Source organism: Eubalaena glacialis, chromosome 20 (assembly GCF_028564815.1).
Source record: "Eubalaena glacialis isolate mEubGla1 chromosome 20, mEubGla1.1.hap2.+ XY, whole genome shotgun sequence".
NCBI lineage: Eukaryota > Metazoa > Chordata > Mammalia > Artiodactyla > Balaenidae > Eubalaena > Eubalaena glacialis.
In genome coordinates, this window is record NC_083735.1 from 24,654,767 (window position 1) to 24,726,855 (window position 72,089).

Genomic DNA, 72,089 nt, shown 5'->3' on the forward strand with positions numbered 1-72,089 from the left:
CTGACCCAAAGCTTCTATATTCTCTGGGGCCTGGCACATAGAAGAAACACAGCAAATATCTTTAAAATGTTGAATCTGTCCTATTGTTGCCTTAACTCAGACATCCCCTTTCCCTTGTCTCTATTATAACCCCACTCACCCTTCAAAGACATGTTCAAACTAGGCATTATGTATGAAGTTTTCACTGGTCTGACAAATAAAAAAGAATAGCCATGGGTAACTGAGTTTATTATGCACTAGTTATTATACTAACTCCTTTCTGTGCATTAACTCATTTAATCCTCACGAGAACCCAGTGAAGTAAATACTTTAACTATCCCTATTTTATATACGAAGAAATGAAGGCAGCAAGAGATTAGCCCAAAGTCACCCAGCAAATAAACAGTATTATACAGGTTCAAACCCAGGCACCCTGGCTCCAGACCCTGTTAACGACCTACTATACCGCCTCAACCTCAGTCTTCTCCCCCTTCCCCAGTCAGTAATTAAGCCTCCAGTATATGCCAGAAAGTGCTCTAGGCACTTAGATTCCATTCTGCTTCTCAGGCTGTGCAACTTTTACAACAACTGTTTGAATTAGAGGAGTCTAGCCTCCGTCTCCAGGCTGAGTACAATTTCTTGAAGGTTCCTTTGTCTAGCGTAGCATTGGCCTAGCAAATTTCATGTTTCTACATTCACCTTGTTCTTACTTTCCATTCTGATCCTGTTTGACATCTGAAGATCAGGAACCCATCACAACAAAGATATGAAAATATATCCACTCTCACAAGGGGTCCTAGTAATGCAAAGCAAAATCACAATGAGATGCCATTTTCATTAGTCAAATTGGACAAAAAAAATCAACAACGTTTTACGCTGATGAGTTTGTATCTGAGTTTTCAAGGGAAAGGAAGAGATATTATTCGGAAAAAAATGTATGTCAAGAAAGGAGATAAAGGGTGTCTTCAATTCCCCAAGGAGTTAAGCTTTTGAAAATCAAAGTTCTTTCTGCTCTCTGCCCTGACATATTCCTCCCTGAAGACAATGTGTAAAGAGACAATTAAAACAAGGAGGGAAAGAGGGGGGGAAATTTTAGAAGAGGGAAAACAAAAACAAAAACAAAAAACCCCAGCTACTATTTAAAAAATATCTAGGCATAACAATAATCTTTAAAGCAGATTGAGCTTTCAAAATGCTAATTATTGCAAATTCTAAAACCAGATATTCCTTTTTTTCAAGTTATTAATCCAAAACCCTGGGATATTGGTATTGGGTTCATCTGAATAAAAAATTCAAACAGAAAGTCTTTTTTATGAAGGTATGTATAATATAGGTTACTTTACTTTATTCAAGAGTGGTACAATATATTCCAGAAGTTTGTTTTGTTTTGTTTTGTTTTTTAATTAATTAATTTATTTATTTTTAAATTTTTGGCTGCGTTGGGTCTTCGTTGCTGCGCGCAGGCTTTCTCTAGCTGAGGCGAGCAGGGGCTGCTCTTCGTTGTGGTGCACGGGCTTCTCACTGTGGTGGCTTCTCTTGTTGTGGAGCACGGGCTCTAGGCGCGCGGGCTTCAGTAGTTGCGGCACGTGGGCTCAGTAGTTGTGGCGCACGGGCTTAGTTGCTCTGCGGCATGTGGGATCTTTCCAGACCAGGGCTCGAACCCGTGTCCCCTGCCTTGGCAGGCGGATTTTTAACCCCTGCACCACCAGGGAAGTCCCAGAAGTTTTATATAAGTAGAATTCTGGGACTTAAACATAGTTTTTAAAGCACTAAGAAAAGAGAAGGAGAAAGGAACTAACTTTTGTTGAGTATTACCTAAATGCCTGGTAAGTGCTGAATACTTTGCATATGTTATCACATATGAAGCTTGTTATGCAAAATAATCCTGCAATTTAGTTATTTTAATGTGAAAAACATTTCCTAACATTTTATAAATGTGGTGTTTTATAAATTAAATTTTTACAAGAAAAAGCTTATTTTTTGCTTGTAAATATACACATTGTACAAAAATCAGAAATACAGAAATGTATTCTATGGTTTAGGATGTTTTGAATGCAAGCAACAGAAGATCCATCTAAATATACCTTAAATAATGAGTTTCTAATCTCACATAACAAATGCAGAGATAGGTGTTTCTGGGTCTCATTAATTCAACAACACAACAGTGTCATTATGAGCCCATCTTCTGGTCGGCTAACCTCAGCATGATTTTGCCCTCACGGCCACAAATGGCTGCAGCAGTTCCAGATATTAGATATTTTTTTCCCTGCATCATTAAGAAAGTTTTTTTAATGTGGTAAAAATATACATAAAATAAAATTTACCATTTTAACCATTTTTAGGTCTACAATTCAGTGGGATTAAGTACATTCACAATGTTATGCAACCATCACCACTATCCATTTTCAGAACTTTTAAAAATCATCCCAAGCAGCACCCACTACACATTAACTCCCCACACTTTCCTCCCCCCAGTCCCTGGCAACCTCTGTTCTACTTTCTGTCGCTATGAATTTGCCTATTCTGGGCACCTTGTATAAGTAGAATCATACAATATTTGTCCTTCTGTGTCTGGCTTATTTCACTCAGAATAATGTGTTCAAGGTTCATCCATGTCACAGTATGTGTCAGAACTTCATTCCTTTTTTTTTTTTTAATTAATTAATTTATTTATTTATTTTTGGCTGTGTTGGGTCTTCGTTTCTGTGCGAGGGCTTTCTCTAGTTGTGGCAAGCGGGGGCCACTCTTCATCGCGGTGCGCGGGCCTCTCACTATCGCGGCCTCTCTTGTTGCGGAGCACAGGCTCCAGACGCGCAGGCTCAGTAGTTGTGGCTCACGGGCCTAGTTGCTCCGCGGCATGTGGGATCTTCCCAGACCAGGGCTCAAACCCGTGTCCCCTGCATTAGCAGGCAGATTCTCAACCACTGCGCCACCAGGGAAGCCCTCATTCCTTTTTTTTAATTGAAGTATAGTTGATGTACAATATTATATAAGTTACAGGTGTACAGTATAGTGATTCACAGTTTTTAAAGGCTATACTCCAGTTATACTTATTTTAAAATATTGGCTATATTCCCTGCATTGTACAATATATCCTCATAGCTTATTTTCTGCATAGTATTTTTTACCTCTTAATCCCCTACCCCTACATTGCCCCTTTCCCCTTCCCTCTTCTTATTAGTAACCACTAGTTTGTTCTCTGTATCTGTGAGTCTGTTCTTTTTTGTTATATTCACTAGTTTGTTACAGTTTTTAGATTCTACATACAAGTGATATCATACAGTATTTATCTTTCTCTGTCTGACTTATTTCACTTAGCATAATACCCTCCAAGTCCATCTATGCTATTGCAAATGGCAAAATTTCATTCTTTATGGATGAGTAGTATTCCATTGTATGTATGTGTATATGTACGTATGTGTGTATATATATGTATATATATATACCAAATCTTTTTTCATCTGTTGATGGACACTTAGGTTGCTTCCATATATCTTGGCAATTGTAAATAATGCTGCTATGAACATTGGGGTGCATGTATCTTTGAGTTAGTGTTTTTGTTCTTTTTGGATATATATCCAGCAATGGAATTGCCGGGTCATGTGGTAGTTCTATTTTTAGTTTTTTGAGAAAACTCCGTATTTTTTTCCACAGTGGCTGCACCAATTTGCATTCGCACCAACAGTGTAAGAGGGTTCCTTTTTCTCCACATCCTCACCAACATTTGTTATCTGTGTTCTTTTTGATGGTGTGAGGTGATATCTCATTACGGTTTCGATTTGCATTTCCCTGATGGTTAATGATGTTGAACATCTTCTCATGTGCTTGTTGACCACTTGTGTACCTTCTTTGGAGAAATGTCTCTTCAAGTCCTTTGCCCATTTGTTGTTATTGAGTTTTAGAAGTTTCTTATATATTCTGGACATTAGCCCTTATCAGATATATGACTTGCCACGATTTTATCCCATTCTGTAGGGTGCCTTTTCATTCTTATTTCCTTTGACACGGAGAAGTTTTAAAGTTTGATGTAGTCTCATTTGTCTACTTTTGATGTTGTTGCCTGCCCCCTGTATCACTTTTAATGGATAAAGAAAACCTCTACCAGAGCTCTGATCCCCTACCTCGACACACAAACAGACTTCCTCCTGGGTAGCTCTCGGCCGGGATGAAGTTATTGATTCATGCCTTTGCCTAAACCAATCACTATTAAAGGGAAAGAAACCACTGACAACCTCAGGCAAACAAGATTCATTTTTCTGTGGGTGGGAAGGGAGTAGCATTTTTAGAGCGTGTGGATACGCAGAGTGAAATTTAGAACAAAATTGAGGCTTTGCCAACAGAAATAAGAAGGGGAGTAATTACTGAGCAGATAATCACCACGGTCTGCCCCCATGTATGTAGAAGAATATATCATCAGATATATATTTTTTAAACCTAATGGGCATCTCTTTATACCCATTTTTATTTGCCTGATTACTAGTGAAGTTGAACATTTTCTCATATACCGGCCATTCAGCTTTCATTTATGTGAATGGTCTGATCATTTCTTTTGCCTACTTTAAATGAACAGCTTCTCATTAATTTATAGGATATATATACAGAAAGAGAGAGAGCTCTATATAGATACATCTCTATTTCTATGTATAGTATATACCATATACTGGATACCAATATACTGGAGATATCTCTAGATAGATAGATGATAGATAGACCTGTCAAAAAGTGTTAACTTTATCAACAGGGAGAAGTTTAATGTTTTGGGATAATTTGATTCACTTGTCCCCAGTGTACTTTGATTCCACAAATAAACGTTTATCATCTGTGATGTTTGAGTGTGAGGAGGAATAAACAAATACTAGAGTGAAAAAAAACATGCTTTCTTTCTTTGAAGAGTTTAACAAAGATCTTGAGGGCAAGTCAGGCTGTGAAAAGTCCTCTAGAAGGTATAATCAAAATGCTTTGTGGAATTCCCTGGTGGTCCAGTGGTTAGGACCAGCGCTTTCACTACTGGGGCCCAGGTTCAATTCCTGGTTGGGGAACTAAGATCCCACAAGCCGAGGCAAGGCCAAAAAAAAAAAAAGAAAAGTGCTTTGGAAAGAGGTCAGAGAATGTGCTTTGGCCGTGGGAGAGGACTCAGCGCTATGGAAGGGAAGTGCAGGCTACCACAAGCAGAGACCCAGAAGAGGCCATGAGAGGAGATGGTGCTAGAAATGGCGAAGACACTATCTTTACCAGACAGAAGGTGTTGGCTAGGATGGAAGAGCTGTCCTGCCAGTCTGGCTGGAATGTGGAGTCTGAGATGGGACATAAGGCTGGAAAGGTAGATTGGGGCCAGTGTTCAAGTTTGGGGTTGTCTATCTGAGGAACCATGGATCTATCTCGGAGGTTGGCATGGTAATAAGGATAAACACATCATTATCCTTAATCTTGAGGCAAACAGATCTTTTTGCCCACACAAAATGAAAAATGAAAAAGACATCTTAAAAAAGCATTAAAAGGGGATTCCCTGGCGGTCCAGTGGTTGGGACTCCGTGCTTCCACTGTGCCGAGGGCCCAGGTTTGATCCCTGGTCAGGGAACTAGCATCCCACAAGCTGGCATGGTGTGGCCAAAAAAAAAAAAAAAAAGAGGCATTAAAAAATGTTCAGTGTTTGTTGTGGTTTGTTGTGAAAGAGTCTATTCCTTCCATTATCACCTCTTGTGTCAGCATCAATTCCCCTCCCTCCTTACTTACTGGCTCCATCCCCTCAGGAAAAATACGCACAGATTTTTTTTTCATCTTCAAATAGTTTCACCCTGCCTTCCCTAGCAATCTTCTTATCTTCAGAGATGGGCCTTAATAGGCAGAAAATGAATTCTTTTGAATGAGTGAGTGAGTAGTTTGAAGTTGCTGCTTTCTCAACCATGGAATCTCCTTTCAGCCACTTTTATTTTGCTCTTTCTCCCTACAAATCTACTAAAATTGGAATCTCAAAAGTCCCCAATAACCTCCTGGGAAAGAAAAGAACAGCCCTGATGTCTGAGAATGGATCTGAGGCTCACAGCTGAACCATATCGTTCTCCTGTTGGACATAAAATCTCATAGATTTAGACAAGGTCACTGTGCAGCACAAAATACCAAACATCCCCTCTCTTACTGAATGAGTTAATGCTGCTTCTTTACCAATTATTAGTAATGGGGGTTAGGGGAGCTGCCGCCCCACTGCTATACCCGGTCATAGAATTGCCCCCTGCTTTCTGCTATCAATCTACAGCCAACCTCTGCTTCCTGAGACCCTCCGCAAAGATACCCAGTGAAAGCCCATATCCTATAATAGGTTCTGTCAGAAAGAACTCTTACTAACACGCCCCATAACCCTCTATGTCACTCCTCACCACCACCAAGTAATAACCCACCTTGTTCAAAGATAGAGATTCTTGTGGTCCTTGGCTGAAGAACACTGACACTGCTGTGAACTTTCTTCTGCCTTTAGGCTCAGTGGCCTAAGACCCTTTTCTCTCTCTTCCTGGAGCTCCTTCCCCATGACTTTACTTCTATTCTGTCCCTTTCCTCCGAGGCCTTTGCCCTTTATCCATCCCTTAAATGTAGGCATTATTGATGCTCTGGCCTCTTCTCTCTCTTCACACTCCTTGTCTTAAGGGTCATGGATATACTTGTGGCTTTAACTACGACCTCCAGGCGTGTAATTCACAAATCTGTGTCCCTAGTCCTGACTTTTCTCCTAAATTCCAGCTTTTTTATTTCCAGATCCCTACTGAGACCACAAACTCAACATGTCTAAAACTTAGCATCTGCTCCCTTTCAACCAGTTTCTGTCTGTCTTGGTATTTTATTAATGGTCTTTCTATTAATGGTATCATCTTTCTCCCAGTTCTCATGCTGGAAAGGTCAGGGCTAGTTTTGACTCTTCCCTTTCCCTCAAGCCCTAAACTCAAATCAGTTCACAAATTCTGCAGATTCTTCTATTGCAAATTTTCTTGCACGAGTTCCTTTCCATTCCCACTGCCACCACCCTAGTCCAAGCCCTTTATGAACTCACACAAAGACAGTCTCAGCCTCACTGCTCATTCCCACCCAAGTCTCTACTTTTTTGCTATTTCCACCTTTATCTTCCAATCCCACTTTGATGGCATTTCCTCCTTTCACAGTCTTCAATGATTCCTTATTGCTAATCTTTTCATTCATTTATCAAGGTCCTCTCCAAACATCACAACCTAATTTTCTAGTGTCATCTTCCACTACTCCCAGTCATTCAATTCAACAGTACTGGGCACTGCAGTAAACAGGAGGAACACACAGTACAAAGATGTGCAGGGCGTGCTCCCTGGCTTTGAAAGGAGCAAAGGACAGGTACATGGACAAACACTTAATGGCAATGCACAAGTGCTGTAATAGATGGATAAGCTTTCTTGTAATTTAAGAGAATAAAACTGTATCAGTCACAGTTCTTAGATAACCACTGGAAATTGACATGGGCTAACTTAAGTCGAAGGAATGGTATACTATGTAGGGTACCTCACAGAATTTTGGGAGGGCTGGTGACCCAGGTTCAGAAGTTAGGCAGCCAGAGCCACAGTGGCCAAAACCATGACTCTGAAATGGGCCAGTGAGGTCAGCATTGCTGTCATGGTGTGCTAATCACTGTAGCTAGAAACCAACATGGCAGGCACTGGAACTGCTGCCAGGCTGCTCCTTGATATTATTGCCACAACTGCCATCACTTGCCACTAGAATGGATTCTCCTATACCTGTTTCTTTGCATCACTGGTTTCTGAACAGTCAGGAATGGGTGCATCTGATTGGCCAAGCCTATGTCATATGCCTCCTCCCTAGCTGCAAGGGAGCCTGAGAAGTCACGCACCTAGCATTTTTGGGTTCTATGTGGGGAGTTGGGCTTTGTCGCCAAGGCTCACAAGGTTGGCATTCCCCAAACTTATGGAGTCTGGAGGTTGAACAGGCAAAAAGGACAAATGTCTACTTACACAACTTACAGAGAAAGAACTTTAAAGGGGAATTGTTTGCATAAAAATTTTATGTAAAATCTAGATCTAACCCCAGCTCTACCATCCACCACTTTTTATTTTTTGAAACTGCTCCTAACACATTAAATAGCACTTAAAATATACTATATAAAACCCAGAAATGACTATACAATTATTCTTACCTTTAAAATGTTGACTGTGGTCTTTATTGATGAATCAACATGCTAAATTATTGTATCAATGGTAATAGCAATAAAAGAGTATTTCTTAGAGTAGGGCACAATGGAAATCTTCTATATCCACCTGCTCCAGCTCTTCATTTATATCCAGGAGGTCAGATTCATGGAAAGATTCATGCAAAGTTTGTTGAAGACCTGAAAATCCTGCCTACCCAGTTTTCAACAAGGTTAAGGATTAAAATGTTGGTTCTTTTTTTTACTATGGATCCTAGTGTCAAAAATCACAAAATAACACACCTTTGTCCTCTTGCAGCCAAAGTTACTGTATGATATACCAGGAATATTATGAAACTGAAACAGAGAATATAGAAATGATTGACACTAAGCAGAAAGTGACATACACAAGGTGAACACAGAGTGTAGACCTCCTATGTGACAAGGTGTTATGGGAACACATAATACATGCATAAGACCACGAAAGAAAAGTCTTCACAAAGGTGGTTTTAGTCAAGCCCTGTAAAGTGCGTAGATTGTCGTTAGTGTGTGTGATTAAAGATGGCCACAAATTGACCACTCTTCCCACTGAGAGCTGAAGTCCAATTCACTCCCTCTTAAATCCTTTGTGACTTGCTTAACTGATAAAACTTAGCATTAGTGACATTCTAGAACTTCCAAGGTTAGGTCATAAAGCTTGCAGCGGCTGCCTAGGAAGCATGGAACAATCTCTGGGAGCCCTGAGCTTCCATGTAAGTCCATTAACTCAGAGACAACCAAGCTGGAGAGGCCACACGTGGGCAACTCTGGTTGACAGTCCCAGCCGAGGCCAGCCTTCCAGTCAGTCATCCTTGCCCAAGTGCCCGACACCTGGGTGACTGTTTTAGACTCTCTAGACCAGCCCATCTGCCAGTTAACTACCACCAGGTGATTTTTATCAACATCAACAGTAGAGTCATCCTTGCAAGTTCAGTCCTGCTCCAATTCCTGACCCACAAAATCATGAGATATGATGATTGCTATTTTAAGCCACTAAGTTTCCAGGTAGTTTGTTATGTGGCAGTATATAACCAGATCATGAGGTTCACAAGTGGGGAAGAACATTCCATACAAGGCTATCACGTACTCTTGTGCTCCAGCCAAGTTGAGCTCTATCATTCCCCATGGATACGTGGCCCACGTCTGCCCCACTGCGCCTGCCCCACGCTCTGACCTCCTGCACAACCCCAAATTCCTACCTAACCTCTTTCCTACCTAACCTCCAGATCCTACCTAACCTCTTTCCTTCTCATAGCCTTCTTCAGTTCTCCCAGCAAAATGGTACTTTCTGCCTTCTCTGAACCTGTATACTTTCACTTCTCCAATGCCTCACTAGGGTGGCACTGTCCCATTTTCCTGCAACAGTACAAATCTGTCTACTGTCCCAGTTAATTAATTAACGGTGCCCCCCTCACTCCCCAAAGTGTCCCATCCTAGTCAATAAATCATACGATCACCCTGTGCTTAACACACTGCTTTGAACTGCAGTTAGTTGCGTAGAATTTTCTCTCCTCTTCTAGATTATATGGTTATTCAAAGAAAGCAAGTACCATGTCTTTCCTTCGATAAACATCTACTGAGCACCTACAATGTGCTGCCTTGTGTACCCGTACCTTCCCCAGTGCCTTGTGGAATGGAGGCATCAAAGGGTCAGATCAGCTCGCGGGCTGGACTGAGCTGAGAACTGATGAGAACGAAGACCGACCCTTGGAAAAGGGTCCAGGTTGGTTTACTTCCAGGTTGGTTTACTCCAGAACCAGAAAAAAAGCAGTGCAGAGGGTTTCTGAGATAAAAAACACATGGTGTGGACTTCCCTGGTGGCACAGTGGTTAAGAGTCCGCCTGCCAATGCAGGGGACACGGGTTCGAACCCTGGTCCAGGAAGATCCCACATGCCGCGGAGCAACTAAGCCCGTGCGCCACAACTACTGAGCCCGCGTGCCACAACTACTGAAGCCCACGTGCCTGGAGCCTGTGCTCCACAATAAGAGAAGCCACCGCAGTGAGAAGCCCGTGCACCGCAACGAAGAGCAGCCCCCGCTTACCGCAACTAGAGAAAGCCTGTGCGCAGCAACAAAGACCCAATGCAGCCAAAAATAAGTAAATAAATTAAATAAAATTACTTAAAAAAAAAAACACACACACATGGTGTGAGGGTACATGTGAGTACTGGGGCCTCTCCTTTTTCCTTCTGGAATCACACCCAAAGCTTGGGCCCTATGCAGAGTGAGAAACCCACCTGGTCAGCGGAGCTCAGGACCATGGTCCACTACCTTTTAGGCTGGTGGAGGAGAGGGGGCAGTGTCATGTCAGTCTTCGTCCAGGTGTTTAGACCCTGTTTGCTTGCTGCAACATTTACATTACCTGGTTACCAGTGGTAATTTTCTTTCTTTGAGATTGGACTTACTTAATTTGTCAGTGCAGCAGCCTAGCCATGGCTAACCAGGAAGACATTCAGTAAAAGCTTAATGACAGAGGTCAGTAGCATTAAGTCACTACTGAAAGCCATGGAAAAATTTAACCAGCTTACGTAGCCGGTAAAGGCTAATGGAAATAAAATGCTAAAAACCTACATGATTTCTAGACTGTGGTTCCAACTCAACCATTAAATTTGCTAAGTGTTTCTTTTATACCTCTGGTCTTTATTTATAAAAGCGAAATCTCTTTTCTCCCCCATAAGGTCTTAAGCCGACTTAGGGTAGCTCACTATTGGCATCTGACCCTTCAATGTGAAATATTCTTAGAAAATGAACTGTTACCCATAAACTCATAACAAATTTTATAAGAAGAAAAGACTGTGATTTTATTTTCAGATTTTTGGAAATAGTTTTCAAAAAATAAAATGACAAGAATACATACAAAAACTGAAATCATTCACCGAACTATGAACTCTTAGCAGAGGAAAGGACTTTTGAAGTACATCTGAAAACACGGATCACTTCTAAAATGTCCCTCTCACTTGTGCAACCAGCCTCCTCAAATCTTTCCGAAATTTGATGAACTTCATCTCATAAAAGTAACACAAACCATTTTTAATCATTTAGAACAAAAGAAAGAATAAAATACAGGAGGCAGGCCTCTCAAGTTACATGCTTTTAGAGAAAACTCACATCCTTGAAGCAGCTTTGTAATATGCAGAGCGCAGTACTGGCTTCAAAAAAAAATAAAAATGACTCTGTACTTGCATTATTTAAATGTGAAGAGCAGCTGTCATCTTCCTCTATAAAAATTAGCAAGTGATATTCATTCAAGTACATTAATTTCACTGTACTTCATATGGTTTTATACTTAGGATGAGGCTAAAACAAAAACAAAACAAAAAACCAGCTAGCACAGAGCTATTAATAAAACAAATAGTAATTATTGAGAGATGTAATCAAATGAAAATCAATTCTGGATAGATAACAAAACAGGTTTCTAATTACATAAATAAGTTTACTGAAAATTTCCACTACTGGAAGATCCTGATTACAATAAAGAAATACATACAATGGGAATGGTAAGTAAACGTGATGATTTGGTTCCTTTCTGAAGGTCTACTGGTCCAGCTGCCAGCCATACGAGTCTCTGGGTTCTCAACGAAGTGTGACCAGTTCTTCTGAAGAGGTAGGATGAATGGCAACAGTGTTATCAAAGTCAGATTTTGTTGCTCCCATTTTTACTGCGACCGCAAAACCCTGCAGCATTTCATCACATCCGATTCCCTGCATGTGGATCCCAACCACCTGCGACAGAAAAGACAAAAATCCTTCAAATAAAAATTTTTATCTCTGTAACTGTATAAGCTAGTTCCTTGTAATAAATCTCCTTCTAGGTACACACACACACACACACACACACACTCACACACACATTTTTTTATTAGGTACACTAATAAATTTTTTTTAAGTCATGAGAGATACCTGATATTTAAAAACCTCTAAAAAACTTACATCTCTAATCCCCATATAGCATAACACAGCCTACATGGCCCACGTAGCCCTGACGTCCCTCCCCTGCCTACCTCACTCAGCCCTCCCCACTCTGGCCTCACCAGCTTTCCTCCTGTCCTGAGTATTCACCATGCTCTCCCCTTTGCACAGGCTGTTCCCTCTGTCTGGACACTCTTTCCTCCCCTCTTTTAAGTGTTAAAGCCCATTCATTCTTCAGATAGCTACACCTGCCTTCCTGACCAAGTTAAATTGTCTATCATGTGAGCTCTCAGTCCCAATATTTCTCCATCATTGTTCTATCACAACTGCAAAGTTGTATTCATCTGGGGACTGGACAATTACAGTCCATCTTTCCCAGTAGATGTTAATCTCTAGATGGAGGGGACCCTGCCCACTTTTTTTTTTTTTGGCCGCATGGCATGTGGGATCTTAGTTTCCTGACCAAGAATTGAATCCGGGCCCCCTGCAGTGGCAGCACAGAGCCTCAACCACTGGACCACTGGGCAAGTCCCCCTGCCCACTTTTGCTCCCCACTCTACCCGTCTGGCCGAGCACAAAGATAGCCCTTAGAGGCACTCAGCCCATACATGCTGGCTGACTGGACGAATGACCAACAAGAGGCATTTGTTTCAAATCACATTTTCCAGTCAGGTTTCTAAATATATTTTAAAATGACTAGTTAATGTTCACCTCCAGCAAATACTTTTAGGGTAAGTAGACTGTTGAAAAGCAAAGTTAGAGAATATAAAACTTAGCCACAAAAATATATTGCTTAAAAACAAATCAAGGGTATACTTAATATTAATGAACAGTACACGTAAAAATGGTTGATGCAAACTTAATGTTATATGTTTCTTTACAATTGAAAGAAAAAGTATATCTCAAAATAAGACAAGGAAATCCCAAATCATGTACTGCATATACATTCAGCCAAATTTTTAGATATTGTGATCTAAATTGAATTTACAAAGAGCTTCTGGTGATAGCAGGAGCCTTATGTTATTTCTCTCCATACAGTATCCCAGTTCTTACTCTTTAGTTGACTGTCAGGTAATGTTTACCAAATGAATGAATGATAAATGGCATAAAGAAATAACTGATATGAAGAGATAAGTAAGGACCTTGCTGATTCAATAACTGGGAATCTCAGGCTACTGAGGAACATTCAGGGCAAGAAACAGCAACCTTTATCTTCCTGCCAAACCACTTACTTTCTTCTCTTTGCACTGATTCTCTGCTTCTGTCAACTGTCAGTGATGTTGATTTTTATAAGCCAGAAGCCAGGGACCATCTTGTGGCTTTTGGTGTAAGGGCCACTGATTCAGATACAGACTATGTTCTTTTTAATAAGAAAAGTTGGAAACCATACCTGAATCTTCAGTTAAATTACTGTTCCTCACAAAGCCATGTTCCCAAGGCATATTGCTAAGTTCCACTTTAATATTTAATTCAATTTATAGAAAAGCCCAACAGGCTGACCTAATATCAAAACAACACCTATTTAAAAAATTACTAAAAAAACAACAACAAAAAAAAAACCTGTTCAAATTCAAACTCAAATCACAATGAGATACCACTTCGCATCCGGTAGGATGGTTACAATAAAAAAAGACAGTAACAAGTGTTGACAAAGGTGAGGAAGAACTGGAACCCTCGCACGTTGCTGAAGGGAACATAAAATGACACAGCCACTTTGGAAAACAGTTTGGTAGTTCCTCAAAAAGTTAAACCAAAAATAGGTAACTGATTATCTCAGAACATTTTACTAAATAAACTTATTCCTCACTGATTGGTTATGTTAAGTCTAAATTTTTTACATTAAATTCTTACACTTACCAATATTTCTGAGTTGCCTATCTATTCTGGCCTACTGGTCAATGACAATCTCGACCTCTCCCCTTTATGTTTTACGTGCTTTTTTTGGCCGCGCCTTGTGGCTTGCAGGATCTTAGTTCCTTGAACAGGGATTGAACCTGGGCCACAGCAGTGAAAGTGCCAAGCCCTAACCATTGGACTGTCAGGGAATTCCCCCCCCCCAACTTATGTTTTTAAAGCAGTGGAACCTTCTTTCTATGTGAAATATTATGAAGAACCACAATATATATAGAGAGAGACAGATAAAGGTGGGACTGTGCCAGTTGAATCAGAGAAAGCTTTACCTGGTCTTCCCTTCCCACCTCACCAAAATACCCCATCCCTGCCAACCTTGAAGACAGTCTTGAGCTTACTGGATTTTTCCCATACCTTTTCCTCTTTGTTGGCACAAACCATTTTCATCACACATTTTGTTTTCCTTTTGGTAACTGCATGATACATTGGGGTAAAGGTGGTGGAATAAATCTTCACGTTTTCTTTTCCGTATTTATAAATGGCCTCATCTATAATGCACATGGGGGAAAAAAAGCATCTATCAGAAACTTAAAACAATTCCACTGAGCTATCAGAGAGACGGCCGGAAATACATAACCTGAATCAAATTACAAGGAAATATTAAACAAAACCACAATGAGCTGGGGCTTCCCTGGTGGCGCAGTGGTTAATAATCTGCCTGCCAATGCAGGGGACACGGGTTCGAGCCCTGGTCCAGGAAGATCCCACATGCCGCAGAGCAACTAAGCCCGTGCGCCACAACTACTGAGCCTGTGCACTTAGAGATCGTGCTCCGTAATGAGAAGCCTGTGCACCGCAACGAAGAGCAGCCCCTGCTCGCCGCAACTAGAGAAAGTCTGTGAGCAGCAACAAAGACCCAGCGCGGCCAAAAATAAATTAATAAAATAAATATATAAAAAAAAAACCCACAATGAGGGACAATCTACAACATAAATGTCAATGTCATGAAAGACAAAAGACAGGCTGAGGAATTCTTTCTCTCGACTAAAGGAGACCAAAGAGGTATCAAAACTAAATATACTACATTATCCTGGAATGAACCCTGGACTTGAAGGGAAAAATGTTAAAAATGAAATTATTTGAGATAACAGGCAAACTTTGAATAAGGTCTAAAGTTTAGATAATATTGTATCCACTTAAATATTCTCATTTGAAGCTATGCTTCTGTAAGGGAACAGCCTTGTTCTTAGGAAACAGATACTGAAGTGTGTGTGCATGTGTATAGAGAGAAAATGATACAGCAAAAGCGTTACCAGTAGACAGGAGTCTTCTGTAGTATTTTTGCAACTCTTCTTTAAATTTGAAATTAGTTCAAGTAAAAAAGCTTAAAAAATCAAACAGATGGGGTGGAGTGGGGAAAGGAATTATACTCTCAAAGTACTAGTAGCTGGGGAGGAAACTGGACCTGTGATGAGAAGTTAGTAACTAAAAAGAAATATAACCCGGAGGCTAAGATAGATTTAGTCAGCTGACAGACACCTAGTTTAACGTTAGCAGAGGAGGGGAAGAAACCATAAATGACCTTTATTTTTAAACACCTACCTTCTGTGAGTCCCACTGTCCCAATAGGGGGGTGGCTGAAGACCACCGTAGGGATGTTGTCATAGTCTAACTTGGAATCTTCTTTGCATTCAAAAAGTCTATGGGCAAGTTTTCGGCCAGCAGCAATCGCAACTACAAAGATATTTTTAAAGCAGTATTTAGCTTGTTGTTCATTTTAACACAGCAGGATTGTTCTACTAACCGTTTATCCATCTGGCTTAACATACAAGTTCTGACAAAGTCTTCTGTCAATGCTCATTACAATATCTAGTTCAATATAATAAAAGACCTATCAATACCTTAGTTAACAATTCAAAACTATCGGCTTATGTGAATTCTGTACATTCTATTATGACCAAAAAAAAAAAAAAAAAAAAAAAGACACATTTACAAGTTCCTAACCATCTGGCAAGTTACTTCTTAATGAGGATATTAGCTTTTTGATATATTTATGGAGTAAACTACATTAGTTTCGAACATCTTCAGTTCTACTTTATAACCATAGTCATTTCACAGGAACATTTTGTTTCTTTTTAAAATTATTTTTATTTCTTATTAATTTTTTTAAAGTTTATCCTCCTTAGCCTGTTTTTATTCCTAATGGTCAAAAAAAAAACCGCCTGAGTTCAGTAAAAGCATCAGTTATTAATTTTATTGACTTCAAATTGATAATTTTTTTTCCAAAATAAGGTATCCGTAGGATACATAAGAAATTTTTTTCACCTCGACAAAATTTTCAGCTGTTAGATTATGTTATGAAGGTTTTGAAACTTTGCTTGTTAGTTTGCTTTTGTGGAGAGAGCTTCCTAAAAGAGCTAAAAGGCTTTGGGTGTGTGTTTCCCTTCTGAGTAAGACCCGGGCCATTTTAGAAAGGATGGTGAGGCCCCAGAGGGGTACAGGTGAAAGCAGATGGATGGATACCACCAACAGAAGCGGGACAAAGAGCTTGAAATGACGCCAGTTAACTCATGAAGTAGGCTGAAGTATGGGATTCTGAGGATGGGGATCAACCTTGGTTGTATCAAGACTCAACAGTCATATAAGAATACCACTTCCTTCCACTGTCACCAACACAACTTGGATTCTAATTTACAGCATTCTTCAGAGGATGACTGTATCATCTGTATAAAAATTTCAGTCTTCACCATGCATTTTTAAAATCTTTTAAAGAAAAATAAATACTATTCAAAGCATTTTTAAAGGAAAAAATGAATATTATTCATAACATGTCAGGTACCCAACCAACATCTATCTCAACACATTTTATCATTTTGATGACATAAAGACACTCAGCCTTCTAACTCTGCTTGAGCTGATTTGACTATGAAGAGCTGAACAGTTTTATGTAACACACAGAGCCTCCCTTAGCCCCCAAAAAGAAGAAACATCACCTGGAGTAAGAAGAGCTTTTCCACACACATCCCCAACTGCGTAGACACCTTTTACATTAGTATTCTGGAATTCATCTACTAGGATATGACCTTTGTCATCAGTTTGAATCCCCTAAAATTGTAAAGGGACATCATGTAAGTATTTGGGACATCATCTAAGTATTTGGCCCATCTACAAAAACATAGCAGCTCACATCTCTGGATCCGCCTCACTTCAGGCACCTCTTCAGCCTGAATCTCCAAGAAACCACAAGACTCAACCAGAAGATGAAAAACATCTTAGCAAGCTGGCAAGTTTCATATCTTTTGCTTAATTTAAAAGGTAAATATTTAACTCAGTTTTGAGGAGTTTTAACAGGATTTGACTTTGCATTGTACGATTCAGCTGGCCAGGCAAGCCTGAAAAGGAATCACTCAACTATCAGACGTGGTACTTGGCATCCTCGTGGAGTCCACCTAAGACAGTGATTTTGAATTCCTTGGAAGCGCTCCTCCTGAAGCATGCTAACTCATACTTTGGACAGGCACAGCCTGAAGCAGTCATCAAAAGTAGACTTCTTTGAGGTTTACAGTTTTATCTTTAAAAATCCAAGCAAAATTTGTATTCTACTCTAAAAGATATCAATGTTTCCTTTAACCAAAATTTCTCCCTATACATTGAGTCGAATTTTTGCTCCAAGAATATGTGTCATGCTTATCTTGTGGCTTTGCAGATCCCTGGTGTATATACTCCCATGTGAGAAGTAGAAGGCCAGCAGGCATAGGGAGTAGGTAGTGTAGTGGTTAAGAGTACAACCTTTGGAGCTGGGAGATCTGGGTTCAAGTCCCAGCTCTGCCACTTACTAGTTATGAGACCACCCATTTATCAATAATTACTTGAACTTCTAAATGAGGCATTAAGCTAGTCACTGTAGATACAGTGGTAAATAATACAGACATCTCCACTCCTTGTGGAGTTTACAAGCCTGGTGGACAATTTATCTCTGTGCTCCTGGGTTCCTCATCCTTAACCCTCAAACAGTTGTTGGCAAGATTAAAGTAGGCTAGTATAGCACAGGGAACTCTTCTCAATACTCTGTAATGACCTATAAGGGAAAAGAATCTAAAAAAGTGTGGATATATGTATATGTATAACTCATTCACTTTGCTGTATAGCAGAAACTAATACAACATTGTAAATCAACTATACTCCAATAAAAATTTTTAAAAAAGATTAAAGTAGGCCAGTAACATGTTGCCAAGACTTAAAATAGTAATCATTCAATTTGCAGTATAAATATATATCTTAACACTGAATGAGATGGAAAATTTTTGCCTCATTTAAAAAAAATTCAGCAAATATAGTTCAGAACTGGACCTACCATTGCCTATATCTGCATAAAGGCACAATATCTCTTGAAAGGTGAAAAGCTGGATGAATAGTTTTGTTAATATAGAAATAGATAACTAATTTTACTAAATTCCACTGAATAGTAAGATTAAAATCAAGTAAAACATGTCCCTGGATATTTATTTTTAATTATGAAAAATACCTTTTATTGAAATGAAAAAGGGATGCAACTTAAAACAGATACTAATATCAGAACATAAATCAAACTGTGAGACACTACTCAAGAGGCTCCATCAAATATATAAACCTCAAATATATAAAATATTCTATTATTACTAGTAGAGTAGTATAGCGTGTCAGAAAAATCATCACCCTCACCATCAACAGCAGCTGGTTAATATTTATTGAGTTCATGCTGTAAGCCAGCATCTAAGCAAGTTACTTTGTATGCACTCTCATTTACTCTTTGCTATAACCCAATGCAACAAGTACTATTTTTATTCCTATATTTATATGAAGCAGTAGAACCTTAAGAGGAACTAAGCTACTTGCCTAAGGCCATGAAACCGGTAAGTAACAGAACTAAGGTTGAAAACTGGGTCAAACAATGGGACCCACGCCCCAGGCTACTATACTAGACTGTCCTTCAAAATTTAAAAGAACAAATAAGAATGCTAACTATAGCACTGATAGATGAGCTTCACATCTGTACCCATCCCCGAGTGCCACAATGTCCATGACGAGTCACACACCCATCCATTAGGATGAGAGCTGCAGACAATTAGAAATAATTATAGGGCTTTAAAGAGACAGGTATCATAGTAAAAAAGAAATCTGTAGGGAGAAGGCTAGTCAGGAAATGGCAAGACGATGACCTGATCTTGGGTGATGACACTAGAAAGAGGAAAAAACCCCTTTTTTTCCATTCCAAAGGCAGAAGCAATGGGATTTAATGACAAACTGGACACATAGAATAAACAGAAAAGAATCCAATAAAACCCACTCAAGTTTTGGGGGGTCTGGGGTTGGATCAGGGGAAATCACAGGACTACTGACTGATTCAAGAAGGTTTTAGGCAAGGAAAGTGGTCAAAAGGTACAAACTTCCAGTTACAACATAAATAAGTACAATACCAGGGATATAACGTCCAACATGGTGACTACAGATAACACTGCTGTTAAGAGAGTAAACCCTAAGAGTTCTCAACACACAGAGAAAATTTTTTCCTTTTTTCTTTTCTACTTTTATTGTATCTATATGAGAAGATGGATGTTAGCTGACCCTCTTGTGGTGATCATTTCACAATGTATATAAATCAAACCGTGGTGCTGTATGTCCTAAACTTATGCAGTGATGTATGTCAATTATTTCTCAATAAAACTGGGGGAAAAAAAATAGAACATCGTAGGCAGACTAGGTCAGCTTACCAGTTTGTTTAAATTCAGGTCCCTGGAGTTTGGGTCCCGTCCAATGGCCCAGAGTAGACAGTCAACATCTGGAATGGTGGTCAAGGTGGGCTTCCTACCAGGAATTGAAGTAACTATGCAGAGTTCCAGGCCTGAAGAAGTCTTTTTAACTTCCTTGACCTATTGGGAGATACAGTTTGTTAATTGGGGGTGTGGGGATGGGAAGGAAAGCAAATAAAGAGGAAACTAGAATTCTTAACATTTAAAAACTCTCCACTGAATCCTACATATGAGTCTTACATGTTGACACATTTACTTTTGCCCAAAGGCCACCAACCCTGGAACTCTCTGGAACCCAGATGATATCCTAGGTGGCCCCAAATCAGCCAGCAGCCAGAAATGTCAACTCACATCAAGATCCTAATGCTTCAGCTTCAAAACAAAGTATTTTAAAGCGTACTTCTTCAAAACTGTGATAAAATTTTAAACCACAAATCTAAGCACAGTGATTTGCAGCTGGAATCGGGGGAGGAAATGGCTGTAGCAGCATCATTAAGAGAGTTTTTTAAATTGCACCATCCTTGCTCCTCCCTGGAGATTCTTAATCAGGACTCGGGGGAGGAAGGTAAGATCAGGTCAGGAGAGTGAAGGGCATACACAGTTTAGTGAAAGTCCCGAGGGGATTCTGATGTTGACCTTAACCACCAGCCCAGTACTTCAGCATTTACAAAGCAACTTCACATTTATTGTTTTACTTATGATATGGCCTATGCTGAAAGGGCAAAGCTTTGGGGGAGAAAGTCATTTTTACAAGGCTAATGCTCCAGGAAAAATCTGACATGTAGGTGATTCCCTGAGAATAAAAAAAAATACAAAGTAACTTTGTCATTGTTTCCACCTACAAAACCCAAAGGTGTGCTTTCAAAAGTAGATTCCATGGGACTTCCCTGGCGGTCCAGTGGTTAAGACTTCGCCTTCCAATGCAGGGAGCGTGGGTTTCATCCCTGGTCGGGAAACTAAGATCCCACATACCTCATGGCCAAAAAGCCAAAACATAAAACAGAAGCGATATTGTAACAAATTCAATAAAGACTTTAAAAAAAAAATAGATTCCATAATAATATTTCCTGATATAAATAAATAAATATAAATAAATATAAACCTGAAAAATAAGGATGTTCAATGAGGCCTTTGAGCACAAAAATTGTAGTTTTAGTTCTAACTAAACTAAATTCAACTTCCAGATTTCTAAACTTTTATACCTTGGATTTCATTAAAACATTAATGTGAAATGCAGCTTCTGAGGATAAAGAAAAGACTTGGCAGTACTCTAGAAAAGAATAAACTGACTGGGGTAGAGGTAGTTTGTGTTTATAAAACTAGTGGGGTTCACAACAGATAGACAACCAAGGGCCGTAAGCTCGCCCTGGGCTCGGTCATACCTGCGAGTACTTCAGCACCTCTATGCCAGCGTTCTCCAGCTCCTCAGTGCAGTTGGAACTGATTATTGAATCAAAACTTCTGAGCACCTGTATACACAGGCAGCAGAGGGATGGGTGGTGGGAAAGAATAAAACTTGATTAAAGGTATGCTACAAACCAGGGAGGGAAATTTCAGTATCAACCCCCCTCTTATGTCCTTCTTCATTCACGGCTGCACTATGAGTGGAGTTTTTTTTTCTTTTTAAATCATCTTTAAAAAATTATGGTTCTGAAGAACCTAGGGGCAGGACAGGAATAAAGACGCAGACGTAGAGAATGGACTTGAGGACACGGGGAGGGGGAAGGGTAAGCTGGGACGAAGTGAGAGAGTGGCATGGACATATGTACACTACCAAACGTAAAATAGATAGCTAGTGGGAAGCAGCCGCATAGCACAGGGAGATCAGCTCGGTGCTTTGTGACCACCTAGAGGGGTGGGAGGGAGACACAAGAGGGAGGAGATATGGGGATGTATGTACATGTATAGCTGATTCACTTTGTTATAAACAGAAACTAACACACCATTGTAAAGCAATTATACTCCAACAGAGATGTTAAAAAAAAAAAAAAAGGATTTAACCAGAATAAATAAATAAATAAAATCAGCTGCTATAAAAAAATTAAAGTATAGTTAATTTACAATGTTGTGTTAGTTTCAGGTATACAGCAAAGTGATTCAGTTATACATACACACACACACACACACACACACACACACACACACTCTGTGTCAGATTTTTTTCCATTATAGATTATTATAAGATATTGAATATAGTTCCCTGTGCTATACAGTAGGTCCTTCTTATTTATGCATTTTATATATAGTAGTGTGTATATGTTAATCCCAAACCCCTCATTTATCCCCCGCGACCCTGCTATCCCCTTTGGTAACCATAAGTTTGTTTTCTATGTCTGTGAGTCTGTTTCTGATTTGTAACTAAGTTCATTTGTATCATTTTTTTAGATTCCACATATAAGTTATATCATATTTGTCTTTCTCTGGTGAGTGGAGTTTTAATAAGTCTATTTTCCGACATCACCACCAACGTCTGCATTACACCTGACTTCACCCACTCCTGTTCTAGAGTTTAATCCATAGGCAACCTTTGCGCCTCTACTGTCTTTGCCGTGTTCCTCTCCTCCCAAACTCTTCTCTTTTCCATAAGAATAGGGACCAGAAATTCTCTTTCCCCTTTCAGTATTCCAGGGCCAGCTTTCCTGCTGATACAATTTAAGGGAAGATTCTTGAACAAAATCTCTTATTCTAGGCAGAAAAGTCAACTACATGGCCTTAGAGATTTTTTTCAATACTAGTCTTAGTATTTGTTTAAGGTTTCAAACTACATATTTTAGGGTTCTAAATTTGGTAAAAATGGGATCCATTCCAATTAAGGTTCCCAACAAAGTTGAAAACACTGTGGGGTTTTTTCTGGAATGCTAGATGTTTTTCTATATTTTTTTCCTTTTTTGGCCCTGCCCCAGGGGCATCTTAGTCCCCCCGACCAGGGATTGAACCCGTGCCCCCTGCAGTGGTAGCTCAGAGTCCTAACCACTGGACCGCGAGGGAAGTCCCTGGATGTTGTTCTAGAGAATGTCTGCCTGTCCATCTACCTATCTATGTTCAAATCCTTCCAATGACCTTATGGATTAGAAGGTGTTATCCCTATTATTTTTTTTCAGATAAGGAAACTGAGATTCCTAAGAAGTGGAGTGACTTTTAGAAAGTTCTAGAGCCAGGATTCAAATTGAGCTTGGTCTGAGTCTTCCGATCAGGTTCTCTCCATGACATTATGCACTTCTTCCCACCCCATAATTGTGGACACCATTGAAAGGCACCACCGGGACCATTAAGAACTGACCACTGACAGCCTACCAGGGCAGGCAACTACAGACCCTGGGAAGGAACAGAGAACAGGAGAGAACAAGGTGTAGAAAGCCATTCTCTTCCCACATCTCTCAGATCAGTTTACACTTGTCACTGAATGGGGACTAAAGAGGTATGACTTCTTCCTACTCTCAGAACCAAGGCTCATTACTCTCCCCTCCATTCGTATGGGGACACTTTATTTTTTCTTCATTGAGTTCAGGATGCCAAGTTGAGGTGGGAAGTTCAGGGAACTTGATCCGTTAAGGTTAAAAGCCATTTACATGTTTAACATTCCTGCTATAGCAATATTCTCATACTTCACCGTTTTCACAGCAATCATCCACTTAGTCTCTAGCTCTATTTTAAATTAGTAGATGTGTAGTGAGTGTCTATTTTGTGACATTTACTCTAAAGGGCTCCAGGAGAATATAAACATGCATATTGATACCTCTGTCCCCTTCCCAGTGGAGGAGAAAGACAAGTAACTCTTGTAAGCTAAACTGAGATCAACACTATAAATTCACTTATTCATCCATTCCATCGACAAACATTTATTAAGCTCTACTATGTGCAAGATGCAAAATATTATCATAAAAGGCAGACTGACAATTAACTTGAAGAATGTGCAGATAAGGAGGTTTAGAAGAGACAGAAAATTACAGTCAAAGAGAACAGGGAAGATTTCAAGGAAAATGTAGCATTCTGTACTGGATCTTGATGACTCGGGAAGGGAAAGCACCTTAAGTAGAGGAATCTGCACAAATACACAGAAATGGGACCAGGTCACGGAAGAGGAACAGCAAGTAGGACAGTTCCTACTGAATGGAAGAAATTTGAAGAAAAGAAGTGGGGGGTAAGGCTAGAGAGGGTTAAACTCCTTCTGGAAGACAGAAACCATGTCTGATGAGATCGCTTTATGAGGGCTCAGTATATACTTGGAGTGATACTCAAACCTTACCAATCACAAGAGTAGAACAACATGCCATAAAATGTATTTGCGGAGGACCTGGTAGTGGTAATGACAAAGGGGATGATGATTGTGGTGAGGTGGTGATAGGGGTGATGGAAGAGGAAGAGGATACTTGGTAAAAAAGGCAGATTGCTAGAAAAGGAATGAAAACCCCACATTTTTCCTATACCACATTACTGACGAAAGTTTATCCTAATTCTACTTAAGGAACACAGGATCAAAGATGGTATTAGGCATAGGGGAGATCACAGAATTGATAGTGCAGTAGATTTAACAGTCAGCTAAACTAACTAAAGAAGGCAATGAATCTAGGCCTCTTTCAAATAGAAGACCCAATTAAAGACAAGTAAAACCGGTAACAAGGAAATAACCTAAGATATCTAATGAACCTGTAAAACTTAGTGTCACAGACTTAAAAAGCATTTGGCACTTACATGAATAAGCAATTAGTATTTAATATCCCTAGAGATATGTGTCATTATCATTTGTTAATTTCACTTAAGATGATGAAATAGCTATTCTAATACTTGCCCTTATGAAGTTCAATGAATATGAGAATCAGATAGACTTGAGTTAATTAGTAGCCACACGAATTCTATAGTGTAACATCATTGAAATAAGAAATAGAATCGGATAACAACGTTTTTGCTGGGCTTCCCTAGTGGCGCAGTGGTTTAGAATCCGCTTGCCAATGCAGGAGATACAGGTTCGAGCCCTGGTCCGGGAAGATGCCACATGCCATGGAGCAACGAAGCCCGTGCGCCACAACTACTGAGCCTGTGCTCTAGAGCCTGCAAGCCACAACTACTGAGCCCGCATGCCACAACTACTCAAGCCAGTGCTCCTAGAGCCCATGCTCCACAACAAGAGAAGTCACCGCAATGAGAAGCCCACTCACCGCAACAAAGAGTAGCCCCTGCTCGCCGCAACTAGATAAAAGCCTGCGCACAGCAACGAAGACCCAATGCAGCCAAAAATAAATAAATAAATAAATAAATTTAAAAAATTGTTTTTGCTGCCAGGTTTGGTTCTTTTTTCAAAATTCCCATTCATATTATTTTCAGTTGGATTTCAGTGTTCCTATGACAGCTTCCATTACTGCCCTCGGGAGACTAGTCTTTAAAATAATAGTTCTTACCGTCTAGCAACTTTTCTTCCTTTTCTTTTTTTTTAATAAATTTATTTGTCTATTTTTGGCTGCATTGGGTCTTTGTTGCTGCACACGGGCTTTCTCTAGTTGTGGCGAGCGGGGGCTACTCTTCGTTGCGGTGAGCGGGCTTCTCATTGCGGTGGCTTCTCTTTGTTGCAGAGCACGGGCTCCAGGCACGGGAGCTCAGTAGTTGTGGCTCACGGGCTCTAGAGCGCAGGCTCAGTAGTTGCGGCACACAGGCTTAGTTGCTCCGCGGCATGTGGGATCTTCCCGGACCAGGGCTCAAACCTCTGTCCCCTGCATTGGCAGGCGGATTCTTAACCACTGTGCCACCAGGGAAGTCTCTAGCAACTTTTCTTTATTTAGACTTCCTCCTTCTTTCTCTAGAGATTTCTTCGGGATAACACACAGGTGGGGTAAAGGTGGGAGGTCGTGATTTATTCATAGAGTAGCTCTAGAATGGAGTTATACCAGGAAGGGGAGAAGATGGAGAATGCACTGGGGGTGGGGGAGGGCAGGAAGCCCAGATACATGTGGCTCTCTGCCACAAGCCAATTTTCCAAATGCAGGAATTATCCACTCTACTGATAAACTGATGTGATTTATTTACTTATTTATATATTAGATTCAGGCTACCTATCCCTCTGCCTTTCTCCTGCCATCTAATTTGCTGGACATATTCCAGCAATGCAAAATAACACTGACCTATGAAAAACATTCTTCAGGACAAAAATCTCCTGGGGGTTAATTTTAGGACAAGTCTAAAAGCCAAAGAGAAAGTTCTCTGGAGTCCACACTGACCAGGATTATCGGTTTCCCTCATCTGCCCACCCCCCACATTTGCTCAAATAATCAGGAATTTGAGTCATTGCATTTGAGTTGTCAGGGATCTGATAAATGTCCCAAAGGCATTAAACAACTTGCCCAAGTCACACACTTGTTGGGGAAGGCCAGATTCTTAGGCCAACACTCTTGTTATTGCCCCACACGGTGTCTCTGAAAGCTCCAATACTGTGCCACGACCCAGTGGTGCTCAGTCACGATTAATCAACAAAACACATAAAGCAACACTTAATCAAATACTGAGAAACTAGGAGGCTGCATTTTAGCAGAAAGAATATTGGCCTGGTCTTTCTCAGAATTTCGTTGACTCTCAGTTTTGATATTAATTAGCAGTCATGAAACCTCACTTGGCCTTAATTTCTTCATCTACAAAATGAGGTTCCAGTAGATGAGATGATCTATAAGCTTCTTTTATTATTATTATTTTTTATTGTGGTGAAAAACATGTACCATTAAATTTACCAACTTAGGGCTTCCCTGGTGGTGCAGTGGTTAAGAATCCGCCTGCCAGTACAGGGGACAGGGGTTCGAGCCATGGTCCGGGAAGATCCCACATGCCGCGGAGCAACTGAGCCCGTGTGCCACAGCTACTGAAGCCCACACGCCTAGAGCCTGTGCTCTGCAACAAGAGAAGCCACCATAATGAGAAGCCCGCGTACCACAACGAAGAGTAGCCCCTGCTCGCTGCAACTAGAGAAAGCCCGCACGTAGCAATGAAGACCCAACGTAGCCCAAAATAAAATTAATTAATTAATTTAAAAAAAAATTTACCAACTTAACCATTTCTAAGTACGAAGTTCCATGGTGTTAAGTGTATTCACATTGTTGTGCAACCAGAACTTTTCCCTCTTGCAAAACTGAGACTCTGGGGGTGGTGGGGAGGGATAAATTAGGAGTTTGGGATTAACAGATACATACCACTATATATAAAACAGAAAACCAACAAGGACCTACTGTACAGCACAGGGAACTACACTCAATATTTTGTGATAACCTATAAGGGAAAAGAATCTGAAGAATAATATATACATATATAACTGAATAGGTATGCTGTCCACCTGAAACTAACACAGTATTGTAAATCAACTATACTTCAATAAAAAAACAAAAAAACAAAAAAACCTGAGACTCTGTATCCATTAAACGATAACTCCCCATTCCCTCCCCGCCCCCGTCCCTGGCAACCCCATTTCTACTTTTTGTTTTTATGAGTGTGACTACTCTAGGTACCTCATATATGTGGAATCATATAGTTTTTGTCTTTTTGTAATTAGCTTATTTCATTTAGCAGAATATCCCCAAGGTTCATCCATGTTGCAGCATGTGTCAGAATGTCCCTCCTTTTTAGAGCTGAATAACATCCCATGGTATGGGTAGTCCTCATTCTGTTTATCCATTCATCAGCGGACACAGGTTGCTTCTGCCTCCTGGCTATTGTGAATAATGTTGCGATGAACATAGGTGTGCAAATATCTTTGATATGCTTCCTTTTAATGCAAAGGATTTAGTAAATTTTTTGACTGAGTGTTAATAATCCAACACTATCTGATCATATGAAATTGATTTTCAGAATAAGAAATTAACCTGACAGTTTGCTCAATTTAACTAATATTTATATTTAAGGATGTATGTTTTATTAAGGCATGCTATCTACCACTTCATGATGGAAACACCAGCAAGTCTGATCAAATCTAAATCAGTATCATCAACTAGCAGTTGATGGCTAGGAAGGATGTAAGCCCTTATTTAGATGCCTTCAAAGCAGCTCCATGTGGAACAGACCAACCAGCTCCACATGCTTTGCACCCTGGTATTTAATGACAACATAAGAGAAACTTCTCCCTGTAGATTTTTAAAAAGATTAACACCAAGGAAAAGGATAGAATTTACCTTATCATGCCGTATCATTAGTGATGTCTTAGAACCCAGGGCGGAAAGGATCCCAGCTATTTCCACAGCAATGTAACCAGCACCAACGATGACACTGCGGCTACCATTAGAGTAGAGGGTTAAGATCGTTAAATAAACTTACTTTAGAATAATTTTAGATTTACAGAAAAGTTTAAAAGATAGTACAGATAGTATACCCCCTGCCCAGTTTTTCCTAAAGTTAACATCTTACATTCACAGCAGCACTATTTGCAATAGCCAGGACATGAAAACAACCTAAACGTCCATCAACAGACGAATGGATAAAGAAGACATGGTACATATATACAATGGAATACTACTCAGCCATAAAAAAGAACGAAATAACGCCATTTGTAGCAACATGGATGCAACTAGAGATTATGCTAAGTGAAGTAAGTCAGAAAGAGAAAGACAAATACCATATGGTATCACTTACATGTGGAATCTAAAATATGACACAAATGAACTTATCTATGAAGCAGAAACAGACTCACATAGAGAATAGACTTGTGGTTGCCAAGGCGGAGGGGTTTGGGAAGGGATAGACTGGGAGTTTGGGGTTAGTAGATGTAGAATGGATGGACAAGGTCCTACTGTATAGCACAGGGAACTATACTCAATGCCCTGAGATAAACCATAATAGAAAAGATAATGTGTATATATGTATAACTGAGGCACTTTGCTGTACAGCAGAAATTAACACAACATTGTGAATCAACTATACTTCAACTAAAAAAAAAAGTTAACATCTTATAAACCATGGTACAGTTGTCAAAACTGACACTGGTACATTACTGTTGACTAAACTTCAGACTTTATTCAGATTTCACCTGTCTTTCCATTCATTTGCTTTTTCTGTCCCAAGATCCAATCCAGGATAACACAGTAATTTTAAGTAGAAAATATCCTTCTGTAGAACGGAAATATATTTTTAGACGTTTTAAAAATTCCTTAGCTTCATTTCCTCAGAGAGGAAATAAAAACCCTCTGAAGCTAGAGACGATTCCTTATGCAGAGATCTTCGCACCTAAAACTAAAATTGGCACCACAATTTCTTTTTGCTTGTCCAAGAAAGTCTTTATTTCTCCGTCACTTTTGATGGATAATTTTGCAGAGTAAAGAGTTCTGTGTTGGTGGGGTTTTTTCCTCTCAACACTTTAAATATTCCACTCTCTTGTTTGCATAGTTTCTGAAGAGTTGTTGTAATTCTCATCTTTGCTCCCCTTATAGGTCAGGTGTGTTTCATCCTTCTGGCTTCTTCCAGAATTTTTTCTTTGATTTTCTACAGTTTGAAAATTATATGCCTAGGTATAGTTTTTTGACATTTACCCTACTTCGTGTTCTCTGACCTTCCTGGATCTGTGGTTTGGTGTCTGACATTAATTTGGGGGAAAGTGACAGTCATTATTGCTTCAAATATCTCTTCTGTTCCTTTCTTTGGCATCACAATCCTCACCACCGTTATTCTCCTCTGGCTCAGTATTTTCCCTTGCTCATTGCTAAATTCTATCAATCTTTGCAATATGATGAAAGGCCAATTTAAGCAAGCCATTTTAACTTGTAGCATAGATCTGCAATGAAACTAGATGCCCTGAATAAATTCTGGTCTAAAAAAGCATCTTAAACACTAGGTAAATGTTTGGGTGAAGGTCTGAGTCCATGGTGGAGAAGCTGAGCCCAGCCCTACAGTAATATGTTTACTTCCCCGCTGCAGCATACAGAATAAGTGCACTTCAGCTGGAGCTATCCCTTTCAGGGCTGGAGTTCTCTAAAGCTTCAAACACGGTCCTACCACTGGTGCAATGCTTGGGTAAGAAGAAAGCAATCAGGGAAGAAGAAAGGAAATCTTTCTTTAGTACCTTCTACAAGTAACGTACCTATGCTGTGACTCCCTGCCTTCAGAGGGCTATGGTCTGGATGGAGGATGAGGTACGAACCTGAATAGCTACATATTAGAGGTACGGACGCTCTTATCCTACAGCCCAGTGTATAAAAAGAGAAATGTCTAGTTTGGAAACTAGGAAGTAGCTCTTCTTCCATCTCTACCATCCTCTTTCCTATTATATGTTGACCCCTTTTCCTTTCTTTGGGTCTTCACTCCTTACTTTCTTCTTTCCTCTCTCCATCTTCTCTCTCTTCCCCAAACATTTCTTATGTAAGTCCTACTTCTGTTAAGCATTGCGCTGGACACAATGGGTAGCGATCCCTGTCCTTGAGGAATTCCTGAGGGGAAACATGCCCAGGGGTCTGTTAAAGCTCAGAGGGCAACACTTAGTTCCTGCAGGGGAGAGGGCTCAGAAACACTCCAGATTCCTGAAAGATGAATAGCTCTGGAAAGGGTTGGGAGAAGCATTCCCAGCAGAATGGATATACGAGAAACAGGTGTGAAACGACTTGGCTTCTTCAGAGAGGAGACAAAAGTCTGCAAGGAGCTCAGTGTTTCCCCCTCAGCTGCCACAGGCCCCTCTAGCCCACCTCGTACCACTAAAGTAACCCCTGGAAACAATCTTTTTTTTTCTTTTTGGTTTAAAAAAAAAAAAGGAATTTATTGATTCATGTAACCGAGAAGTCCTCACTTCAGGTATGGCTGCATCTAAGTGTTCCGATGATGTGTCAGGACCTGGTCCCTTAGAGATGCTCAGCTTTGCACTTCATTCCCAAGCTCTGCATTGTGATACAGAGACTGCCAGAGGAACGAAGACACAGTGGCATGGTCTTGACAAGCTGAAGCTCAGGCTGGGGAGCTGACATCCAGGCTTTTGGAGTCTTGATTTTTTTTTTTTTAATTAATTAATTTATTTATTTTTGGCTGCATTGAGTCTGTTGCTGCACGCGGGCTTTCTTTAGTTGTGGCGAGCAGGGGCTACTCTTCGTTGCAGTGCACGGGCTTCTCATTACGGTGGCTTCTCTTGCTGCGGAGCACAGGCTCTGGGCGCATGGGCTTCAGTAGTTGTGGCGCACGGGCTTAGTTGCTCCACGGCATGTGGGATCTTCCCGGACCAGGACTCGAACCCGTGTCCCCTGCATTGGCAGGCGGATTCTTAACCACTGCGCCTCCAGGGAAGCCCCTGGAGTCTTGATTTAAAACACCAGTTTTCAGTATATGAAAAACTCAGTAAGTTAGGTAAAAACTGTGAACCAAGCACAATCTCCACATTCTCCTTCTTACCCTCAACGCCTGTTGGTCTTGGAGAGTCTCCAGGAGAGGAGGGGGGAGGCCGTGGCTCACGCTGAGGACATAGACACTTTGGCAGCCACACCTGGGAGCCCTCCACCACCTAGAAACAATCTTATATTCTGCTGAGACCCCAGAGCACTTCTCTTTCCCTCATTACGGCCGTCAGAACCTCTTGTCCCACAATGTTCCACAGACTCTATGCTCCAGCCTCCCCTCAACCATAAGCCCAATGAGGGTAAAAGCTGGATCATACAGCCCAGAGCACATGTTACCTCGCCTATAGAATTTGTTCCTTCTTTGATTATTTACTTACTTACCAACATAACAATGATAAAGTAGTCTTAAAAAAAGAAGACAAAAATCATATACCAATTGTTAATTCATTTTCCTATGTTCCCAGAGTCTTGTTTATAACATGCATACATTCATTTCTTCAACTTGTAGTGCTACCAGCACAAGTTTAATAAATGGTTTAAAAATAGGTAATGGACAGATATCTAGAATGAAGCTTCTTTGAGTCCAGATTGAATTGTATCGTTTAAACACGATGAGTCATGACCACATTTCTGCATATATTCTCACATGTCTCACATCCTTCACACCTAAAACCAAACAAATCATGAGGAAAGAAAGGCTGCTCTCTAACACGCTGCCCTGCCCCACAGACAGCAAATCTAAAATGCCTGTTTGCTTTTCTCAATGTCAGAAGATGACCTGGTCTGAATGTCGTAACAGGACATTTTCACAGCAGCTATGGAACTGCCAAGACGCCCTCTTGTCCCTGATGAACCACCTGTGGTTCCAGGTGAATTAAGGTAAAGGAACAAGCAGGAATTATCAGTCACCCTCCAGAAAGGCCTTCATGTAAAAGCGCGGCATTAAGACTTCCCACTGCGTTGGCAGCGCCCACCGAGAGAGCAGCAGAGTTGAGCAACAATGACTCCACGGTGAGTGCTACTCAGAAGGAAATAAAGGCCAAACTCTGGGCTCACAGGGTCCCTCCTCCAGTTCCCAGGTGCCCTATCACTTATCATGAATGAAGGGAGGACCCCTCTAATCGAGGAAGCCTGCAATTGGCAGCTTCTTCAAATTAGAGAAACAATCCTCCTCATTATCTTTTTTCTCTCTGTGTTATCTAAATCCACGACAGAAGTCTACTAAGATTATTAGGACAAACATGTATAAAGGCCAATTTCAGAAAACCTATTTTTGTGAGACGGACAGAGCCTTCATTTATATGCCTCTGTACTAGCTGCTTTGAAGACCAGAATCACTTTAGACACATTATCAACTGATGCTCTATCAGGTTGAAGAAAGAAGACAGTTTTAGGACTTTAGTGTTTATTCTCAAAACCACCCTGCATTTGATTCTGGTCCTAAAAATTTTACAATGGCCTCTGACCAAAAGCATGAAAGATTTGAGTCATTTACTGTGGGGTACTCATGGATGAGATACCCAAGGTCATAAAAAGAGAAGAGGTAGAACAGAATTCTGGAAATTCCTGCATTTAATAGTTGGGAAGAGGAGGTAGAAGTGTTGGGAGAAACTGAGGGAGAATGAACATGGAGGTCAGGAAGAAAAGCAGCTTACCTAGGCAACTCTTCCAGCTGAAAAAACCCATCACTGGTTATTCCTAGGCTGGCACCTATGTAGGAAAATGCAATATAGGTCACACAGATGGAGTTTTCTCTTGTAAAATAATCACAACATTTTAAGTACGAACCAAACACTTTCTCAGCCATCACACTCTCTGTTTTGACAAGTTCTGTTAAAGTCTCCACTTGGGAAGCTGCCAATCAAATCTTCCCTGAGTCAACATTTTTATTTCCTCTGTAGAAATAAGAGCAGTGATGACTAAGTAACTATTAAATTTCTTTGAGGAATTAAGATCTCCTCAGCTTGGGACTTCCCTGGTGGTCCAGTGGTTAAGAATCCGCCTTCCAATGCAGGGGACTCGGGTTCGATCCCTGGTCAGGGAACTAAGATCCCACATGCCTCAACTAAGACCCGATGGCAGCCAAATAAACAAATTAATTAATTAGAAAAAAAAAGATCTCCTCAGCTCTCATGAACAGACTCCTTGCTGGCTCTGCTTCATTCTCCCACCACCAAATGGGCTCAGCCTTGGTTCTCTTCTCTCTGCTTTTTTCCTTCAAAGGTTTTAACCAACTCTCCCTTCATTGTGGGAGACTTCCAAATGTGTAGTTCTAGTTTTGACCTTCTCCCCAGGCTCTAGTTCCATATTTCTAACTGTCTTTCTATACCATTTAACTTTGTTTCAAACTCAGTATTTTCAAAATAGAATCTTAACTTTATTTCCCAAACCATATCCCTCTCGTTTACCACTTCAGCTGAAAAGACTACCTTCCATCAGTAATCCAAAGTCTTGAGTTATCAATCTGTAATTCCTTCTCTCAACAACGGCCATCTCATCAGGTATTTAAAATACTGCATTTCGCCAAATTCAATGCACAATGATTAAGGACCCATCCTGATTTCAGAGGTGCTGAGTATTTTTTTTTTAATGTGTCTTGGAATCAATGAAATATACTAGCCAATTCATCCTTCTGTGTCTCTTATGTCTGTCCTCTCCTCCTAGTGCCTGGCACATAGCAGTGGCTTAGTAACTGTCTGCAGAGCTGAACTGAGTATTTCCACCACACTTCCGACGCTAACACTGTAGTTCAGAACCTATTACCACCTCCTGTACATTCTACTGCAACAACTTTCTAACTGGCCTTCCGCCTCTGTAAATCACTATCAGATTAGTTTTCTAAAATTATCACTTAGATTTTGTCACTACCCTATTTATAAGCTATTAATAACTGGTTTTCGTGAATGACAGAGATTCCTTAATTTGACTTCATAAATCTCCACAATTTGGCCCTAACCTTCTTCCAGTTTCAGTTCAATGTATTTGCTTCCAGATTTCACTGCTAGAAAAACTGGTTTAATTGACTGAATGTCCTTTAAAGACCTATTTATTACCCACTGGTTCTTCTGGTCTTTCTCTTCTTCAGCACATAGTGCTCAGTTTGTAAGCCCTTTTCCCAGGAAGTCTTTTTGGTCCATGACAGCTCATAGTAATCTGTCCCACCTCTGAGGACCCCGACCCTCACACTGTCTGGCAATCACCTTGGAACACTTACCTTTTATTTTATTTCTTTGCATTTGTTTTTATTACATGTTTTAAATTAATAAATGTATATCTTAAAAAATTCAAAAAGTACCACAGAGCATCTAGTGAAAAGCAGGTCTCTTTCCCAACCCAGAGCTCTGGTCCTCTCCTTGGAGGGAGTTGGCACTGCAGGGTTTTGAGTGTCCTTCCAGAGATCCTAGTGCATCTGTACAGTCTCCCTGTCTTTTTAAAAAGACATAAACTGTAGCATATTATACACATTGTTCCACACCTTGCTTTCTTTCACTAAACAATCAATCTTGGAGGTTGTTCCCTATCAAGATGTGTATATCCAATCGCACCAACTAAATTTTAAGTTACTTGACAACAGTATCTTCATATTTTTTACAGTAGTTGTTCTTTAGCTTTTGGGGAGTCATGAACCCTTTTAAAAGCTGGTGAAATTTTATCGATCCTCTCTCCAGAGAGAAAAAAAATACATAAATGCATACACACTCAAAATTTTCCATATAAATTCAGGTTGGTCATGGGTCGTAAGAAGCCAATCCATGGTCATGGGTCTTAAGAAGAAGTTGTATATGATCACCATCCACAAAGACCTTATAATCTAGTTGGGGAAAAAGATGTGGACAATGTTTCCTATGAGAGAACAAGGCAGTATGTTATGACTCATCCTTGTGTATACAAAGCAAAGGTAGACAAGACTGCCTCGGAGATTCCTTACTGCTTTAATTTTCTAATTCTTTATATTAGAGAAAAATATGCATATAAGAAGGCTTAATTAGCTGATGAAGTTACATCTCTACAAGATTTCTCTCTCTTAAACAAAACAGTAAATATGTCATGACAAACTGAGGCTGGAAACAATCTCTACTGTGCCGAGAAGGGAAGGATGGGGCTTTTGCTGATTCTTCCCCCTGTGATACTGTAGTATGTCTGAGCCTGGAGCTGGATGAAATATCTTCCTTTGCCCTGTCACTAGGTACCACTTAGGCCAATTACATTTAGGTTCTGCAGAGACCTTCTCTCATGTGTCCAAGACAAAGAACTGGTATAGGGCAGATCCCCTGGCATGGCTTGTAAGGTGGAAAACAACGGTAAATTCTTTCTGACTATTGTTAACAAGCATATGCCTTTGGAAGACTCACCAGGGATCTGGCTCTCCTGAGGCAGCGAGGGCACGCCACCTGTGGCAATCAGGATGTGAGGAGCAGTGTACTTTTTCCCGTTGACCTCCACGGTGGGCTGGGGATCACACGTGAACACTGCATGGCCGCGGATGATTTCTATGTGGGACTGGAAAAGGAAGCATGGTAACATTAGCCTGTTCTTAAGATTAAAAAACAAAGGGGGGCTTCCTTGGTGGCGCAGTGGTTAAGAATCTGCCTGCCAATGCAGGGGACACGGGTTCGAGCCCTGGTCCGGGAAGATCCCACATGCCGCGGAGCAACTAAGCCCATGCGCCACAACTACTGAGCCTGCGCTCTAGAGCCCACGAGCCACAATTTCTGAGCCCACGTGCCACAACTACTGAAGCCCGTGCGCCTAGAGCCGGTGCTCCGCAACAAGAGAAGCCACCGCAATGAGAAGCCCGCGCACCGCAACGAAGAGTAGCCCCCGCTTGCTGCAACTAGAGAAAGCCCGTGCGCAGCAACAAAGACCCAGTGCAGCCAAAAATAAATAAATAAAATAAATAAATTTATAAAAAAACAAACAAACAAAAAAAGGGGTGGGGAAGGGGAAGTACTGGGAGTTTGGGATTAGCAGATGCAAACTATTATATATAGATGGATAAACAACAAGGTCCTACTGTATAGCACAGGGAACTATATTCAATATCCTATGATAAAACACAATGGAAAAGAACATGAAAAAATATATATATGTATAACTGAGTCACTTTGCTGAACAGCAGAAACTAACACAACATTGTAATTCAATTATACTTTGATAAAATAAAAAAAAAAAAAAGAAGAAGAAGATTAAAAAACAAAACAAGGGAATTCCCTGTCCAGTGGTTAGGACTGGTCGGGGAACTAAGATCCTGCAAACCATGTGGTACAGTCAAAAAAACCCTAAAAAACAAAAAACAACCAAAAAAACCAAAAACCAAAACAAAACTTGCTGCAACTTCTTAGATCTTTCCATTATCTACTGAGGATTCTGATTTATGGTTTGCTGATGCTAAGACAACTCTCCAATGTTCGAGTTTCTGCAGAACTTCTGACTGTTAATTGATACTTAGGTTGGGGGTTGCCATTTGATGCTAGAAGTATGCAGTAAGAAAAAATAAAGGGACTATCTTGGGCCAAAACCCAGAGACTAAAAAAAAATATATGCAAGTCATTCCCACAAGGAAGAAGATTACATCTTTGTCCCCAAGAGTTGAAGGAGAAAGCCTTCCTCACTTAGAATGAAAACACACTGAAGAATGATGTGTCTGGAGGAAAGAAAGAAGGCTGAGAAAAACAAAAGGATAAAGGTGCAGGGAGCTGAGGCCAAAGGGAAATACTCTGGCCAAGGGAGGGAAAAGCAATGTTTCTGTTTTCTCAAACGAAGGGGGGAAGAATACCACAAAATTACATGACCGTGAAGCTCTACACTAGAGGTGTTGAGAACTCAGACTTGATTTGCTCTTCCTGGCAGCCTCTGTGCCCGGGCTTGAGTTTGGACTGCCAGCAAGCTTCTGCCAGCCAGGATACACATACTGGCAAGAAATGTGGGCAACTCACAAGGATAATGGAATCCTGTAGGCATGATCACAGAATGGAGCGTTTCAACATTTTGGAACACACCTGGTTCTGAATTGAGCTATTTCCTCCTTTCTAATCAGCCCTCCAGGCCTGTTCTGCAGGTGCCCTGCTTAATCAAGGTGAATCAAGATTGATGCCAAAAGCCACGAGGCTCCTGAAAAACTTTCCTTCAGGAGGTAATGATTTCCTACCGGGTGCTAGACAAAAAGGAGACTGAGTCGAGTGGCAATAATATGGGTAATCGCTTGGGGAAGAAACTGATGAAATTTTAATTTTCATTTCCTAGGATATTTCACAGAAAGTTTCCTATTCCGAATTTCTGGATCGCCTGTGATTCCTTTCCCATAAGGTCATGGTAAATTCTGCTACACACCAAGATTTTTGAGTATTAAAAAATGCTATTTCCTGAGTAATTTTCCTATCTCTTTTGCAAAAGTACTTTAAGCTAGCTCCATTAAAAAAATTTTTTTTTACTTGGGTGTCTTAGTATAGCAAATGGCATCTCATATTCATGTCTAGCCACCTTAAAATCTCTTGAACTCAGTGCACAGGGGTCTAAGACCAAACACTTTCCCCTTGAATTTGGGGGTTAAGGTCAGAAAATATCACCCTCCAAAAAAATAAACCCAATGAATGATAAGAATTAATATAAAAATTATGAGGTTAGCCATCTGTACAAGTAACTCACCCTAAAAAGTGGTTTATAAACGTGTGCTAATGAGATTACAGTGGCCCAAATACCATCCCAAATATACTGATCTAGTACAACCTAAGCTATGTTGATGTCTTAGAAATTGCAGAGTGAGACCACAAAGACCAATTAAGGGTGCTGGGAGTCACACTGTCAAGAAAACGGAGAGTTGGGACTTCCCTGGCGGTCCAGTGGTTAGGACTCGCACTTTCACTGCCGAGGGTGTGGGTTCAATCCCTGGTTGGGGAACTAAGATCCCACAAGCCGCATGGCGAAGCCAAAAATAAATAAATTAAAAATAAATAAATAAAAAAGAAAAAGGAGAGTTGGATGGTGCTTCAGTACAGTCCAGTGGAAGAGGAATGACATCAAAGCATGAGGGTGGGAAAAGCCTCAGCAGAGCAAAGGACAACATACATTTGCTGAAGGCAAACACACCTTTGCCCAATTTTCCTGACTGGACTTCATTCACAAAAACCTTCTGAACCATAACATGGTGTCCTGAGTAGATTTAGCCACCAAGGACAAGGGTGTTCTGAGCAGACAAACTATGGCAGGTTTCCAGCCAGATAATGGTCCTGATTTTAATCCATAAACTGGCACATTGTTACATAATCAGGCTCTTATGTGCTTGGTTTCTGGAACTAAGTGGAGGGTCAGACAGGTGCAGGCAGGCATCAGGTGAGACCTGATTCGCCGACTTAGGCACATACGTCCCACTTTCCGTAGAAATAGAAATGAGACTGGACTACCGAGTCCGACTTACATTCTTACAGGTCAATATCAAAACCATTAATCACAAAAGAAAGAAAAGAAACAAGAGATAAATGTAAAGGCTATGTCTGGCCAGATTTGGTTCTCCGGCAGAGAACAGCTTCTTCCCAAAGCTCAAAACCTGGCATGCTCACCTTGATTAGATTATTCTGATAGATGGTGTTTAGGCGGCTCACGTAGGCATCCCGCTTTTCCTTTATAACCCTGCAATGAAACCGGAGTCAGTACTGAGGATCTGGAGTCTCCTCTTTCAGTCGTAACTAGGGCCTCTGACCCTGAACACCCCAGAGCAGAGAATCAGACTGTCCATGAGAGCCCTGGGAGTGAGTGTCTCTAAAGGCAGGCACACTTTCCCCTGTGTCCGTCTGCGTTCCGTATGTGCAGAACCCTTATTCTACTCTATGGAGAATGTGCATTTGGCACGCAAAGTTCGTAAATTTCTTTCTGCAAAGAAGGCAAGGAGAGCTGCTTTGGCACAGTGCCTAGTATATGGTGGCCACTCATTATTTGCTCAATAAATGAATGAATATGCTAAAATTAAAAAAAAAAATTTATGGCTAGAAAAGTTTATGGCAGGGAATCCCCTGGTGGTCCAGTGGTTAGGACTCCATGCTTCCCCTGCAGGGGGCTCAGGTTCGATCCCTGATTGGGAACTAAGATCCTGCATGCCGCAAGGCGTGGCCAAAAAAAAAAAAGTTTATGGCAGTTCCTTTAAAAGTTAAACACGGGGGATTAAGAGGTACAAACTATTACGTATAAAATAAATAAGCTACAAAAATATATTGGACAGCACAGGAAATATAGCCAATGTTTTATACTAACTCTAAATGGAGTAAAACCTTTAAAAGGTGTGAATCACTATGTTGTACATCTGAAACTTATATAATATTGTATATCAACTATACCTCAATAAAAAAAATAAATAAAAGGTATAAAACTTCAAAAAAAAAGTTAAATATAAATTGCCACATGACCCAGCAATTCCACTTCTAGGTATAGTCCCAAAACAACTGAAAACAGGGACTTGTAGACCAATATTCATAGCATCATTATTCACAATAGACAAGAGATGGAAAAAACCTAGGAGTCCACTGAAGGATGAATAAAGAAAGAAAGTGTGGTATATAAATATTAGGGGGCTTCCCTGGTGGCACAGTGGTTGAGAATTTGCCTGCCGATGCAGGGGACACGGGTTCGAGCCCTGGTCTGGGAAGATCCCACATGCCGCGGAGCAACTAGGCCCGTGAGCCACAACTACTGAGCCTGCGCGTCTGGAGCCTGTGCTCCGCAACAAGAGAGGCCACGATAGTGAGAGGCCCGCGCACCACAATGAAGAGTGGTCCCCGCTTGCCGCAACTGGAGAAAGCCCTTGCGCAGAAACAAAGACCCAACACAGTCAAAAATAAATAAATAAATAATTAATTAATTAAAAATGAGTATCTGCTTTAAAAAAAAAACTTAAAAAAAAATATTAGGGAACAGCATTCCTTAAAAAGGAATGAAATTCTGACACATACCACAGCATGGACGAATTCTAAAAGTGCTACGCTAAGTGAACTACGCCAGGCATAAAAGGACAGATGTTGTATAAGGTACCTAGAATAGTCACATTCACAGAGACAGAAAACAGAATAGAGGTACCAGGGGTTTGGAGCAAGGGAAGATTGTTTAACAGGTACACTGTTTCTGTTTGGGATGGTGGAAATCTGGAAATGGTTGTTGGTGATGGTTGCACAACACTATGAATATACCTAATGCCACAGAATCGACAACTTTAAAAGGGCTAAAATGAACCTTTCATGTTGTGTTGTGCATTTAAAAACCACTTTATTGATGTATGACTGACATACAAAAAGCTGTACATATTTAATGTACCAACTTGATGAGTTTAGAGATAAGTATATGCATAAGTATGTCATCACTGCACTCAATGCCAAAAACATATCTATCACCTCCAAAAGTTTATGTTATATACATTTTGCCACAATAATACACCCTCAAAAAGTTTATGGCTTACTTCACTATGAAAGAAAAAGTGTACGTTTGTCAACAGAGCTCTCTCAGCGTTTACACTTACCGCCAACTGAATTTACCCTCACAGCTTTGAAAGCCGTAATCAACGTGGTCATGCATGAATTCAGAGTGTACGGCTGTGTTCCACATTACCTATAAAAAAAGTACCCAAGACAGTAGTGTGTGAGTCCAGAGAAAAAAGAGAAATTGTTTTCTACAGAAAGGTAACTATATAATAGTAGATAAAGATACTGACCTTTAACTTACAAACAAAACTAAACATTTTAAAAGAGAAACTTCAGAAATATGACCAGATAGATTTCATAGTGAGACTTCTGAAATGTTGGGGGAAGTTACTTCTACTGTTGAATTCCACAGTTTATATACTCTGTAAAAGCAGAATATTCTTTATATGTCTCACAGTTCTTCCATTCAAATTTACTATTGCTTACATTCATTTTAAGTTTCAAATTTCTTTAAGCCTTGCCTTCTGTGCTCAATTTAAGAAATGGAATTGCATCTGTAACTTTAAAGTGATTTAGAAGGAAACTATTAGATAAAATTGAGCACTGGAAACTTTAAGAAAATGGATTCCCATAACTACAAACATGTCCCTGTAAGGATATATGTAATCAGACATCTGGAACTCAAAGGTTAGATGCATCTCCTGTGGGACGTAGCCTATAATCTGTAAACCAACTGATCATCACGAGAACTGAACTGAAATTGGCATCCACAACTCTAGATGACAAACTGCCATCTTCTTTGTCAGACATGCCAGAGACATGACTTTTATTTATTTATTTATTTATTTTTGGCTGTCTTGGGTCTTCGTCGCTGTGCGCGGGCTTTCTCTAGTTGTAGTGAGCGGGGGCTACTCTTTGTTGTGATGCGTGGGCTTCTAATTGCGGTGGCTTCTCTTGTTGCGGAGCACGGGCTCTAGGCGTGCGGGCTTCAGTAGTTGTGGCACACAGGCTCAGTAGCTGTGACTCTGGGGCTCTAGAGTGCAGGCTCAGTAGTTGTGGCGCATGGGCTTAGTTGCTCTGTGGCATGTGGGATCTTCCCTGACCAGGGCTCGAACCTGTGTCCCCTGCATTGGCAGGCAGATTCTTAACCACTGCACCACCAGGGAAGTCCCAGGACTTTTGACAAGCCTTTGATTCCTTCTTTGTACCTTCCTCCCTTTATGCCTAAAGAAGAATAAATTGATGACTGTGCTGGATTCTTTTAACTGAGGTGCAATTCTATCAACCGCTTACCACAATGGTATCCAAATACTGTCCTCAGAAACATCATTCAAGCAACTTGAGAAATTCAATTTTAGAGTGGCCAGGAGATACCCAACGTCACATGATACATGATTTTAACATGGATAATTTATAGGGAAATAGATTTCTGTTTAAAAACAAAAACTACTAACATCAAAATAAAACAAAAAACCCATGACAATCTTGACACGTCTTTCCAGGAGAAAAACCGTTCTAGTCTCCCTGGGAAAAACTGATTCAGAGATGCCCTGAAGCAGGTGAAAGACCAGATGGCTTGAGGCAAACACCCCACTCCGTGCAAAGTCAGCCAGGTTCCAGGTAGTTAACCAGAGCCACATGTAGGAGGGACATCCATCCATCTGCCACCATCATCTACTTGGTCTTGTTCATATCAGCACCTGGGCTTACAGGGGGGTATAAACTTTTTTATTTCCTGGCTGGATCTCCCTATTGAGAAAAAGTTATCCCCTGCAGATGGACAATGCTTTTCTTTTACACCACGACTATAAACATTTTGTTGGTCTTTGTTCCTTCTAGACCATCAGAAGTTTGAGACCAGACACTGTGTTCCATTCCTGGTTATCTCCCCTCTGTGTTCCCACAGGAACTTTGTCACTATGGGAACTTAACCACAAGGTTAATGGCCAGGATGAATTTCCTTTGTATGTATGATGCAATTAGTATCCAGGAGCTAGTATTTCTGTGGTTATCTCTCCAGCAGCCCCTCCCTCCCTTCTTCCTGGCTGAAAATGCCACTCACTTGCCAGTAGCTCATCCTGGCCAGGAGAATCTAAAGCAATCTGCAGGGGCAGTGCTGGGTGAGGACATCCTGCCTGGAGCTCCACGAGCCATCCTGTGGCCATGAGGGGGCAGGGGTTACCACTGACCATACACCTAGGATACCAGAGCGGAAAGATGGAGAGAAGCCAGGGTTCTTTCAGATAGCCTTAAGGGCTAAGCCAATCTCAGAAGCTGCCTATCTCCAGGCATCTTTATTTTTTCCTCCAGGCTTCTCAATAACTGATATTTGAAAACACAAATAAAAACTATCCTATTGTTTAAGCCACTGTTAGTAGCTTTCTCAGTTATTTTTTGCAGCAAGAATTTTAACTGGGACATTTGAAAACATCCTTACTCTGATCATTATTTACCAAATATGTCAAAGGAGTGCGGAAGGAAGGAGAAATAAAAGTTCTACCTTTTTGGGTACACATCCAACATTCACCTAGAAAAAAAATAAAAAGGACATATTTTAAGATTATTAAACTCAAACCATCAAACAAACATGCAAGAGATGAATCCCAAGCATCCACCCAGGAGACTTCCTTGAGTTCTAAGTCACACTCTACAGCTACTTCCTTTTTTCTGTTACAGAGTTGGAAAACACAGGAACATTACTTTCCTTGTGTGAGGAGGCAGAGGATTTTACTTATGAGCATTTTCTCAAGAGAAGCAGTTGAGAGAGAAGGAGAAGGAGGAGGAGGAGGGGGAGGGGAGAGGAGGGAAAGGGAGGAAGGGAGGGAGGGAGGACAATTCCATTTCCGGGGGAGGGGGGATGCCCTGCAGGGATGGTAATAGGTCAGGAGGTGGCCAAAGCCTGAGCCTGCACAGGTCCGAAGGAACAAAGCAGAGAGAAACAGCAGCACGGAGGTGAGAGGACCCACCAGCTGAATAAAGGCAACTGAACCATTTGAGCAACTGTCCTAGAGGATTTCTGGGAAACTTACCATGGCGTATGCTGGGTAAAACACCCAGAATGTCCCCTTTGAGAAAATCTCTAGTGGAAAACTACATTATTTTTCAAGATCAAAGGACGATTGATGAATCAAGCAGTAAAGTTTATCCATGCTATTATCTAGCTAGCTAGCTATTTATCTATCTCCATGCTTATATACTTGTTAGAGACAGACCACAAACTTGACTCTTAGCCTTCTGGCAGCCTATACACAAAGAAAAACACAAATAGTTGTAAGATTTCACGTAAAAGCTAGACAGTTGTTTAAGAAAATAACTATTCATACCCCTTAGACTAGAAAAAAATTCCTTGCAACAGTCCTTGTAAACTGTAATGTATGTTTATACACACATTTTTGTTTACATCTGTTTTTTCCTTTTGATCACATCCTAAAATAACTTGGAAAAAAAACTGTGGTGAAGAGTAAGACTAATTAGAATTTAGACAATGACATTGTACTATAATTATGTAATATGATAAATATCGCTACATGGGCGATCATATTACAACCTATAAATGAATCAGAGTAACACACTGTACGCCTTAAACTTACAAAGTGTCACATGTCAAACTTATACAATTAAAAAAATAGGGCTTCCCTGGTGGTGCAGTGGTTGAGAGTCTGCCTGCCAGTGCAGGGGACACGGGTTCGGGCCCTGGTCTGGGAGGATCCCACATGCCGCGGAGCAACTGGGCCCGTGAGCCACAATTGCTGAGCCTGCGCGCCTGGAGCCTGTGCTCCGCAACAAGAGAGGCCGTGACAGTGAGAGGTCCGCGCACCGCGATGAAGAGTGGCCTCCACTTGGCACAACTAGAGAAAGCCCTCGAACAGAAACGAAGACCCAACACAGCCATAAATAAATAAATAAATTAAATTAAATTAAAAAAAATATACATATATATTTTTTAAAGAGTAAGACTGATTAAAACTGCACATACCATTTGGCACATACCATTAGAACTTAGCAATTCTAAGTTTAGGAATTTATTACACAGAAGGAGTCACACGTTATGTCCAAGCGTCCAAAGATACACGTATAAGGACGTTCCCTGTAGTACTGTCACAGTGAATAACTGGACACAAGTTAACTACCCATCAGTACGGAAGCATTATTATAGGGAAATTATTGTACCTTGAGCCTATGGAATACTCTGCAGCCGTTTAAAAGGACACAGTAGATTTCTATTTACCATTACAGAAGGGGTTCTTAGGATATTAAGTGACTAAAAGAAAGCTGCAGAACAATTTGTTCTGCATGTTCCAATTTGCATTATATATATTTGCAAAGGTACACATACATTTAAACAGTTTGAGCAAATATTCCATGTTCTTAACAGTAGTCATCTCTGGGGAGGGAGAAAACTTTCATATTTCACTCTAAATACTTTTTATAACATCATTCATTACTGTATAATTCATTTAGACCAAGAAATAAACCAAAATGATTTTATCTGGGGAGTGGAATTTAGATGGGTGATTCTTTGATCTCTCTTGTCTATTTTCAATATTTTTTATAATACAATTATTTTTCTTTTATATGGAAACAAATGCCTTCTAGACATAATTTATGTCAGGTGCCTATAAGCTCTGCTGATCGTGGCCATAAGGAACGAGGCGGGCTCTCTGGGTGTCCAAAGAACACAGGTCTGGTGCCAAGCATATGACTAACGTTAGTTTATTTTTTAGAAGTTTCTGAACTTCTTAACTTGTGACCATTCATTCATCCAGAAGTACTGATGAAGTGCTCACTCACTACTGCCAGGCATTATGCAAAGCAGAGCACTCAGTGGATATGGTCCCTGCTCTCATGGAGCCCACCGTCCTGACCTGGGAGAGGCGCTCAGCCTATCCAAGATGCTGGCTCAAGAGGCAGCAGCGGAATCAGCCACATTCCCTAAGATTGCCAAGTCTTCGGCCAGAAATCAGAGGAAGAAGGTGGTAGAAAATTGTGAGCTTCGGGGGCTGGAGAATCTGCATTCCAGCACAGCACACTTTGGGTCCGGGGGCTATGGCTGAATGGAAGCCCATGACCTTCAAGTACTCCTCCTATTTTGGCAGCTCCTAGTGATAGGCCTCCAGGGTTTCCGACGGTTTCAGAAACAACTGATTATCAGATGCCTCTTTGACTTGGAAGGGAAGAAAAGAACAATTCGTAACCTACAAAGCTGGGGAAGCCGGGGTGGAGAGCTCTGTGCAGTCCTGTTCAAGCCTCCTTCTCGCTCTCCAGCTGAGGGTGCATTAGGTTGTCAGAAAGAGAGCACGGGCGTAGAGTCAGACAGACAGGAGTTTGAATCCTCCACTTCCTAGAAGTTGGTGGGTAACTTTCTAAACCCCTCTGAGCTCAGTTTCCTATTCCATAGAATAGGAATGATAATACTTACATTCTAGAGATTTTGAGAAGATCAGAGATAATGTATGTAAAGCACCTCTTTTCTAATTCATGATAGGTGTGATGATGCCACTGACCCCTCTGAATTATTTCTGCAGTCTGCCGGCGCCCCATGTACAAAAGCCGTACGGCAAACACAGGAGATAAATTCCCCGGTGGCCGGCTCCCTTTCAGAAACAGATCAACAGATGGCAAAGAAAGCTTGCCTTCCAGACTGGGGCACTAGGGTCACGGGTTGTCGGGGCTCTGACCTCCCAGGAGTGCACACAGCTAAGACCTGCAGCATACCACGCTTTCCACCTGGCAAATCCCCCTGCAGAGCCCGCATTCTCTAGGTGGGCACTCACCAACAATAAGCCATAGGAACAGAGACACCCAGTGCCAGAGAGATTCCTGCAGCTCTGCCTCCCTCTGCAAACTGATGGTCCGTCCCTGAGAACTCCCTCTTCCAATCTAGTGCTCAGAATCCTTCCGTTCCGTCGGCTGCCAGCACTGGCTCACAGTGAGGACAGGAGCCTCTCCAAACAGGGACAGAACATGTGAGGAGTCTGATGATACCTGTGGCAAAATTCAGAGGTTCTCCACTTCCCTAGGGCTGGCCCTCTTACCTTCAATTCTGCCCAGACAAGTACAAACTGCACACCGCCCATGTCACTGGTTAATTTACAACCTCACCTGTCAAGAATGTCACCTGTGCTTAAGTAATAGGAAGCTTCCTTCCTCTGGTTTCCCCCTTTCTGTTCCCCATCACAGAGTTGCCTAATGATTCCTCCATCTGTTTTCCTCCTTTGCAGCCTAAAATCTAGTTCAGGACTGATATGAGGAAGGAGCACTTAGAAAATGACCAGTCATCATTCACTAAGCAAAACACTATTGGTTCATCAACACATTCTTTCAGATTGTGCAAGACACTGTTCTAGGGGCTCGGTACTGCTGACCAGAACAGATAAAGATCCCTGTCTTTATCAGCTTTACACCAACAGTTATCAAGCAAGATGCTGTCTGGACACCACTTGCCCATGTCCTTTCACAATTCTGACACCAATTCTGATGTGTGTTTTATTTCTCCACACAATCAAGCAATTAACTCAATTCTGACACTATCTACCTGGAGACAGCATTAGATCCCAAAGGTGAAGGGCTCAGTCCTACAAGACTGTCCTATCCCCCCCGCCCCGACTTCAGTCACCAACCACAAGTCCAGGTTGTCAGCTGTGCTTCTGAGCGACCGGCTATAGACCCAAGGTTCCAAAGACCCCTTCCCCTTTCTTGGGTTTGATTAATGTGCTCGAGTGGCTCACAGAACTCAGAGAAACATGTGATGAAACATTTTACTTACTAGATCACCAGTTTATCATAAAAAGCTATAATGTAACTCAGGAACAGCCCAATGGAAGAGACGTACAGGGCAAGGTACCTGGGAAGGGGTGTGGAGCTTCCGTGTCCTCTCTGGGCATACACGCCACTCTCCCCAAACCCCATGTGCTCACCAACCCAGAAGCTCTCTGAACTCTGTCCTTTTTGTTTTCTATGAAGGCTTCGTTACATAGGCACGGCTGACTAAATCACTGGCCACTGGTGACAGTCAACCTCCAGACCCTTGTCCTCGCCTTCCCAAGGGCAGGGGGTTAAGGCTGACGTTCCAACCCTCTATCACATGGCTGGCTCCTCTACCAACCAGCCCCCATTTTAGGTTCTTTCCAGAAGACACCTCATTAACACAAACTCAGGTGTGGTTCAATATCCAGACACCCTTACCACTCAGCATGTAGTAAATTCCAACGGTTCCAGGAACTCTGTGCTAGAAATGGGGACAAAGACCAAATACATAATTCTTATTATAAATCCAATATCACACTCTGGCACATATTAAACATTCAACATCCATGTCTTTACCTTCAAATTTCAGATAAAGGTTAGCCCAGTAAGGCATCTACCTTGAAAAAGAGAGAAAGAAAGAGGGAGGGAGCAAGGAAGGAAGGGGAGAGAGAGAGAGGAAGGGAGGGAGGGAGGGAGGGAGAGAGAGGGAGAGAGAAAGAGAGAGAGAGAAAGAAAGAAAGAAAGAAAGAAAAAGGAAGGAAGGAAGGGAGAAAGAAAGAAAGAAGGAGAAAGTATTCTGTGTAAGGCAGAATCTAAAGTAAGAAAATGAACTGATACAAGAGGTATTCAAATGTTAGAACTAAAATTCTTTTGGTTCAATTCTTATTTCAGCAGAACTTTAGATGAATGTGAAATCTCCAGTCCCAGGGATCAAGCTTCAATGAACTGTTACTCTGGGGCATCCGGGGAGACCCAGACACAGCTACAGGAGTGTCAGTTCTGACACAGCTCTGGAGTGTCAGTTTCCTCTACCACCTGACACCCACTGAGTGATATCTGGCCCCATATCTCTTGCTTCCCCCCCTCAAAAGAAAAAGGATCTGGGATCCCATATCCTATTTAATATCTCATGTTGCAACACCCAGTGAATAAATGGTTATTAATTATGACTGTTTGAAATCCACTTACAAATGCGGAAGGTCATTAGAATTTCCGTAAAATTCCTTTAATTCCACTCTACCAGAAAAATTCTCTGTTGCTACTTGTTCAAGGTACCTTTCGCAAAGAAACAGGAACTCTGAGGGATTAAGAGGAAGTCTTTCTTTTTCTGGCCCTGCAGATTTAGTGGGTTCTGAGGCAGACGGCAAAGCAGTATTACTAAGACTGATGCAAAAGATTAAACAATCAATAAGGTAAATCACATATATACACACATACGTATAAAATGGATAACTAATAAGAACTTGCTGTATAAAAAAATAAATAAGATTCAAAAATTCAAAAAAAAATAAGGTAAATCAAAAGACAAATTTCAATAATAGGATTTGCCTGCTCGAACTAACCCTACCCTTTCTGATCACTCCTTTCTTTGGCATTTATGACCATAGGCGTGCCGCATTTTATGAAACTCTCAACCCAGGAAACAAATTAGGATTCTTTTCTGGTTTTGAGGGATCCTTGTCAATACTGAAGGAACTAATGGCAGGGTTCCTTAAACTGAGATCTCCTTTTAGTAAATGTCCATTTAAAAATGCACGTTCAAATAGAAGGGACTTTCACTTCTATATTAACTTTTTACAATGAGCCAGTATTACTGAGAAAAAAATGAAAAACATTTTTGAGCTGCTGTAGTACATGAAGTATATGTGGTTTAGCACATTCAGGTGGACTTGGGTCTGTAATCCCCAAACATTTCTGAAAACAGTCTTTATGTAATGCTGCTCCTTGATTATGAGGAACAAAAGGAATGAAAATCACGACAATCATTACGATAATGATAGTCTCAGTTCCCCAGCACAGTTTTCCTTCCAAGTCAAACCCATAAAAGACATCCACTCTTGTCTGCTCATCTTTGTTCAGACTTTTAGATTTATGAACAAAATATCAGCAGACTGACACAGGCTATCAACTTTTTACTTTGCTAACACCTACTTTAAAACATACAACTCTTGGGCTTCCCTGGTGGTGCAGTGGTTGAGAATCCGCCTGCCAATGCAGGGGACACGGGTTCGAGCCCTGGTCTGGGAAGATTCCACACGCCGCGGAGCAACTAGGCCCGTGAGCCACAATTATTGAGCCTGCGCGTCTGGAGCCTGTGCCCCGCAACAGGAGAGGCCGCGATAGTGAGAGGCCCGTGCACCGCGATGAAGAGCAGCCCCCACTTGCCACAACTAGAGAAAGCCCTCGCACAGAAACGAAGACCCAACACAGCCAAAAATAAGTAAATAAATAAATAAGTAAACCAAAAAAGTCAGTTTAAAAAAAAAAAAAACCATACAACTCTTTACTATCATGCTCATTTCACATAAGAAAGGATGTTTTAACACCAAATGACATTCCCTTAAAATACTATATTGAACTTTATGAATAAAACCATTATACTGTCAAAAAACATTAAAAAAATAAAAAATAAAATAAAAATGCATGTTCGACCTTGGAACAGCATACTAAAATAAGTGAAATAAGCCAGTCACAGAAAGACAGATATTGCATGATTCCACTTATATGAGGTATCTAAAATAGTCAAATTCATAGGATCAAACAGTGGAACAGTGGTTGCCAGGGACTCGGGGGTGGGGAGTGGGAGAGGGCAACGGGGATTTACTAATCAATGGGCCCAAAATCTCAGGTAAGCAGGATGAGTAAGTTCTAGAGATCTGCTGTACAACGTTGTCCCTACGGTCAACGATACTGTACTGTACGCTTCAAAATTTGTTAACAGGGTAGATTTCGAGTTAAGTATTCTTACCATTAAAAAAAAAAGAAGAAAAGCATGTTCAGCCTACTGGGGATACAAACACTATAATATCAAAGTACACGCTATCACCTCCAGGTTAGTTTCTGATTTACGTGTTGCTGAGTAATTGTTTTCGGCCTAGATGAATACAAACAACCTACCAAGTGGCCTGTTTCTCAGGCCTCTTCCAAAGCCCCCGCTCCTCCTGCTGGCCTCTCCAACTGGTGTGTACAGCACAGCTCACAGTGACATTAATGATCAAGAAGGCTTTTGCTAGGTACAAACTTCCAGTTATAAAACAAACAAGTCACGGGGATGTAACGTACAGCACGGTGACTATTGTTAATAACACTGTATTGCATATATATATTTTTTTATTGTATGATATCACTTATATGTGGAATCTAAGAATTACAACAAACTAATGAATACAACAAAAAAGAAGCAGACTCATAGGTATAGAGAACAAACTAGTAGTTACCAGTGGGGAGGGAGAGAGGGGGAACATAGGGGTAGGGGAGTGGGAGGTACAAACTATTGGGTGTAAGATAGGCTCAAAGATGTATTGTACAACATGGGGAATAGAGCCAATATTTTGTAATAACTGTAAATGGAAAGTAATTTTTTAAAATGATATAAAAATGAAAAAATAAGACACTAAATTTCAATAATAAAGATTCAAATTAATAAAAATAGTTTATGTGCAAGCAAAAATGTTCACTTAACAAAAGAAAATCATTATATCAAGACTTTGCAGTTTACACTGCTTGTCACTATTTTTTTTTAATAGATCTTTATTGGAGTATAATTGCTTCACAATACTGCATTAGTTTCTGTTGCACACCAAAGTGAATCAGCCATATACATACATATGTCCCCATATCCCCTCCCTCTTAACCCTCCCTCCCACCCTCCCTAACCCACCCCTCTAGGTCATCGCAAAGCACCGAGCTGATCTCCCTGTGCTATGCTGCTGCTTCCCACCATCCAACTATTTTACATTGAGTAGTGTATATATGTCGATGCTACTCTCACTTCGCCCCAGCTTCGCCCTCCCACCTCGTGTCCTCAAGTCCATTCTCTATGTCTACATCTTTATTCCTGCCCTGCAACTAGGTTCATCAGCACCAGTTTTTTTCTTTTTTTTTAGATTCCATATATATGCGTTAGAATATGGTATTTGTTTTCCTCTTTCTGACTTAATTCACTCTGTATGACAGACTCTAGGTCCATCCACCTCACTACAAATAACTCAATTTCGTTTCTTTTTACAGCTGAGTAATATTCCATTGTATATATGTACCACATCTGCTTTATCCATTCATCTGTTGATGGACATTTAGGTTAGTTCCATGTCCTGGCTATTGTAAATAGAGCTGCAATGAACATTGTGGTACATGACTCTTTTTGAATGATTGTTTTCTCAGGGTATATGCCCAGTAGTGGGATTGCTGGGTCATATGGTAGTTCTATTTTTAGCTTTTTAAGGAACCTCCATACTGTTTTCCATAGTGGCTGTATCAATTTACATTCCCACCAATAGTGCAGGAAGGTTCCCTTTTCACCACACCCCTTCCAGCATTTATTGTTTCTAGATTTTTTGGTAATAGCCATTCTGATGGTGTGAGGTGATACCTCATTGTAGTTCTGATTTGCATTTCTCTAATAATTAGTAATGTTGAGCATCTTTTCATGCGCCTCTTGGCCATCTGTATGTCTTCCTTGGTGAAATGTCTGTTTAGGTCTTCTGCCCATTTTTTCATTGGATTGTTTGTTTTTTTGATATTGAGCTCTATGAGCTGTTTGTATATTTTGGAGATTAATCCTTTGTCTGTTGTTTCATTTGCAAATATTTTCTCCCATTCTGAGGGTTGTCTTTTTGTCTTGTTTATGGTTTCCTTTGCTGTGCAAAAGCTTTTAAGTTTAATTAAGTCCCATTTGTTTATTTTTCTTTTCATTTCCATTACTCTAGGAGGTGGGTCAAAAAAGATTTTGCTGTGGTTTATGTCAAAGAGTGTTTTTCCTATGTTTTCCTCTAAGAGTTTTATAGTGTCTGGTCTTACATTTAGGTCTTTAATCCATTTGGAGTTTATTTTTGTGTATGGTGTTAGGGAGTGTTCTAATTTCATTCTTTTACATGTAGCTGTCCATAAAAGCTGCTAAGAGGGTAGATCTTAAAAGTTCTCATCACAAGAAAAACTCGTAACTATGTATGGTGGCAGATGTTAACTACATTTAAGGTGGTGATCATTTCCCAATATATATAAATATCGAATTATTATGTTGTACACCTCAAAGTAATACAATGTTATATGTCGATTATACTGCAATTAAAAAAAAAAAAGGTTTTGTCTGGTGATCAGTCCTTATTAGTAAGAACTGTATGCCTATACCACAAGAAGTGGGTCAGTCTTTACCACAGAATCAGTACAGTCAGAAAGAACACTGGAACACATGCTCCTACAGGCCTGGGGCAAAGGGAATAGTAAGTCAGAAAGAACTTTTTCCTCAAGCTGACTCTTCCCATATCTGCATGAGCAGAGAACTGAACTGCCCTGAATAGCAGAGACAAAGCTCCCAGAAGGCTCTAATTCACCTTGGCTTTGGGCCATCTGTGCATTTCTTCTTGGTTTGCACTCGATCATGAGAAGCATTATACCGGCAGACCTTGGAGATATTGCAGATTCAGTTCCAGACCACCGAAATAAAGTGAATATTGTAGGAGTCACACAATTTTTTTGGTTTACCAGTGCATATAAAAGTTATGTTTAGGGACTTCCCTGGTGGTGCAGCGGTTAAGAATCCGCCTGCCAATGGAGGGGACATGGGTTCGAGCCCTTGTCCGGGAAGATCCCACATGCCACGGAGCAACTAAGCCCGTGCGCCACAACTACTGAGCCTGTGCTCTAGAGCCTGCGAGCCACAACTACTGAGCCCATGCACCACAACTACTGAAGCCCGCGCGCCTAGAGCCCGTGCTCTGCAACAAGAGAAGCCACCGCAATGAGAAGCTCGCGCACCGCAACGAAGAGTAGCCCCCGCTCGCCGCAACTACAGAAAGCCCGCATGCAGCAACGAAGACCCAACGCAGCCAAGAATAAATAAACAAATAAACAAATGGAAAAAAACTCATTAAAAATAATAATATTGTGTTCTAAAAAAAAAAAGTTATGTTTACACTACACCGTAGTCCGTTAAGTATGTAATAGCATTGTCTAAAAAAAAAAAAATGCATGTAACTTAATTAAGAAAACACTTTATTGCTAAAAAATGCTAACCATCATCTGAATCTTCAGCAAGTCGTAGTAGTAACATGAAAGATCGCTGATCACAGATCACCATAACAGATATAATGATGAAGAAAAAGTTTGAAATACTGCGAGAATTACAAAAATGTGACAAGGAGACACGAATGAGCAAATACTGTTACAAAAATGGTGCCAACAGATGTGCTCACCGCAGGGTTGCCGCAAACCTGCAGTCTGTAAAAAAAAAAAAAAAAAAAAAAAGCAGAATCTGCAAAGTGCTATGAGTTATGCCTATATTTACCTTTTTGGAGACACCCAAAAACTGAACTCGAAAATTAACTCATGTATTTTTCTGCTCTCAGAAATTACTTAATCGCAGTAGGCAATAAAGATTATTTTTAATTGAATCCTAGAAAAACAGGTGATTTCTTTCAGTTTCCCTTTTTTAATGCCTAACCTAATACTATTATAATTTTTTGCCTGATCCAGAAAAATAAAGAGTAATTTAAGAGTGGAATCATGTCAGGGACTTCCCTGGCAGTCCAGTGGTTAAGACTCCATGCTTCCACTGCATGGAGCGCAGGTTTGATCCCTGGTCGGGGAACTAAGATCCCACATGCTGCACGCGGTGTGGCCAAAAAAAAAAAAAAAGAGTGGAATGTTATTAGAGCTACACCTGCCTCTTGACCTAGTTTACCCATCAGAAGTTTAGTAGCAGTACTGGCTCTCATTGCTTATTTCACTCTGAACTTGAGGGGATCAGAATATGCCACCCCAAAACATGCTCCTTTGACATAAAAATTATTCTGAGGTGAAGACAATTAAGAAACAGCAGACACAGGAGGAACTCTGCTCTCCCCCTTTCTACCTAAAAGCAAAGCTTAAACTTCCCTTTATGAAGGTGTTACCCACCCTTATCCTGTACCAGCAGCAGAAAAACCCTTATCACTGGAGATGGAAAGGTAGCACTGAGATGAATCTGCACAAAAATACCTTATTAAAGTAACACTTATCTTACATTAGTTTCCCCCCATATATTTACCTTCCCACAATTTACCGCCTCTAGAAGCCCAAACCCCCTTTCCTTTGTCTAGTCACTTTTCCACAATTTGTCACCCTTTGTTAAGTTGGCATTAAGCTCCCAGGCCTAAGAGTTCCTTTTTTCCCCCACTTCTTTTCTGTGACACTCATGTGTGCATATGAAATAAACCTTTTCTCCCATAATCTGTCCATTTTCTGTTTAATTTGCAGGCCCCAGCTACTGAACATAAATGGGAAGAGAGAAAGTTTTTCCTCCCCTACCACAATACAGAGCAAAGTCATTTCACACCTGAGTTTCTTGACAGTTTAAAGTGATAAATTCCATCAAAGAAAAGTGAACTCTCAGGTACACCAACACAGGTCACTCATCTTGAAAATACCCGTTTCCTCGGAAGGGGCCTACTCCATTGCATCACAGAAGAGAAAAAAAAAAAGCATCCAGGAAAAGGACAACTGAGGAGGAATCAGGAGATCAAGGCAAACAGTCACACCATATAGACACCCATGGAAGGCTCTTACTCCAGAAGCGTGAAATTATGAAACCAGGAAATGAATGACTCTAGGACCAAACTCATTATCATCTGATCCCCACAACTATGCAGGGTTCTCCAGATTCATTCTAATGCTTCCACAGGGTTAAAGTCTTCGCACAGTTCCTGCTCCCCATGAAACCCCCAGCGCTGAGTCGGGCTCAGGTACACCAGAATCAGAATGGGGCTCTTTAAAAATACACCTGCTGGGGCTTCACTCCAGACCTACTAGATCAGGACTCTGACGTGGAGACCCACCTAGTAGATAAGTGCTTTTAAAGTAAATAATGACTGTTTCCTAAGAGGCAGAAGTAAGAAGGTTCCTCCCCTGTAGCTGAGAAGAACACTTAAAAATGTTCATCAAATCATAAATTACTCCACACAATTACACAGAAGCCATGGTTTGGCTGCTAATTAGCATAGCTAATAACCTATGCTAATTCCATAGGTTATTCTACACTTGGTTTGTTTTCAACCACATTTTAATTGACATTCAATTTGCTCCTTGGTAAAAATGAGGGTCCTGGGCTGGAACAATGCTTCTAAATTCCTATAAGGATTTGTGTAAGTTGGATCCTTAATGAAATGAAAGCTATGGGGCCCATGCTCCGTTTTTATAAAGCTAAAAGTATTCAATTTAAAGGACAGTCGGGACTTCCCTGGAAGTCCAGTGGTTAGGACTCTCTGCTTCCACTGCAGGGGACACGGGTTTGATCCTGGTGGAGGAACTAAGATCCTGCAAGCCGCGTGGCAGCCCACCCCCGCAAAAAAGAGTTAAATAAATAAATAAAGGGCTGTCCCTTACTTGAAATTATAAGCTTCCTACTTTTAATCAAAAAGTCGTTCTTGATAAAAATGATAGTGATAGAAGAATTTTTCTAAAAAGAATTAAGTCAGCAAGCTTATGTAAGTGCTTCCTATTAAAAAAACAAACAAACAAAAAACAACTATAGTCAGACTGGATTAGTAGATCTCCAAAATCACTTCCAGCTCCATCAGTCCATGAGTCTAAGTTTTCATGGAGGAAGGCTAAAAACAAAAACTTGTATTTTTTTTTATTTGTTAAAAAAACTGCATGGAAAATTTAGAAACTACAGATAACAACTACAATGTGAGCTCCATGAGGATGGGGATTTTTATCTTTTAGCTTCATTGCTGTGACCCCAGCATCTAAAAAAGTACCTATATACCTGGCGTATTAATCAATGAGCAAATAATGAAACAGTTAAAAACAAAACATAATCCCACTCCCTGGAAATAACCGCCACAGTGAGGCTTTAATCTGAAACTCCTGTGGGAATTTATCCACAGCAACTTAAAAATTTTACCAAGCTTTAGAATTAACATACATTAATTAACATTTAGGGAAAAAAAGAAAAAACCTGGTTGGAGAGTCAATAGTAAAGAAACGCCTATCTGACTTTCCCAAGGGACATCTCTCAATAGTATCTCGAGTACAAAGCCACTTTTATCGTGTCACTCTCCTGCTCAGAACCCTTCCAGTTCACTGTGCTTCCAGAAACTCTACCTTTTAACTACCACCTGCCCATCAGCTTTATAGGAGACGCCCTCTGCTCCAGTCAAATTTGATTACACAACATACCTTGCTTCTGTGCCTCTGCCCCTGACCTACCCTGTCAAAAAATGATATTCATCCAGTTCAAGTTCACAAAGATACTATCTCCATCCCAAAACTATCCAAAGTGCCCAAGCAGAAGTGATAATTACACTCTTCTCGCAACTACCGTAACAGCAATTAACATAGACCCCCTCACTTTGGGGTTGACAGTCTACATTTTGCTTCCCCACCTTATCGCAAATTCCTTGAGGGAAGGGACCTTTGTCTTACAAATATTGGTATCTACCCTTTTATCTCAACCAGCCCCAATCCAAATACTTAGCACTTAGATTACGAGGAGAAGTGAAGACAGGAACAAATGAAATGTGCTTCAGAACGCCTCAATTTTCCCTAACACCTGTTTGGAAATCACTGCACTAAGAGGTTTACTAATGCACCTGTGGATAACCCAGACAACTAGAATCCTGAGACAAATCTAAACAGGTCTTATCAGTTGGTTTTATCTTCTCTGATATTCTAAGGCATACTACATCCTTCCTTGAATTTCAAAACCAAAAGGCAGTTTGAGAAGAGCCCAAATGGAATGTAATAAAATATTAAATAGGGGATTTACCCCAAGAGATCAATGCTTACTAAAAAATAAAAGTTGCTGCAGCATAATGAGATAAGCAAGGCCAGGCACTCTATAAGGAAGCAGGAAATGGTTGAGTCCTAAGCTGTCCTTTACTTGTTCTCGGAAGTAGTTGATCTCTTAAAGCATTCATGTTTCTAACAGGAACCTAAAAATGGGGTCAGCCCCTTCTTGATTAATACCAGTGGAACCAGGCAACGATGAAGGATGCCACAAGCTGATTATGACACACATGGCGAAGGAGGAAAACAGAAAAGTAGAGAGGGACAAAGATGAGCAGTTATCAAGTGATGTCACCAGTTGTCCGGGGGGCCTCTTAGTGACACCCCTCCATCTGCTTTCTGCAGAGCCAGACTTCTCCTAACAGTCTGTCTAGACTAAGGTGTCAAGGTGCAAGTTGATAATTAACAGGGATTTTTCCTTTCCTCTTTCCGTTCTGACCTTAAAAAGTGAGCACGGGACACTGGAGACAGCCCTTTCACAGCTGTTAATTTTGAGTTTCATTCACATACGGTTATTGAGCAAGCTCTTTGTTAAGGTGATAAAAGCTTGCAAACATATGAACCCACTTCTGCCCTTAAGGAGTTCCCAGTGTAGTGTAATTTAAGCATCCCTCTCCAAAGGAACTTCGAGAACTCCATGCCCAAGCCCAGGTTACACTCGGATACAACATTTTAATACTAACAGCAAGTACCTCGCCCAAGTCTTGTGACAGAAGAGCCCACACCAATAACTTGGGAACTAAACTTATTTTTTAAAGTAATAGTTTCTCAATCGCAGGATTTACAACCCTCTTTTGGGGGGAGATAGTTTTAAAATCCCTCCAAAACAAAACAGAAGGTCTGTAAAGTCATTTAACAATAAATCCTACGTCAATGTCAACTGTAGTTGGTGATTCTCAACCTTGGCTGCAACTAAGAATCACCCGAAGCCGAGGCTGCACCCAGGCAGCAGAATTTTTTCAACGCCTCAGGTGATTCAAATGTGCAGCCAAAAGTGAGAACCGCTGCTGTAAATCATTCTGCCCTTGAAACTGAAGGGAGAGGACCGGGATCCTCATTCAGTGACACGGGCTTCATCCTCCCTTCCCCTCTCCCCACAGAGACTCAGACCAGCTTCAACTATTCTAGATGCAGTTTTATGTTTCATGGATCTGGTGATGAGATCGAGCAGGAAATACGATACCCTTCCACCTTGAGGAGTGAGGATGCAGGAAAGTTATGTTAGATTTCACCAACTCCGGCCAGCGTTATTATGATACTTGCGCTGGAACAGACGCAGGCACAGCTTCGGGGGCCGCGGAAAAGCCCCTTTACACTTCTCTCATCAAACCCCGCTGGGATCCTGACTCCGACCCGCGTGGGAAAGCGGACAGCGCAGCGCTGGGGGCCCATCCTCGGGGAGGCGGGGGGAGGTCGCACTAGGCAAGAGCACAGGCTGTTCCTGCAGAGAGGCTGAGACAAAGCGGGGCGGCGGGACGCGGCGCTGCAGGAACCCAGGCGTGAAGAGAGGCGCCAGGAGCGAGCGGGTACTCACGCAAGTGCCGCCCAGCTTGTGGCTCTCCACCACGGCGGCCCGGGCGCCCAGCTCGGCCGCCCGGCGCGCGCTGGCCAACCCGCCCGAGCCGCCCCCGATCACCAGGTAGTCGTAGCAGGCCGCGACGCCGGCGGCGGGCGGCGGGCACGAAGGTTGCGGCTCCTGCCTGCACGCCATGGCACAGGAGGGGGCGCGGGCGGCCCGGGCCCGAGGTGGCGCGTAGCTGGGGAAGGTGCGCGCCGCCTGCCGCCAGCCGAGCCCCGCGCTCGCGCTCAGAGTCCGGGCCCGCAGGGCCATGCACGCGGAAGTGCGCGCCGCGGGGGTGCGGCCCGTGGGCGGGCCCGGGGAAGGAGGCGGGCACGCGGGGCCCGCGCAGCCTCACGGTGACTAAGCACTCAGCCGGCGAGCGGCGGGGTGCGGGGCGGGCTGGCGATGGGGCTCCCCGGCTCGGCCGGACCGGGGCAGGGGGGAGCCGCCCCACTCCGTCCCTCAGTGCGCGAGCCAGCCCGCCCTGCTCCAAGGGAGGGTCTCTTTTCTGGGAACTCTCCGCTTCCGTCTTCACCCCAGCACCTGGGTCCCGGCGCCCGAGTGGCATCAGCCGAATGTAGGTTTCTGAAGGCTGATGGGGCGAGGAAGGATGAACGCCCTCTTTTGTTCCCCCAGCCTTTCCTGAGCGGGCCCTTTCGGAGTTGCCAGTGGCGCCGACTTCTCCAGGAAGGGAGACTTGCCCACCGTCATTTTGAGGGTGATGTTTCTCAAGGTTTGATCCGCAGGCCACCTGATCCCTGGGCCCTAACCCAGATCTACTAAATCGGACCCTCGGGAGCAGGACCCCAGCAATCTACAGTTTAAACACACCCCCCCACCCCCGCCGCCGGCTTTCAGCACATTTAATTTGGGAGTCTTTGGAACAAATGTTTTTGTGTTCCACAGATGAAGCATAAAGATAGCATAGAGATGGAGACACAAAAGCATTTTCCTCTCAAGCTGTAGAGACTGGGGTGTCATTTTAGAATATCTGGAGCAACCAATTGCACAACAAAGTAGTAAGTCAGTCAGTTTGTGTGGCCGACGCCCATCACCCACAAGGCTGGGAGCACTGGAGGCAAAGGAGTAAAGGTCCGGGTCTCAGAAGCTAGGCCCAGCTCGCTGAAGGGGAAGGGGGACCAACCACACGCCAGGTAGAATGGTATCCAGTTCTTTTTTTAAGTTTTTTGTTTGTTTTGTTTTCCTCATTAAAAAGTAATACAGGGAAAGAAGGGAAAGATCCTCCTCCTTCCACTAGGCTGCCATGTAATAAATGTAGACGAAACAAGAGTTAGAAAAATCATCACTTTACAACTATCATAGTGATCACTGTCGTTAAACATCAGTGAATGTTAAAACCACTGGGTGAAAGTTTGATGAGGAAAAGTTTGTTTACACTCAGACTATGTCCCCACAGATTGCTTATTGATCACAAAGGGGAAAATGGTGGCTTTACAGTGGGCCACACACCGCCTTATCCAAGTGGTCAAAGGTGAATATTGCCGGGAATGAGACAGCTGTCATCGTGTGCCTGGTGATGTGATGCAGTAAGAAGTATACAACTTCACTTACGTAATATTCCTGCTAAAAATCCATAACCTGAGTCTGTTCGTGAGGTAACACTCAGGAAAAGCCACAGTGAGGGAAATTTTCAAATAACTGGCCTGTACTCTTTAAAAGCTGTCAATGCCTTGAAAACAAACAACTTCCCTGGTGGCACAGTGGTTAAGAATCTGCCTGCCAATGCAGGGGACACGGGTTCGAGCCCTGGTCTAGGAAGATCCCATGTGCCGGGGAGCAGCTAAGCCCGTGCGCCACAACTACTGAGCCTGCGCTCTAGAGACCTCCAGCCACAACTACTGAAGCCCGCGCGCCTACAGCCCGTGCTCTGCAACAAGAGAAGCCACCGCAATGAGAAGCCTGCGCACCACAACAAAGAGTAGCCCCTGCTCTCGGCAACTAGAGAAACCCTGCACGCAGCGACCAAGACCCGACATAGCCAAGAATAAATAAATTAATTAATTTTTAAAAAACTTTAAAAAAACGAGGCTAAGGAACTATTCCAGGTTAAAGAAGATTGAAGAATTATGAGAATGAAAAGCAAGGTTTGATCCTGAATGGGATTCTGGATGGGGAAATTTTCCTATAAAGGATGATTGGTGAAATTTGAATATGGCCTGTATAATATATAATGATACTACATCGATGTTAAGTTTCCTGAGTTTGAGAACTGTACTGTGGCTAAATAGAGAACATCCTTGTTCTTAAGAAATATGCACAAGTATCTAGGAGTAAAGAGTCTGAGTCAGAGAAACTTGGTTTTGTATCCCCCCACAGGCGCTGTCATAGTCACTTAAGCCCTCTGAGAGTCAGTTTCTTCATGCGTGAAGTAGGAAGGCTGACAAAAAGGAGACAGGCTTGTCAAACAAGAACAACTTACAGTGGAGGAAATGAGCTAGCAGTAACTGGAAGAAGTAAGCAGAGCAGTGCCGACCGGCTGAACTGTAGGCAACTTAAAGGGGAGAATGGGAGGTGGGTGGAGTCCTGGAAAGCCTTGCTAGTAACCAGGGTAAGGTGTGTAGACATTACTCCAGAGGCAATAAGGAGTCTCTGGAGATTTCTCAGGGGTGTCTTTCCCTGGAAATAGATGAAATGGATTGGAAATGGTGAAACTGGCAGTGTAGGAGGTAAAGGTAATAGGTGGCAGTATTGAGAACAGGCAGGAAGAAACAGATTGGACAGACATAAGGAAGTGAAACTGACAGGGTATAAGGGTCAAAGATGACAAGTCTTGAACCAGGAGATACGGAAGGACAATGATGCCGTAAAGCAAACATAAAGAAGATGAAAGGAGGTCTACGTCTCTGCTAGTTTTAACAGAGGAAAGAACTTTTCATCAACATTTTCATTAAATACATAATCCCATGCAATATGTTGAAACCAAAGGTTCATAAGGTATTATTTGGGACTATAATATTTTACATTCATGTAAATGTTTTTCCTCTTTGAACTTCTGACTTAGGTGGGAAGGGGAACGGGTAGCCATATCCCCAACACTTGAAGACTTCAGACTGTATCTAAACTTTCTCTTCTTCAAGCAAAGAAATATCAGCTAAAGTAAAAATTTAGTCAATGTAGTTAATAAGAGGTAGTTTCAGGATATTAAATGCTGAGAATGAAAATCAACTAAGTTATCATTCAAGTGCGCACTCTTATGACGTCATTATAAACTAGCATGATTTGTGAGGGACAGCAGAGCCCCAAGGGATTATTTCATATTTTAATAATTCCATCATTAAATTTTTCTTTTGAACACTATACAAATTTAGGTGATTTCCACAAAGACACTGAAATATTTGTCAAAATAATAAGCCAATGATTAGTATAGATTGAACTAAGCACTGTCCTTAAGAACTTTATTAGGCACGATGCTAAGAGCTTTCTGTTATCCCCTCCTCAACCCAAGAAATAAATATTATTATTACCCCCATTTTGTAAATAGACAGGCTCAAAGAGAGTAAATGACTTAATGACTTGTATAAGATTACACAGCTGGTGAGTGGCAGAGCTGGGATTCAAATCCTGGAGGCCTGACTCTGAAGCCTATTCTCTTAACCATTACTGGAAAGGAACCATCAAAGATATTGTCCTATGGTGAAAATACAAGATCCAAGATTTTTTTTTAATGGTATTTTTTGTAGGAGAAAATGTTGAACATCACTTATTTCATTTAAAAAATTGTAGCCTCTCCCCCTCTGCATTTTTTTTTAATATTTACATGATGCAAATGCCACACACTGTTCTAGATCCTTTAATATTTTATTCATTTATTTATTTTAAAAATTTTTGGCTGCATTGGGTCTTTGTTGCTGCACGCCGGCTTTTCTCTAGTTGTGGCGAGCGGGGGCTACTCTTCATTGCGGTGCGTGGGCTTCTTATTGCGGTGGCTTCTCTTGTTGCGGAGCACAGGCTCTAGGCACGCGGGCTTCAGTAGTTGCGGCTCGCGGGCTCTAGAGCACAGGCTCAGTAGTTGTGGCGCACGGGCTTAGTTGCTCTACGGCATGTGGGATCTTCCCAGACCAGGGCTCGAACCCGTGTCCCCTGCATTGGCAGACGGATTCTTAACCACTGTGCCACCAGGGAAGTCCCTCCCTCTGCATTTTTTCCTGAAGTATAATTTATAGGAAATGTATTCATGTCTCATAAGTAACTCATTGATATTACAACTCTGTGTTCTTTTAAGGTTATAGGTCAAGAGCTATTATGTTAGAAGGAAGGTGGAAATGGTACTTTTATAGAAGTACTTTTATAGATTGTTTATAGACAATCTGCGAAGTCTGTACAGGAAATAGTAGTAGGTAAAGAAGCTTGCACATCTAGGTTGCTCAATGAAATGTATTTCTCGTGACGCATATATGAAAATAATTTCAGTCATTTATAAGAAGGATAAACATAATATGAGAAAAGGAATTAAAGAAAGATTACTAAATTGCACAATTTCATTGTTTAATATTGAGGCAACGAATAAACACTGAAAAGACAGACAACAATAATTATAACTGAATGTGAGATTAACAAAAAGCAAATTTTACAATAAGAGGAAGGAATCTTTCCAAGGGAAACAGCAAGTCTGCTTTGTTGGAAAATGGGCTACTACCTCGGAAGACACGTCTAGAGAGAAATCACACACGCACTAATTAGCTCTTTCACCCTTTTGATCTCTAATTTTTTACCAATGTATTTTCAAAGAATATGGGTGGGGGAGATGATTAAAAAGCTTTAGAAATAACACTAATATACCTATTCTGGATCTAAATATGTATTATGATTTCTGTAATTACTTTTTTGTTTTACACTGTACATTTCATCCCCGTGACTTATTTATTTTGTAACTGGAAGTTTATGCCTCTAAATCTCCCTCACCTATCTCGCTCATCTCCCCATCCCCTCCCACTCTGGCAGCCACCTGTTTCTTCTCCATGTATATGACTGTTTCTGTTTTGTTTGTTCATTTGTTTTGTTTTTTAGATTCCACATAAAAGTGAAATCATACAGTATTTGTCTTTCTCTGCCTGACTTATTTCACATAGCATAGTACCCTCCAGGTCCATCCATGTTATTGCAAATGGCAAGATGTCATTCTTTTTTATGGCTGGGTAATATTCCATTATATATATCTTTTTTATCCATTCATCTGTCCATGGGCACTTAGGTTGCTTCCTTATCTTGGTTGTTGTGAATAAGGCTGCAATGAACTTATGGGTGCATATATCTTTTCAAATTACTGTTTTTGTTTTCTTTGGAAAAATACCCAGAAGTGGAATTGCTGGATCATAGGGTTGTCCTATTTTTAATTCTTTGAGAAAACTCCACACTGTTTTCCATAGTGGCTTCACCACTTTACATTTCCGTCAACAGTGCGCAATGGTTCCCTTTTCTCCACATCCTCGCCAACACTTGTTATTTGTTGTCTTTTTGCTAATAGCCATTCTGACAGGTGTGAGGTGATATTTCATTGTGGTTTTGATTTACATCACCCTGATGATTAGTGATGTTGAGCATCTTTTCGTGTATCTGTTGGCCATCTGTATCTCTTCTTTGGAGAATGTCTATTCAGATCCTCTGCCCATTTTCAAATCAGGTTGTTTGATTTTTGATGTTGAGTTGTTGGTGTTCTTTGTATATTTTGGATATTAACCCCTTATCAGATATATCTGGACAGATCATCCAGACAGAAAATCAACAGGGAAACACTGGCTTAAGCAACAGATTAAACAAGTCTCAATAAATTTAAGAAGATTGAAATCATATCAAACATCTTCTCCTACCACAACACTATGAGACTAGAAATCAACTATAAGAAAAAAAAATGCAAAAAAGCACAAATACACGGAGGATAAACAATATGCTACTAAACAACCAATGGGTCACTGAAAAAATCAAAGAGGAAATTTAAAAAATACCTAGAGGCAAGTGAAAATAGAAACACAATGATCCAAAATCTATGGGGTGCAGCAAAATCAGCTCTAAGAGGGAATTTTATAGCAATACCTAAAGGAACTAGAAAAATAAGAACAAACAAAACCCAAAGTTAGTAGAAGAAAGAAATAATAAAGATCAGAGCAGAAATAAATTAAATAGAGACCTAAAAAACATTAGAAAAGATCAATGAAACTAAGAGCTGGTTCTTGAAAAGATAAAAAAAAATTGATAAACTTTTACCCAGACTCATCAAGAAAAAAAGAAGACAGGGCCCAAATCAATAAAATCAGAAAAGAAAAAGGAGAAGTTACAATTGACACCATAGAAATATAAAGGACCATAGAGGTTACTACAACCTATTATATGCCAATAAAATGGACAACCTAGAAGAAATGGACAAATTCCTAGAAATGTGCACTCTCCCAAAACTGAATCAGTAAGAATTACAAAATATGAGCAGACTAATTACCAGTAAGGAAAGTGAATCAGTAATTTAGAAATCAGACAAGAAGAAGAAGTAAAAGCAATCCAAATTGGAAAGAAAGAAGTAAAACTGTCACTGTTTGCAGATGATAATATATTTTGAAAATTCTAAATATGCCGCCAAAAATCTATTAGAACTAATAAATGAGCTCAGTAAAGCTGCAGGATACAAAGTGTTTCTATACACTAACAATGAACTGTTGGAGACATTAAGAAAACAACCCCATTTACAGCTGCATCAAAAAGAATATAATACCTAGGAATAAATCTAAGGAGGTAAAACACCTGTACTTTGGAAAACAATAAGACATTGATGAAAGAAATTGAAGACCAAATGAAAGATATATTGTGCTCATGGATTGGAAGAATTAATCTTGTTAAAATGACCATACTAGCCAAGGCAATTTACAAATTCAGTGCAGTCCCTACCAAAATACCAATGGCGTTTTTAACAGAACTAGAACACATAATTCTAAAATTTGTATGGAAACACAAAAGATCCCGGAGAGCCAAAACAATCTTGAGAAAGAAAAACAAAGTGGGAGGTATCACATGCTCTGGTTTCAAACTATACTAATAAGCTACAGTTATCAAAACAGTATGGTACTGGCACAAAAACAGACCCATGGATCAATGGAACAGAACAGAGAGCCCAAAAATGAACCCATACTTACATAGTCAATTAGTCTACAACAAAGGAGGCAAGAATATACAATGGGGAAAAGACAGCCTCTTTAATAAATGGTGTAGGGAAAACTGGACAGCTACATGCAAAAGAATCAAGCTAGATTACTTTCTCAAACCATGTACAAAAATAAACTCAAAATGTTTTAAAGACTTAACTGACAGATGGGAAACCATAAAAATTCTAGAAGAAAACATATGCAGAACACACCTTGACATAAATTATAACAATATTTTTTTGGATCTGTCTCCTAAAGCAAGGGAAACAAAAGCAAAAATAAACAAATGGGACCTAATTAGACTTAAAAGATTTTGTACAGCAATGGAAACACTGACAAAATGAAAAGACAACCTACTGAATGGGAGAAGATATTTGCTAATGATATGACTGATAAGGGGTTAATATACAAAATATACAAACAACTCTGACAACTCAACATTAAAAAAAAAAAAACTCGATTAAAAAATGGACAGAAGACCTGAATAGACATTTTTCCAAAGAAGACATACAAATGTCCAACAGGCATATGACAAGATGCTCAACATCATTAATCATCAGAGAAATGCAAATTAAAACCACAATGAGATATCACCTCACACCTGTCAGAATGGCTACCATCAAAAAGACCACAAATAACAAATGTTGGCGAGGATGTGGAGAAAAGGGAACCCTCTTATATTGTTGGTGAGAATGAAAATTGGTGCAGCCACTGTGGAAAAAAAATATGGAGGTTTCTCAAAAAACTAAAAACAGAACTATCATATGACCCAGCAATTCCACTCCTGGGTATATATCTGAAAAAACCAAAAACACTAATTCAAAAAGATACATGCACATGCACCCCAATTTTCATAGCAGCATTATTTACAACTGGCAAGATATAGAAGCAACCACCTAAGAATCCATCAACAGATGAATGGATAATAAAGAAGATGAGATATATACACACACACACACACACACACACACACACACACAATGTAATACTACTACTCGGTCATAAAAAATAATGAAATTCTTCTATTTGCAGCAACATGGATGGACTTGAAGGGTATTATGCTAAGTGAAATAAGTCAGATAGAGAAAGACAAATACTGTATGATATCACTTATATGTGGAATCTAAAAATAAAACTAGTGACTATAACAAAAAGGACACAGGCTCACAAATACAGGAAACAAATTAGTGGTTACCAGTGGCGAGAGGGAAGAGGGGAGGGGCAAGATAGGGGTGGGGGATTAAGAAGTACAAACTGTTATGTATTAAATAAATAAACTACAAGGATATATTGTACAACACAGGGAATATAGCCAATATTTTATACTAACTACAAATGGAGTATAACCTTTAAAAATTGTGAATCACCATTTTGTATACCTATAACATATAATACTGTGCATCAACTGTATCTAAATTTTTTAAAAAGGGAAAAAAAGAATAATACAGTGAACATCCACACCTTTCAGCTTAAGAAATGAAGTCTTACCACACTGTATAGCTCCAGGTATCTATCCCTGTCCCATCCTCTTTCCTCTCTTCCTCCCCTAAGAGGTAATCAGTATCCTAAATTTGATCTTTATCACTTCTCTTTTCTTGGAAATAAATGTCCATCATCAGAAAAATAGATATTCATGTTCTTATACTGGAATATTATGTGGAAGTGAAAATAAACTAGGGCTACACAAATTAACTGGGAACAATCTAACATAACATTAAATTAGAAAAGAATATATGACATTTTAAAATATGCTAAACAATATTATAGTACTTAGAGATACATAATATGCTAATATTTAAAACTTTTCTTTATATATATATATATTTAGAAGTTTTTAAAAATCATCCATAATTTCACCACTCTGATGTAACCATTTTTCCTTGTTGGCCTACTTTAAAGTTATGTCTGCTAATTCAATCATCTATGTCATTTCTGAGTCTGTTTCCATTGATTTTCTTCTGCTTATGTGTCACCTTCTCCTGCTTCTTGTTATGCCTAGTAATTTTTTAATTTAATGGTTGACATTGTGATGTTGAATGTCTGAATTTAAAAAGTGTTGGTCTTTGTTTTCCCAGGAAGTTGTTACTTACGGATCAATTTGATCCTTTTGTGGCCTGCTTTCTAAAGTTCTGTTAGAGCAGGTCTAAAGAAGCCTTTACTCTAGGGATAGTTTAGCACCACTACTGAAGTAAAACTATTTTGTGGTCTCTTAAATACTTCACATGAACGGTCAGAAAACTGTGGTCCATAGGCCAAATCCAGCCCACGGACTGTTTTTGTAAATAAAGTTTTATTGGAACACAGCCATAACCATTTGTTTATTTATTGTGTATGGCTGCCTTCATGCCACAACAGTAGAGTTGAGTAGTTGAGATACAGACTGGATGACCTGCAAAGCCTAAAATATTCATTATCTGGTCATTTACATAAAGTGTTTGTTGATTCCTCCCCTAGATGATCAACAAGGACTTTCCACTCTGGTTGGCTGTAGTATGAATATCTCCTTACCTATGTGAGCTGTATGATTCAACCATCTTACAGCTCCCTGATCTGTCTTTGCCTGGCCTTGTGGAGTTTCTCCCTTCATGTGTGCAGCTTAGGACCCCAGGTAGATTTCTGGAGCCATTCTGAAAAATAAAATAGCATTTTCTTACAAAACTAAACATGTGTTTGCCATACAACCAAGCAATTGCACTCTGGGGCATTTATCCCAGAGAAATGAAAACTTAAGTTTACATAAGAACTTGTAAACAAATGGTTATAGCAGCTTTATTCATAATAGCCAAACCTGGAAACAATCAAGATGTCCTCCAAAGGTGAGTGGTTAGTCAAACTATGGTACATTCATATCAAGGAATACTACCCAGCGATAAAAACGAATACACATAACAACTTGTATGGATCTCAAGGGGATTATACTGAGTAAAAAAGCCTATCTCGGGAACTTCCTAGTGGTCCAGTGGCTAGGACTCGGCGCTTTCACTGCCAGAGCCTGGGTTCAATCCCTGGTCAGGGAACTAAGATCCTGCAAGCCACAAGGTGTGGCAAAAAAAAAAAAAGGAAAAGCTATCTCAAAGGCCAACATTAAAAGCTTTAATATGCCTCAGTTTGTCTTTTAACAATGCTTATATTGGAAGTCAAGGAATGGTACAGTTAAGATATGTGCATGTCATTGTAGTTAATGAATGCTGTATGATTCCACTTACATAATATTCTTGAAATGACAAACTTAAAGAGATGGAGAACAGATTAGTTGTTGCCCAGGGTTTAGTGAAGGATAGAAAATGAAGTGACTATGGCTATAAAAGGGTACTGCAAGAGACTCTTCTGAAGGAACTGTTCTGTATCTTGACTGGTGTTGGTCACATGAATCAACACAGGTGATAATATTGCATCAAACTAAATACACATCCACAAATGAGTGTATGTAAAACCGGTAAAACCTGAATAAGTTTGGTAGATTGTGTCAATATAAATCTCCTGTTTATGATATTGTACTATAGTTATGCATGAATTTGCCAATGGGGGAAACTGAGTAAAGAATGCATGTGATCTCTCTGTATTATTTCTTATAACTCTCTGTGAACCTATAATTATTATCTCAAAATAAAAAGTTTAAAAAAATTATGATGTGTGTACAAAGCCTAATCCAAACAGCACATTTTGTATAATTCCATTTATAGAAGTCCTAGAAGAGGCAAAACTAATCTATGGTAGAAAAAAAATCAAAACAGTGGTTACTTTCTGGACAAAATCTTTTATCTTGCTCTAGTATATGCTGTTAAGAAACAAGACAAGAAGCCTAAAATGGAGTTGCTTATGCTAAAGCCCACACCACCTAATGCAGAATTAACTTAATTAGTTTGGGGTCTCCCAGAAATGGAATCGCTTGATCAGCACTAGTTAGGTAATCTGCTTGTTGGACACCTGCCATCCCCTAAAGGAAAGTAAACTTGCAATAACCAACCCACTTCTTTGCCTGGAATAACTTCCTTGTCCCTGCTCCCTTCTGGCTAGAAAAGTCTTTCATTATACAGCTCCAGCTCCTCAGAGCTCCTTTCTATCTGCTATATTGGATGCTGCCTGATTCGAATCGATGTTTGCTCAAATAAACTCTTAAAAATTTTAACATGTTTCAGTTTATCTTCTAACAATGCTTATATTGGAACTCAAGGAATGGTAGGGTTAAGATGTGTGCATTTCATTGCAGTTAATGACATACACGCTGAAATATACGTATCATATGAAGTATGCATGTGCACATAATATAGTTAATGATATGCACGCTGAAGTATTTTGGGGGAAGTGTACTAAAGTCTCCAACTATGAAATGCATCAAAATAAGACAGATTGATGAATGGATAGATTGATAGATATGTGACAATATGTATAATAAAATGTGGTGGGTATATGGATAGTCACTGTAAATTTTTTTCAACTTTTTTGTCTGAAAATTTTCATAATAAGATATCGGAAAACTTTACTAGTTGATTTTTTTCAGTGCAAAAATTCCAAATGTTAGGTCACAAAAGCAGTTTGGATACACTTAATACATACAATTCAGGCTACATTTTAATTAACATTTGTCCCCCCAACCAAATATGATTATATGTATTTTAAAAATATGTCAGGACTTCCCTGGTGGCACAGTGGGTAGGACTCTGCGCTCCCAACGCAGGGGGCTCGGGTTCGATCCCTGGTCAGGGAACTAGATTCCACATGCATGCCACAACTGTGTTCACATGCCACAACTAAGGAGCCCATGTGCCACAACTAAGGAGCCCTGGAGCTGCAACTAAAGGAGCCCACCTGCCAAAACTAAGACCTGTGCAACCAAATAAATAAATAAATGAATGAATAAATATTTTTAAAATGTGGGACTTGCCTGGTGGCACAGTGGTTAAGAATCCGCCTGCCAATGCAGGGGACACGGGTTTGATCCCTGGTCCAGGAAGATCCCACATGCCACGGAGCAACTAAGCCCGTGTGCCACAACTACTGAGCCTGCGCTCTAGAGCCCGCGAGCCACAAATACTGAGCCTGCGTGCCACAACTACTGAAGCCCGTGCACGTAGAGCCCGTGCTCTGCAACAAGAGAAGCCACCGCAATGAGGTGCCCGTGCACCACAACGAAGAGTAGCCCCCATTTGCCGCAACTAGAGAAAGCCCGTGCACAGCAACGAAGACCCAGTGCAGCCAAAAGTAAATAAAAAATGTGTTGACAATCCTATTTCTTTATACATAAAGAAAACAAGTAGCATCACTTCTTAAATTTAAAAAACTGTGAAATTTGTGTCTGAAGAATGTTAATAGAAAATGATTTAATATAAACTATCAAGATTTAAAAGTCCCTTCCTCTTATACAGTATTCAAGGTATTCATAAGATTTTATTGTGATAACTGAGCCATCTATAACCCATGGCTTAATTATGATCACTGAGAACTATGACCTTAAATCAACATAACTTTACTGTTTGTTCCAGGAAATTCTTGCCAACAAGGACAGGCTGTAAATCAGTACATAATTTCATTGTTAGCTTTAGAAGCTTCCTGAAAATCCATTCATCTGAACAACAGGTTGCTCATCTGGATAAAAAGCTTCCTTCTCAGGCACTGAGAAGTTGAATTGATCACACAACTGGGCAAATCCTCTTTCTTGTCAAAAAGGGGCCACATCTGCCTTCAAGTCCCTCATCTTGCTGTATCCAGCAGCCCTAAACTATTATACCATGTACTATGTCCAATCCCAGTAAGATCCCCACATCGAAAAGGCCACCTTAAACTACTCCAACCTAGACTCCAAAAACCCAATAAAAGTCACCCTTGACTTCCCCTCTGAGTCACTACAAAGATTATGTCACAACAGTGTTCTCCCTTAAATCAGTAAGTGAGAAACTTGGTTTTAGTTGAATAGGTTATTTTGGTGGTCTTGGGGAGGGGGGTAAGAGTATATAAATGCAGTGAAGAGACTTCACAATCAACAAAGTTTGGGAAATGTGTAAGACCCCATGCAAATCGGGCGTACGTGGGAGCCGCCACTTTATTGTCCTGACAGAGATTCATTGGTGTCAACAGATTATACTAGGAATATAGAAAGAGGAAGAAAAATACCTAAAGGAGGAAATCATACCAAAATGAAGATGTTTAAGACGTGAAGAACTTCCTTTCCTGTCTTCATGTAGACGAGAACCTCTGAATGAGTCAATATAGTTAATCATTTAATTGGTATGTCATGTTAGAATTTGT

At 40.7% G+C, this 72,089-nt stretch overlaps 1 protein-coding gene across 1 annotated transcript; it reads right to left on the reverse strand.

Moving 5' to 3' along the window:
• Nucleotides 1–10,949: 10,949 nt before the first annotated feature.
• On the reverse strand, nucleotides 10,950–58,975 carry GSR (glutathione-disulfide reductase). The gene is made up of 13 exons (XM_061177208.1): nucleotides 58,669–58,975; nucleotides 42,901–42,927; nucleotides 40,499–40,587; nucleotides 38,556–38,625; nucleotides 35,352–35,499; nucleotides 32,655–32,709; nucleotides 27,865–27,964; nucleotides 21,106–21,192; nucleotides 19,685–19,843; nucleotides 16,928–17,039; nucleotides 15,537–15,668; nucleotides 14,349–14,482; nucleotides 10,950–11,897 (listed from the first exon to the last, which is right to left on the reverse strand). The coding sequence occupies exons 1-13, from the start codon at nucleotides 58,963–58,965 to the stop codon at nucleotides 11,748–11,750; spliced, it is 1,560 nt and encodes a 519-aa protein (XP_061033191.1). The 5' UTR covers nucleotides 58,966–58,975; the 3' UTR covers nucleotides 10,950–11,747.
• Between the last annotated feature and the right edge of the window lie 13,114 nt (nucleotides 58,976–72,089).

Excerpts from the sequence above, each read along its gene's own strand:
- GSR (XM_061177208.1), bottom strand. The coding sequence starts at position 58,965 with ATGGCCCTGCGGGCCCGGACTCTGAGCGCGAGCGCGGGGCTCGGCTGG. Across the intron at positions 40,588-42,900 it reads TTGGATGTGTACCCAAAAAG|GTAATGTGGAACACAGCCGT; the intron begins GTAGAACTTTTA and ends CTTTTTTTATAG. Across the intron at positions 35,500-38,555 it reads ATCAGAATAATCTAATCAAG|TCCCACATAGAAATCATCCG; the intron begins GTGAGCATGCCA and ends TTCCTTTTCCAG.